Source organism: Dermochelys coriacea, chromosome 1 (genome assembly GCF_009764565.3).
Source record: "Dermochelys coriacea isolate rDerCor1 chromosome 1, rDerCor1.pri.v4, whole genome shotgun sequence".
Lineage (NCBI taxonomy): Eukaryota > Metazoa > Chordata > Testudines > Dermochelyidae > Dermochelys > Dermochelys coriacea.
The window spans coordinates 283,756,476-283,828,564 of NC_050068.2; the positions used below are offsets into that span (position 1 = coordinate 283,756,476).

Genomic DNA, 72,089 nt, shown 5'->3' on the forward strand with positions numbered 1-72,089 from the left:
GGCTGCTTCCAGAAGTGGCATGGGGCTGGGGTAGGCAGGGAGTCTGCCGTAGCGGCAGCCACGCTGCGCCGCTGGAGATCGCAATTGACTGGTTGGTTACCACTGCTAAAAGGGCATGAACACTACAAAAATGAATTCATCTTCTTGCTTGAGTGAATATTCGTGAACATTTTTGTTTAGATATTATACTAGCTCTAATCTTTCCTATGAGAAGATGGCTAGAATTATATACACCGGCAGATGTGGACTGACTAATACTTTTTACAGAAAACATCACCCCATCTTGTAAATTAGGCCCTAATCCTGCATACACTTAGGCCAGGTCTACACCATAAATTTACATCAGTATAACTACGTTTCTCAGGTATATTAAAAATCCACCTTCCTGATCCATGCAGTTAACCTAACCCCTCCCCCGCCATAGACAGCACTGTCAATGGGAGCGCTTCTCCTGTTCGCATAGCTATCGCCTCTTACAGAGGTGGATTAACTGCACCAATGGGAGAAGCTCCTTGCTGGCATAGTAGTGTCTTCACTGAAGAGCTACAGTGGTACAGCTGTACAGATGCAGCTGTGCCACTGCAGGGTTTTAAGTGTAGACCGATTCTGAGGGCCAGATTTTTAGGCACCAACGACGCAGATGGATGCTTTGTGGGAATTTCAAAAGCACCTATAACAATTTAGGTGCCTAACTCCCATTGGTTTCAATAGGACTTCGGCTTCTAATCTGCTCAGGTGCTTTTGAAAAATCCATCTAGTTGTTTAGCTGCACCTTTAAGTTCCTAAATAACTGTGCAGATCTAACCCATAAGCACAAAAGCAACTTTACTCACATATGTAGTCTCTTTGAGCTCAATGGGACTATTTATGTGCATAAGCCTTTGCAGGATTATGGCCTTTGATTCTGTCCCTCTGCTTATGTATCCTGATATCTTGGCTAACAAAGTATAAATAATAGCCATTATATGATCACTTATAGTAATCTCAGGCCTCGACTGCCCTTCCTTATTACTTGGAAATTGAAGGTATTTACATAATCTTTCTTGTTTTGGTTCACCTAAGTTACAATCTTTCCTTTTACAAAAATACACGTTGTTTAGTATGTTTTTTCCTCAACTCTCTTCGTGTATTTTATTGCAATAGCTTTTCCTGCTTAACTGGCTTACTAGAGATTGGATGGGGATGCAATTATTCAAATAAAAGAACAATTGGAGAGAAGCTAATTTTATTAGTTAATTAGCCATTTTTATAACTGTTTTTAATAGAGAGACCTATACCACATATCCTAGTCAACCAGTCCCAGCACAGCTTGTTGTTATCATATGATATGCATAATGATCTCACATGTGCCGCTGTATTTATTTCTGAACAGTCACCAAGCTATTGTTCAAGAATGATGACATGCCAGAACTGATTCAACTCCTAATCTTTCTGCAGCATAGCCTGGTTAGGAGGCTGTTAGCATTCATTAATTACATGTGATAGGGCTTCACAAGAGCATGTATAATATTAATTATTAAAGGAACTCATTAGACAGAAAAACCTGCAGTGTGACAAATTCCATTAATGCAATAATAACTTCTGAATTATTCCCTCTCAGCTGATGAAGATAAGCTTTAATAGATTGGAGCTTCAGGCAAAGTCAGGGGGCTGTACATGTTCCCAAACCAGTCAATGTTAAGTCAAATGAATACTTGGTGGTGGGTGTTTAGTTCAGTCTAAGTCCGGGTCTACGTGCAGATTTTGTACTGGGATAGCTATGTTGGTTAGGAGTAGGAATTTTTTTTCAGAAATAGTTATACCAGTCCATAGTGTGAATGCAGTTGGAGTGTCATAAAGATGCATCATGCCAGTTTACTTACTCTCTTTCCCTTACAGGAATAAGTCATAGTGGTGTAAGCACTTTTATACTGGTGTAACTGTGTCCATACTGCTTTATCTATACCAGTAGAGGTAAAGTGGTTCAACTCTTCTGGGTAGACAAGCCCCGAAGTTCTGTGGCTCTGCTATATTTAGTACTCGTAATTTGCGTGCCGCTGAATGACACAACAAAAATGTGTTAGAACGTCAGTTCAAATCAGACTGGCTTCAGTGCGCTCTGTTTCTGGAGTATGTCAAAGCGCACTATGGAACTTTGAAAGAGTAGTAGCAGGGTCCACGTGGCTAGTTAGTGCGTGGGAGGCCAGTGTGCTATACTTTTCACTTGTTGCCATGCTCTAACTACCCATGTATACAAGCCCTGTGTCATTCCAAGCCATCCAAGCCGTGGAAGACTAAGAACACTAGCCTCATGAAAATGACTATGGAAATGACTTCACTTTCCCCTGGACCACCATCTCTTCACTGTTGCACAGGGAGCCCCATGTGTCACACCAAGCACAGGATGTATTTATAGGGTCAGATCCAAAACCCACTGAACTCAATAGGAGCTTTTTGATTGATTTTAATTGGATTCAGATCACGCTTCCATGATATGGCCATCCCACATTCAGCCCTGCTTCTGCTCTTTCACATTAGAAAGTCCTGGGAACCTTCTTAGCTGAGATATGGGGGCTGGGTATGTCCCCAAATGAACAAAGTGAATCAATTTTAAACAAAGAGCAAAATACCTTTAATGTTTTTAAGGTATTCCTTTACTCATTGGTTAAATCACAACACTTAATAGTTCACAAAGGGTCTCCCAGACCCAGTCAGCAAGGTGAAGTAGCAATGTTCTGCTGTAGCAGATACATTACTTTAGTGTATACAAGGAAACTATTGTCATGAAATTAAAGGATCCAATGAATTTGAGATCTGAATGCAGCATGGTTTATGAAGATGCAGTGGGGAAGGTGAGACAGTTGGTCCCTGGGGATCTCTGGACATCTTCCATATGATCAGAGCTCAGCATGCTATTTTGTGCACATATGTTTTTGATGCTGTCTCTCTCAGAGAAAAAAAGCTTTGTCGGGACAAGCTGATGGATCTTTCTTAAATAAAGGATTTTTGCATTACTATTATTTTCATTAAAATAACTTAATATTTCCAACAAATAGAGCTAGAAAAAGATGGGATTTTTGATTTATGCACAAACAAATACACTCCTTTGACTCCTTAGAGACTAACAAATTTATTAGAGCATAAGCTTTCATGAGCTACAGCTCACTTTATCGGATGCATCCGATGAAGTGAGCTGTAGCTCACGAAAGCTTATGCCCTAATAAATTTGTTAGTCTCTAAGGTGCCACAAGTACTGCTTTTCTTTTTGCAAATACAGACTAACACGGCTGCTACTCTGAAACTCCTTTGACTGAATTCTGCACTGCCATGGTGTAATTACATTCCTGCCAAACATTAGGGACAAGCTCTCTGGGTTTTGTGTAGGTGTGAGACAGGAAGCAATTACCAGCCACAGTCATAAAAGATATAAAAGAAATCACACTTTCCTTTTCAAACCATATAATTAATGCCATATTCCCTATCTAATATCATCCCCTCTAATGCTGTTTTGGATAACTCCACTGTCATGTAGTTAAGAGGAAAGTAATTATATATAGTTTCAAGAATAGTGGCTGTTGTATTGACATGAATTTTTCTTTGCAACATTTTGAACTTAGTTTTATTTAAAACAATCTGCAACAGAATCATAGAAATGTAGGATTGGAAGGGACCTGAACAGGTCATCAAGTTCAGTCCCCTGAATTGAGACAGGACAAAGTATTATCAAGACCGTCCCTGAGAGGTGTTTGTCTAACCTGTTCTTAAAAAATCCAGTGACAGAGATTCCACAACCTCCCTAGGCAATTTATTCCAGTGCTTAACTGGAATGGGTGATCATTTTGATTTCAAGTCTTTCCCACCTCCCCATTCAGACTTCTTATTATGGCTAAAAGAAAAGGAGTACTTGTGGCACCTTAGAGACTAACCAATTTATTTGAGCATAAGCTTTCATGAGCTACAACTCACTTCATTGGATGCTGTAGCTCACGAAAGCTTATGCTCAAATAAATTGGTTAGTCTCTAAGGTGCCACAAGTACTCCTTTTCTTTTTGCGAATACAGACTAACAGGGCTGCTACTCTGAAACCTTATTATGGCTGTCCACTTCCAACTTGTATAGACCTTGAATCTGATTTACCTCAAGACTGATTTTTTTATTTGAGTCATTAACCTTTGTACTGCCAGTTTCACTCCCTCTCTGCTCTCTTCTGCCAACCTGGTTCTTTTAAAAATCAACCTTTTGAGTGTGGAGAAACTTGTCTGTAAATGTTCCAGACTTTTGTGTGTGAGTAACCTGCTAATACCATGCACCTGCCCTCACTGCAGGGAGTCAGGTGAGGACGTAGGGCTAGGAATATGCCGCGATGTTGTATTTTTGTTTGGGGAGGAAAAGGAGCACAAAGATTTTTAAATTATAATCCTAAATTTAGACCCCTAAATCCATATTTAGACTCCAAAATAAGTGACCTACTTTTTCAAAAGTGAGCAACCCAGTAGCTATCATTGACCTTAGTGGAAGCTGTTGGGTGCTCAGCACTTTTAAAAATCAAATCACTTATTTAGATGCTTATAAGGGGTGTTTATAGGGCTCACTTGAAACTCTGATTTTCTTATATTTTAGCACTGGGGATTCTGTTTGCCAGAAGCTGGGAAAGGGCGACGGGATGGATCTCTTGATGATTACCTGTTCTGTTCATTCCCTCTGGGGCACCTGGCATTGGCCAGTGTCAGAAGACAGGATACTGGGCTAGATGGACCTTTTGTCTGACCCAATATGGGCATTCTTATGTTTTCTTATTAAGCACCCTCTAGATTTCTGTATGGGTCTGATCTAACTTCCACTGAAGTCAATGGGGGTCGAATCAGGCCCTAAGTACACTGGCTATGTAAATGATCACATTCTGAGTAAAGGCATACATGCATTAGGAGATCAGAGTCAGTCCTAGGAAGGTTCAACCAGTGGTGAATGACAATCAGGAACATCTCATTGTTGAACCACATTGGTGGGGTCCTGTGGGGAAGCTTACACTGCCATTGCCCAGGATGTATTTTCAATTGCAGTATTGTTGAAGCCATGTTGGTCCATGGATATTAGAGACAAGGCGGGTGAGGTAATATCTTTTATTGGACCAACTTCTGTTGGTGAGAGAGACAAGTTTCTGAGCTTGACTGAGGTCTTCTTTAGGTCAGAAGTTGGTCCAGAAAAAGATATTATCTCACCCACCTTGTCTCTCTCAGCACATATTTGTTCTACTGATAAATACAAGATGTCAGTCTCCAGGACAGCCAGGAAGGCATCTTTCGTATGCTCACTTTAAAAAATCACTGCACACCTATGCTTCTTTCATTTGATAAACATTGTCACAGAAAATGGCTGTAAATTGATTCCACCAGATGCTGACAGAAGTGCCACATCATTATAGACTCCAAAAATGCCTATTTGCAATAAAGGTGTCAGAAATCGCTTGAAAAAGGGGGAGACTGCAGGTTCAGAGAGGCAGTCCCCCTCCCTTCAGCTGGCTATGCTGAGTGCATTTTTATTTTCAGTTTCAGCATATTCCCACTCTGATGGTGGGAATACATGCTCATTAGGATTTCAAATAGCTGGATTCTGGGTTTGAATACAGGCTCACCAAGTTCAATCCAGAGGTATTTGTAGTTTATATAAACAGAATGGATGAATAAATGAATAAATAAATAAAATATTCTTTGAAGCAGGCCCTAAAGTTTTCGAGCCTTTCTCTCATAAAGTACTCTTTTGTTGTTATATGATTTCCCGATGGCACTATATTAACTAATGAAATGCCACGCAGGCTTGAATATGGCAGTGTTTGAGTTCTGGTAAGGAACCAATAGCTGCACTTTTCTCTGCAGGACTCTGTATGCAGCTTTGGAAACAGCCTGAGGCATTAGACTTGAAACAGTGTCAGTTCAGAGTGTTTGTGAGCAGGAAAGAGAAACAGATGCACCCACAGAGTGATATCACCCACACAGCATCCAAATGAATAATCACTGTTAAAAAGTTAAGGGGAAAATCATATTTAAGCTGTTTCCCCCACCCCATGTGCTTGCCTTTCGTCATTCATTACAATCTTTAGCTTCCTGTATTTGAGTACATAATGTTATCATCTCTTTCCAGAAACGGATTGGACAAATTCTTCTTGGAAATCCTTCCCACGCACGTATATTTTGGTGTCCTTTATTTCCCAGGCAGTCAGTCAGACCTTACTGACGGCAACAGAATGCCATAGTTAGGGATGGCTCAGCATCCCTCCACCCATCCGCTCCACACTGCCATGAGATGAGATTACTTAATGCGGTGTGTTGCAATTTTGAAAGATCAGAAAATGGTTTCAAAATCACAGATAGGGGAAATGTGCATTTTAAAACCAAAATTAAAATCCAAAAGATTTCTCAAGTCCCAGCAGTCCTTTGTTGTCAAGCTGTAGCAGAAGCATTCCTAAAGCCACTCCGCTTGTGGGTTGTTTTAAAAAATTCTATAAACTATAGCTCACAATTGAAGGCCCCGATTCTGCAATCAGATCCATGTGGATGGCCGCTTCCACTAATGCGAAGACCCACAGACGTCAGTGGGACTCATTCCACATGATCTGACTACAAGAAGAGGGAATGAATGATGGGTCTGACACAGAAGTAGTTTTCATTACTCTTCTAGTGGGGCATGCCTCCGATTCAACTGATCCATGTTTCATGTTAAAATGCTTGATAAATATCTCCCTCAATTAAGGGGCTATTACTTTTAAAAATGCTTTATTGTTGTTGTTTTTTCCATCTCTATTTCATTCTTTATAGTTTTGGTGAATGGGACCTGATTCTCCACTGCCTTGTGCCTTGTGTAGTTGTTTACTCCTGCATGGGGAGGGCAAATGGGTGTAAAATACCACCACATTGGAACAGTGAGGGACAGATGTTTCTGTAGAGGACAGGCTGTGAATAGGGGACTCTAGACTGGGACACCTCCCATGAGGTGCTGCTCGTGCATTGTCCACTGGTCTAGCTCAGGACCTGCTGCTTCCACTGAAGATTCCTTTGCATGGTAAGTCTAACATCACCAGGTAAGAATGGAGAGCAGCACTCCCCCAAGCCATGGAGATGGGTGAAGGGGGAGCCCTTCTACGCTTACCAGAGAATGGGGAGCTGTGCTGCCCAGCACTCCTACTTTAGCCATTTGCACTATGTCCACCTGTAAGTAGATCATTCACACCACTCCCCCCCGCGAATTCCCCTTCACATATTGACCACAGTAATGAATAGAATCTGTTTTTGATATTCCAATAGCATCAATTCTTCCCTGAGCAGTGCTAAATGAGTTACCAGGAGAAGAGACAGCGAGTTGCTCTGTGCTTGAGCCAGAAGCACTGAGCGCTTGGACGCTCCAGAACACAGGGATTTATTGTCTCAGATAAAATGCAAGTTTTACCTGCTCCATTGTTCTGCTTGTTTGAGGCTGGCTTGTAGAAGTCTGAGGCATGAAGAAGTTTAGCTAGTAGTTCAGTTGTTGTGAGGTTTAATCCAAAAGCCTAGATATATATATAAAATCTTTCTTTTTTCAAGTCTTGGCTAGGTGCCCCCTTTCTTCCCTCCCCACTGAGTATAGATTTGCTGGAGAACTTTAGCTGGGTGGTGATGCATGAGCAAAACACCCTGACTAGCAGGAGTGGTGGGGACATTACATTGTCAAAGCGGCATGGCTTTAGCCATAAGCTTAATAATCACGTGTGGGACTGGCCTAGGATGTTCTGGCTTCAAGCATCAGCAGAAGCTCTCATTAAAAGGGAACTCTGTAGTGTAATCTTAATTATGGTTCATCCACAGTCATCTACCCAGAGTCCTCCTAACTAGGTCATTCATATAGCCTCTCCTACAGAGATTGCAGCTGAATGGTAAATTAACCATATTACAGAATGATTTTACACACCGTGTCTGAACTCATTGTAGGTACCACATGAATACCTAAAATAGATTGCATGACCAAAACACATAACCCAAATGGGTACAGGCAAATAGGCAGACTGCAGTGACTCATGCTTCTTAAGAAAAGCATTATTCTCCCAGGGAAAAAAATGTTTTTTTTAATTCACTGAATTAAAATAAACCAAAGGGGAACTGGAGACTCGTTGGCAGTTATGGGCTGGGAAGAGTCTTTGACCTTGTTCCGCGGTAGAATATTTCACCATAGAAAGGAACAGCTTCTTGGCTGAGCAGCTGCTGTACAGAGGTGTTTTTATTAGCCAACAAGTCAGAAAGGAATGAGGCATGCCTGAGAAAGTAGAACTTTGCCAGCTTCAATCCCTGCTTTTCTGTTAGATCTAACCCGGAACCAACTGAGTTTCAAATGTTCAATAAAAAGTCCCACTGGTTTAATTTGCTCAGCAGATTCTAGCTCCATCATTATAGTCTCCTTAGGTGTGTCAGTTTCAAATTCCAAGGTATACAAGAATAAACTGAAGCAAATGTTGCTTGTTCTTATTATTTCTGATTCCTGCATTCTCCAGTTTCCCTGGATGGCAGCAGTTGGGAAAATAACACAGTCTCGGATGTTCTTATTTTCAGCTCTACAGTTAAGCCCCCAAGGAGGGCAAATAAACAGCTGACATTTTATGACATAAAGTTGATTAAAAATAGACACTGCGGGGCTAGAGAAATACAGTTGCTCAACACTGCTTCGAGAGATGAACCAGGAGACCCAGGTACACACTGACCTAAAGAACTTGAATGACAAGGTTTATTTTATGCTGCAATACACTTGATGATATATATGGTCAGACAATAAAATATATTGTCGGACTTCAAGATATCTGTGGGTTGTGTTGGATGTAGGATCTGATCCTGTGAGATGCTGAGCACCCTCAATTCCCACGGAAGTCAATGGGAGTTCAAGGTACTCAGTACCTCACAGAATTGGGTCCTTAGTGAAAATCAGCATCAATTTCTCTTTCTAGCCTAAGTTTTAAGCTATGTAACTACTGTATGAGAGGGTATGTCTGTCTGGCTGTCCAGATAGAGCCAAAGCCTCCCTCTCCAAACCATCTTTCCTGTCAGGAGGACTGCAGCAATTTGGAAACAGCCAGGCAGGGGGTTAAGTGCAAGTGCAGCTGAGACTTGTTAACCTAGAAGCTCTAGCTTATAGACCTCAGAAGTGGAAAAGGAGAGGCTGTAGAAGAGATGCTGGTCTTAATTTAGGGAGTTCTGCTTGGATTTCAAAGCAGTGAGATTGGCTTCTGTTGGACTATCCTTGTGTCCCAGAAAGGGGAGGCTTTTTATTTGGATCTTGTTTATAATCTGAAAAAGGGGATGAGTTAGAGTCTTTTTTTCTCTTTTGGGAATGGGGTAATTGCCCCATCAGGGAGAAAGAGCCCAGCCTGTGATATTCAGCATAACTGAGGTTGCACTGATGGGCAAAAAACCCCTGATTCCATCTCTCTTATGTTCTCCAAAGGCATCAATACCATAGATCTCCTACAAGTCCCTTCCGAAAGCTGTGGTGGTGGCGAGTGACTTCTCATTTCTTAAAACAAAATCTAGAAGATGTGATGCTATGAACTTTTTGGAAAGAGTCTGTTGCTCTCTAACATGGAAGCACTGTACCTACTATACCTTGAGTCTGTTTGAAATTGCCAGTTTGTCCTGCTTTGGGTGAATCTGGTGGCAGGTGAAGGAGGCACTTAACATACTTTAAGGTGAGTTCCTAATTCCTCACTTTGTACCTTATCAGAATAAGCAATAACATTGCCTCCCAGTCTTTCATCAGAAGGAATGTCTCTCTTTTGAGAGCTTTGTCCTTTAACACATTTTTTTGAAAAGTACATTACGTTCCCTTAAAGAACACACTTGTTGTGGTGGCTCGAAGTAATAACATGCACAATTTGGGAGGCAGCTTGGCCCAGCTACTGTTATAAAAGGGAGCTTGCTCCCAATGGTTCCTCTTTATGTAATGATTTCTAAATTATTCAATTCTCTGTATTCTGATTGGTCAATGGGTTATAATTGCAGTTGTTTCTCAAGCAGACAGTGTGCAAATTGCTGCAATCTGTGTAAGAAACAGCCAATAAGGCATCGGTTTGCATGGTTATTTTACAGTAACCTTAATGTGTAAATTGTATTGTCCAACTGGGTACTGAGCATCCCTGTTTTCTGACTGGCTACTGCCCAGCAATATCTCAGCAATAAATATGACTGCTTCAATGTGTCATCCCTCCTATGTTGTTCCACCTAACTCCAGATTTTAAATAACGATTGTAATAAAGCAGGAGTGATGGTTCTTCTGCTTGAGTCAAGCAGCTGCGAAAAGTGGGTGAGTCTGGATGGTCTAGTGAGAAGACCAGGCTTGACAGTGACATTAAAAGGGAGATAGAAGATGAGTGAGCTGCACTGAGGCATACACAGGAGCAAGCCAAGATATTGCCACATTCAGGCTGTGTCCCTTCCTCCAAATCTACTGTGCTCTCTCATCAAGCATTTCCTAAAAGAAAATAACTCTAAGTTCCTATAGATAATCATACAATAGTATCTGTTACAGGGAAGCTATCTAGTGTAACTAGAGGCTGATCTAGCTATAGACAAGCTAGGCAGATCCCTAGGGTGGCAGTTTTCTGGGCAGCTGCCTAGGGCAACAGATTAGGCCTGGCTGCTCCTCTCTCATGATGGAAGGGCGGTTGGACCAAATGTGAGTGGTAATGCAACCCTGTGTGCCAGGTTGTAATGCTAATCACTCAGATTTGGCCTGGCTGCCCCCCATCGTGATGGGGTGGGGTGGGTATCTGGGCCAAATTTCAGTGGCATGGGTGGGGCTGTAGCATTGCCTTGGGCAGCAGATTGCCTCGAGCAGGCTCTGAATGTAACAATGTAGTCAGTAGTCATGCTTTTAGTGGATATTTAGATGGGAAAGCTTAAGGGCAATAGCAAACCATAGCAGTGGCATTATTAGCCAAGCAGAAGGCAAGAGTAAAGGAATGGAGAATACAGTTTGGTATCACAACCCAAGGGTGCTCTCGGTCAATATGGTAATAACTGTGCCGTGGCCACAAGCTCTAAGATTAAAGGAAAGGGGGTTTATTTAATCTTAGACGTGATAACAACCTCATAAACAGGAAAACCCCTCAAGTTATCGCCAAAGTGTATATTTTATTTTCTTGAGAGAGAGCCACAGTTCTGATACACTGGCTCGTGTTCAGTATTCAGGCCCATGGCTGGCATTTTAGTCTGCATTCCCTTTGAAATTTGGTCTGAACAAGGTGGTTTTCTGCAGTAATGGTCGCAGGATTGGGCCTCATACTTGGACTTTATTATATTCACTTCCATTGTTTATTCTATTTTTGAGTAATATGCCCTTCTTGCTAATGGCTTTTGCTATTTACTGACACTCATCAAACATAAACTTCTTGTACTGGTAATCCTACCAATGGTGGAAGTAATGTCACTTTAATATCATTATTTTTATTTTATTTTAGGCGGAGTTGGGGGAGGAACAGGATTTGTGGGGGGTGTGCTCAACAGAGGCAGTTTGTACACCACCATGCAGTAGCAATTTTTTGGCCTCCCTGGGGACTGACAGGGCAGGTGGAAGCTGTGCGAAGTGGCACCACCAGCTTTTCCATCATCTGAACACAATTGCAGGCAGATTCCTGAGTTGGTAGTAAGAGCCATGGAATAGTTTCTCTACAGATCTATGGTCTGGGAGGAATGATTCAAAGTGCACAGTCTGCCTGCTTGGATTGTGTGCTAAAGGCAAGATCTGGGTCAGGCTCACAGTCTTTCTACATCTTTCTTATGGTAATGTCTAGCACTGCTCAGGGGCTTTCAATCATTCTGTTGTTACTGGTCATATTTTTAAACCCTTACACTGAATTCCTGTGTCCACACTGTATGAACTTCAGATTCCAGGACTCTGACATTTAACTGTGCAACTAAACAGTGCAGTAACCAGTTCTTGGGTTTTGTTTTTGTTTATGTTTTCACACAGGTTAAACACAAGAGTTTTAATTGGTATTAAGCAAGAATTGGAGCCACTCAGTCATAACAACCATATTACTTATTTCAGCAGTCATTTTGAACCAAGTGGCATGCCATTCAATGTTCTATTTATTATAGGAACATAGATGTGTAAATATTTATTAAATTCACCAAAAAGAAAAGCAAGAGATAAAAACTTGGCGGTGATATAACTAGTGTAAATGTTTTGTTGAAGTGAGTGCAGTCTTATATCATGGAAGTCAATTGCTATTAGCAACAGGATCTGATGAATAAAACACTGACATCTTAGAATGGCGATCACACATCCTCCCATTTGGTATTTCCTGTTGCCAAACCAAGGGGTACCAAGCAATCTAGGAATAAAGCTGGTATTGCAATACACATGTAGAAGTACTTGTATGTATGTCTGACACCATTGCCACAGAATGGAGTACTGTGCTGAATATGTAAAATGAAGGATATAAATTTATTCTTTTCCAGGGACTCTTGGAAGTGACATCAGATTAATTTATGCTTATGTTATCAATAGATACACTAATAACCACTCCTTCGTCTCTTCCTTTGTCTGGTATATCTGCAGTAACTTTCATCTGAAGATCTTAAAGCACTTTATAAACACTAATTGCACTTCACAATGCTCATATGAGGCAAGTGTTATTTTTACCACTTTAGAATTGGATAAACTGAGGAACAGATACTGTCACTGGGCCAAAAATCACAGAGTCAGTGAAAGATCTGGGAGCAGAACTTGACTCTTGGATGCCAGTCATCTGCAGTAATCATTAGACCACATTACCTTCCTTTCATGACATGCTTCCTTTATCTTCTGTTTGATCACCTTTGCTTATTTATATGAAGCTGTCATCTTTTTCCTTAACATGCTGATTCATCTTTGACAATGATGAAATATTGAAACATACAGAAGGGCAATTTGCATAAAACTGAGGAAAGACTACAAGGTCAGTCTAGCAATCTAGCTTATTTTTAAAGTGAACCAGGCTAATATAAGGAAAATGAAGGTTATAATGGAAAGATGGCTGCCTCTGAACTATGAAATAACAATTGGGATTCAATAATTAAGCCTTTTTCACAACAGCCTGTTTTATAGATTTATCAAGTGAGAAACAGAGGTCACAGACTTGACCAAAGTAACACAATTAGTCAATGGTGAAGATGGGAACAACATAGAAATACTAACTCCGTTTTGTCTAACTTCTAGATGACAGACCTTCCTTTGTAGTGACTAGTGTTTGGGGTGGAGGGGGAATGCAAACCAGCTGTGTTTACATTTGCCAAGCTGTAGCCAAGTTTGAGAATTACCTGCTTCTAGATGCTTGCATCTCGATGTTACTTCGTCATCTTGTGCCAAGTGTGGGAGAGGGCTAGCCACTTCTCCATGACTAATTCAGAAGAGCCTTATGGTCTGGGCTTACTGCTTGGAGTGCATGGAGAAGAAAGGGATCAACTTCAAAACTACTGTGGGCCTGCCCACTCCCAATATTTATTGTTTATGTCTTAAGAGGATCAGAAGTGCTCACGTTTAGTGGAAAAAGCTTGAGCACGATATGCTAGTTGTGAAATACCCTACCCTGGCAATTAATAACTCTTCTTTCACTAGTTCTCCAGAGTTAGTTGTGCGTGTTTGTAAATATATAAATAGCAGCAGCATTTTGCTGCTGTTATTTATATAAGTTCTGAGTCTCCTGCCTGACAACCACATTTCTTCATATTATTTTGTCATTTCTGGAGGAAAAAATCAATGACAAGATCTGGACCCAAAAATGAATTTGAAATGACAGTATGACTCGAATGCAGCGTGGCTTTGTCCCCCTCTAGTGGCTAGATCACACTCTCCTGTTTAAGAGCTGGTTACTGGGCCTGGGCCTTTAGCTTGGGTAGTGGAAGCTCCTGTTTTTAGGTCCAGCAATCCTAGGTTTAGTCCCCTGGACAGTGACCCATCTGAGGCATCGTTACAACAGTAATTACAAAAAGTAATCTGTTCTGTTTAAAGATCAGGTACAGCACTATCAGTAGCAGGGTACCTCAGCCATGACCTGGATGTGACCTCTCCCGGAGGGAAGGATATTTCATTTCATTGCCCACCCATTCATTCTCTTCTCTGATAAGTGTTTGGAATGGTCACCACAAGAGTGTATTCACTTATATAGGAAAATGTTGTCTGAGCTAATATGGCTTATCTGACACAATCTATTCCTGTTGAGAGATCACTAACACCCTTTATGACTGCTTTCTGAGTCCAGTTTAAATAATTTAATCCAGGGCCAGTATCAATAAACTCTGAAACTGTGCTCCAGTTATGAATAGTCTCAATATTCTGTTCCCTAAGCTCATTAACTCTTAGTGGACTTTCCACTTTGTAAGTCAGATAAATGCATAAGCATCTTCAGTCAGAAAGTTAACACTCAGGGTGAAATCCTGGCCCTGCTGATGCAAAGGGGAGTTTTACCCTTGATTTTCCTGGGACCAGGATTTTGTTCATGGATTTTGTACCATCTTCTGGGCTGAATTCTGTTTGTACATGGGCCTTAGAGCAGTCCCTCCATCAATTTCAGTGACACCAACGTAAGTGAGAGGTTAGCTGGCTACCTGATCAGTGTATTGTTAAGGGAAACCTCACTGCTCATAGAGAAGTGACTTGTACTAGTTCTTAAGTTACCCTGATATCTTTCCTTTTCTTCATTACCATTCTGTCAAACTGATAAGACAGGTGAAGGGAAAAATGCAAGAGAAAAGCAGATGGACTGTTTCTTTGTGGGAATAGAGTTTCAGTTTAATCAGTGGCCTAAAGTGAACTTATTATTTCACTTCCTAGCTGATTGTAGCCCACATCACAAAATCCCAACAGAGAAACGTTAGGAGTTTTGTTTGTGAAAGACCACCACTGGCACACAGACTGACTCTAATTTCTCTGCTTGAGGGAGAAAATGATAGGCTGCCAATAGCAACACAGTTTAAAAAGCCAGAGAATCCAAAAGATAGGATGCTTCATAAAGGCAGAAAACAGTGCTGTTTGCTTGTGCCATTGCCCAGCTGCTGTTTTCTAGGATGATCTGCCTTAAGGAAATCTGTCTTTGTATAGTCCTATAGGTCTTTCAGACACTGCTCAAGTGCAAATATAGGCAGCAGCTAGTTTCAATTTAGTAACGGTCAGAAAATCTTGTCCTAGGATGTCACAAAGGAATCAAATTACATACATATGTGTGATTCCTATGCAAGTAACACTTATAGTGGCATTAAAGGAAAAAACATTCTTGACTACCGTGACCACTGGGTTTTGTCATACAGTCCGGTGTTGGTATCATACCATTGACTGTTATTTCTGACTATCACAGGCTCACTGGGTAACTTTGTACATGTAACTAAAAGCCTCATCCAAGGCCATTGAAGTCAGTGGGAGAATTGGACATCAATAGTACCAGGATTTGACCCAAATGAGTCTTTCAATTGACATCAGTGGGTTCTGGACTGGGCCCATAATCTCAGAGTTTATCCCCATTTCACAGATGAGGATAACATCTAATGTGCTGTACAGCTACATTAATGTTTCATAAAGAAGCTTAATTATAAGTGGAAAAAAGTGATTTTTAAAATTATTTTAAAGTAGCTAAAGGTGAGGCCCAGCCTCCCCATGTTTAATTATTTAAAAAGAAAACAGAGGTGATGGTGATAGCTACACACTTCTCCCTCCACCCCATTCCATGGATCATACCATTTCCATTCAAGAGGGGGTGGAGTAGAGATAAGCTGGCCATAATCTATTTAAAAACATTATATCTTTACATGTTTGCTTTTTGTAATTATAAACAGGTAAAATGAAATGCCCCCCCATTAATAGTGACTAGTCAGTTGGATTCTTCATCCCACCTCAGGACATACCCTGTCTTTTCCCTGTACTCTGAATATACAGAATCTTCATCACTTTGAAGATAAAGTACCATACAGTGCTCTGATGTAAGTAGCATTACTCCTGTGAAGCAATTTACACCTGAATCAGACCCAAAGCTGAAACTGAAACCAGGTGCACAAATCAAGCGTGAATGTCATTTTTATTCAAAGAGGAATGTGCTAAGTGTGCATACAGCTGCCTTGGTGACAGAAAACAGTCACAGCAATCAAATGAAGCCAATACCACCTGCAATTTACATACAGATCATTGTCTGAAGGACACTGATCCATTTATATAGTCATATTATTTATTTATTCTCCTGGGGAAAATATAATCCAGATAAATTTAAAATCTGTGAGTCAAATCTTATGATGTGCTGAGTGTCTCAAACTCCCATTGACTTGAAAAGGAGAAGTATGGCTCAGGATTTGGTCCTATATGTTTAGCGTTTTGACTGAATGAACTTTTTTCTTCTGTGCAGTAGCCAAACTAGCCCCATGTACCCTCTCCCCCCCCCCCCACATAAATAAGCATAATAAAATAATTACTTTCCCTATAAAGTGATTTTTGAATAAACTACATTATGGCTAGAGTTTCTAGAAATCTCTGTTTGCTATATGTTAAAGGCTAAGTGTCTGATCCTCAGCATAAATCTCTATAGTTCAGTTGATCTATTGAAGCTACACTGATTTATGCTAACTGGGAATCTGGCCCAATTGATTCCATTTATGAAGCCACTTAAGTGTCTCTCAATATTTTGTGTTACATGTTACTTATTTAGATATAAGTTGCGAATGGATCTGACACATACACTGGATGGTTAATGTAAGCAGTTAGTCGATGGTGTAGAAAATCAAATAAATTGTAGCACACTGAATTGCTACAATTGCTAAATTGACTAACAAATTTATTTTGAACATAAGCTTTCGTGAGCTACAGCTCACTTCATTGGATGCATTCAGTGGCCACTGAATGCATCCAATGAAGTGAGCTGTAGCTCACGGAAGCTTATGCTCAAATACATTTGTTAGTCTCTAAGGTGCCACAAGTCCTCCTTTTCTTTTTGTGAATTATTCATGTAATTTGTGTGCCGACACTGAGTGAGTTAATTACTATCTTTGTAAAAGCCATTGCTGAGTCAGTCTGGAGTGCAGTCTAATGAAAACAGACAGAAATCGATTTTTTTCTGAATATAAGTGAAAAGCTGTAAATATATGTTGATTTCTGATAGGATGTGTGAATGCTTTTCTTTTATGTAAAAGCTTAATCCTGCTCTGCATAGCAATTGCAGCTAACTAGTTGTGGTGTCAGTGTAGATGAAAGCTGTGCCTTGAAGCACAACCCACCGTCTGCTTCCATTGGAGTTGACATGATCAGCTGTCCATCCGACAGAATAGACACCAGCCTCAAAACTTTAAAGGCAAACATATGCTTTTTGAAACATTACAAAAGCATATAACATTGTCTTGGGAAAAGGACAATTGTGGTTGGCATGAATATTTAAACCAGAGTGTATGGCTTTAATAAAAAGAAAAGGAGTACTTGTGGCACCTTAGAGACTAACAAATTTATTAGAGCATAAGCTTTCGTGAGCTACAGCTCACTTTTCCACCAAATGCATCCGATGAAGTGAGCTGTAGCTCACGAAAGCTTATGCTCTAATAAATTTGTTAGTCTCTAAGGTGCCACAAGTACTCCTTTTCTTTTTGCGAATACAGACTAACACGGCTGCTACTCTGAAACCTATGGCTTTAATGTATGCATTAAAATGAGCCATTTGGTTAGTTTCCCAGATGCTAATTGTGTGTTAATGAAAACCACAACTTCAGTATTTTATTAAAAGCTACAGGATTCATTCAACTCCCTGCCTCTGTTTAGATACAGGTTTCAGAGTAGCAGCCGTGTTAGTCTGTATTTGCAAAAAAGAAAAGGAGTATTTGTGGCACCTTGGAGTCTAACAAATTTATTTGAGCATAAGCTTTCGTGAGCTAAGCTGTAGCTCACGAAAGCTTATGCTCAAATAAATTTGTTAGTCTCTAAGGTGCCACAGGTACTCCTTTTGTTTAGATACAGTTATAATATTGACCAGCAAGCACTGCAGATAAACACACAGAGATTCAAATACTTCCTTTATAAGATCATTTCATCTCAGGGGTGCTGGAACAATTTGAGTAGTGGGGATGCTGAGAGCCACTGAGCCACTCTGTATATGATGGAAACCACTTCAGGTCATGGGGGGCTGCTGCACCCACAGCACCCCTCGTTCCAGCACCTATGTTTCATCTGTACAGTACAACTCTATGCACATCTGTATATTTGTGCACATGGAGATAGGGTAATTAATTAAAAGAGATGATTGGGACAGACGGGAGGAGAATTGCAAATTTCCATGCGGAAATTTGATTCCTCAGCGAAAAAGGCCAAAGTTACTTAGAAAACAATTCCTAGAACTGAGCAGTTAGACTCGAGCGAACCAAGCTGCGACAGGCTGGAGTTGCCCTGAAATGCCCAAAGGGGAAATGAAGAAAGCACTAAAGACAAAAACAATTGGGATAGTGCAGCTGTACTATACAACATACTCAAAACCGACTGGAGTAGTAGAGAACATGAGGTACCCACTGGTGGCATGTCACCTGCACACACTGTTCCTGTCCACCTGTAATGTGCTATCACCGTGTCTAAAACCACACAGACTCAGACTGTGACTGGTGCCTCTGCATAGGTATGGGTGAGGGGGCAGACAGATGGAACCTCCTCCTGTACCGGGGCCATTCTTGCCTGAAGTTATTTCCCGAGTGCAGCAGCTGCTCTCTCTTAGCATTCCCTGGGTACAAATTACTCTAGAAATTGCTTGGAGAAGGCAGACCATGGCCTGGCTTCTCTGTGTCCTCCACCACAGCTGGCCAGTTGTGCAGGGGTAACTGTGCTGCCCCATACTAAAGGAATGGGATGGCAGGTGAAATTCCCCATGTTCCTGAGAAGCAGAATTGATGAGACACAATCTTTCCCAAAATTCCCCCCTGTAGTAATGTGGTTCTGCACTGCCTCCACCTGGGTCACAGGCTAAAAGATACACTTGAATCCACAGAAAGCAGTGACTAACACACATGGGCTGCCACTGATTTGCATATTACATTTGCAACCAGGCTTCTGCAGGTTTCAGTCTTCTGCAGTAATTCCTTTCAAACGATTCCAGACCCAATTGATGAGCATATCACCAGCATGTTTGTATTACTCTTAACAACTTCCTAGTGGCTCATTTTTGCATTTTATTGTCTTCATGAGGTTTCAGAGCTAACCTCCATTAAGATGAATGAAGCAGTTCATGCTTCTCAAAGCTATTCTTATAGTATATCTGCAGGATGAAGAAATCAGTGCTGCTGGTTCACATTTTCATCATGAAAAGGATCAGAAATGGGGCTTTTTTCATTTCTGAAAGTATCTTTAAAGTGTACAGAAAGCCCTGGAAACGACCACAATCCACAGAAAGTCCCTGTGCCTTCCTCCAAAGCCTCTTGACTTCAGATGGCATATCCTGTGCTCCTAAGAATATCAGCAAAATTGTTATTCATGCTTGATTGTCACATTTAAAACTGTATTATAGGATGGGCTGGTAGTACCCTCTATTAAGATTGCCTGACACTTTCTATTATAATCTCCTGCTATCAGTATGGCTTTGCCAAATTTTAACCAGTTGGACTGAAATTTTCCATGCTGGATGAATGCCTCAGGCTGAATTTCTGGAAAACTTCAGCAAAAACTGTTCAGCCATTTCTGAGAATGAAGTCAGAGAAAAATGCATTGTTTTGCCTGTGTTTAAAAGATTCTTTAAGAAGCTCTCGCTCCCGTATGATTTGAAGCAATGACTTGAAGTTTGGGAGCGGGGAATGGGAAAGGGGGTGTGCACGTGACCTTTGTTTCAAGGATGTGCTTTTAGCTATCCTGTTAAAATAAATAAATAAAATATCTGCCCAAATTTGGTCAAGCTTTAAGGCTTTTGAAAAATTCCAGTTCTCACGCACTCAATAGAGACTTGCTAGAGCTTCACAGATGAATTCCCTGAAGATTCCATATGTATGGGGTATGTTCCAGCCTCATGTTGTAGGGGGCTGAACAGGACTAACGCCTGCAACTGTAGATCCGGGCTTCTGTGTGCTGGGCTGGGGCTGGACATGGGACACTTGAGAGCTAGGAACCTGTCTCCCCTGTGCTCTCAATGCCTTCCAATGGACCCAGAAAGCATGGAGGAAGAAGTTGGTTGCTTCAAATACAGAGGCACGGGAAGCCAAGCCTGAGTGGAGAAAACTGATTGGAACAATAGCTGTTAGCCAGGATGGGCAGGGAAGCAGAACCATGCTCTGAAGTGTCCCCAGCCTCTGTTTGCAAGAAGCTGGGAATAGGTGACAGGAAATCATCAAATGATCCATCCCTGTTCTGTTCATTCCCTTTCTACCACCTGGCATTGGCCACTGTTGGAAGACAGGATACTGGGCTAGATGGGCCATTGGTCTGATCCAGTATAGCCATTCTTATGTTCTTAATAATGAGTATAGGGTAGGAGGAGGGAAATTGGGACTGGGAGCCAGTGGGCAGGGAAGAGGATACTGGGATTGGTTGGGCAAGGAGATGAGGAAGCAGTAGGGAAGGGTGAAGCAGGTGTATGTGTGGTGGTAAAGACAGATCTGACATGGATGTCAGGATTTGTGTGAAGAACTGGAACTGGCTGGGAAAAAAGATAAAGAAGCTGTGAGAGGCGGGAGAACAATAAGATTAGGGAGGGAAACTCAGACTGGGAACCAGTGGGGATGAAAAGCATGAAGGGGGGATTGGGGTGGAGTGCAGGAGATTGGAAGCCAAGCAGAGTGTCGGAGAGAAAGACAGATCAGACAAAGAGCTAGGAAAAGGGAAATGGGACTGAGAACAGTGCTGTGTGTGTCGTGGTAGGGTGGGTGGGGAAGAAGAGTAGGATGAGTCTAGAGGGGGAAAATAGGACTGTCTGAGCAAGGAGAGAATGGGAGTGGTATGTGGAACCAAGTGTGGGAAAGACCTTGGCAGGGATAGGGACAGATTGGAGAATTTGGGTCAGATGGAGTCAAGGTTGGGGAATGGGTAGAAGTGTCTGATGACCTATATTGGTGTCAATATGATGGAATTTCTATTTTTCTTCCAGTTTTTTTCAGTTTCAAAAACCTAGGAAATTACAAGGTTGCAAAGTCAAGCACTCAAAAGTTAGAAAATGGCAGAATTAAGGTTGCCTGAGTAAAATGGCTGAGGTCAGTCCCAGGTGGGTGGGTGTGGGGTATAGGCTTGACTTTGGTGAGTTTATTTTATGGCAAAACTGAAGCGCCTGGTGTTCACTTTGGATTTACCTCAGGACATCTTCTGTATGTTAGTTACCCTACTAAGAAAAGAAGACAAGCTGTAAATGAGAGGTACTAACCCATTACCCCACCTATATCTCACAGCAGATGTTTTATGATGGAAAGACTAATATGCTCCAGAAGTGAGATGATCACACAGCAGTAGTGGCCAGACAGTTTTTTTTCTTTTTTTTGACCTGGGCAAGGGGTTGTGACTGTCTTTCATCATGCCACTGTGATCTGTGCCTTTGTTTCCCTTGGATTAGACAGCTGCAGCACACTCTGGATGGGGATTCCCCTCAAATAAATTCAAATAGGAGCTGCTGCAGAATGCAGCAGTTCTCGGTGAAGGGGTGTCTCCCTTGTAAGCACAGCCCCAGTACTGGCTGTTCGACATAGGCTATTGCCTGTTTTCTGGGAGGAATTCAGAGTAGTGGCTTTGACCTAATGGCTTGGGAGCTGCCTATCCAACCCCCACGTCTTTCCCCATCCAACATTGCTGCAGGGGGGAGGAGTGGAGCTGCTCAGTCTGAAGCCCCCTTCTCTTCAAAAAGAGGGAGGTATTTAAAGGGCATTCTCACTGGGGGATGTGGCTCTCTTGAATCCACTTCTTTCCTTGGTCAGAAATACATCAGATCTGTTGACTTTCAGGGCATGCTTTAAAGTCTCTCTCTTTTCCTGGTTTCAGAGTAGCAGCCGTGTTAGTCTGTATTCGCAAAAAGAAAAGGAGTACTTGTGGCACCTTAGAGACTAACAAATTTATTAGAGCATAAGCTTTCGTGAGCTACAGCTCACTTCATCGGATGCATTTGGTGGAAAATACAGAGGGGAGATTGATATACACACACAGAGAACATGAAACATTGGGTTTATCATACACACTGTAAGGAGAGTGATCACTTAAGATAAGCCATCACCAGCAGCAGGGTCGGAAAGGAGGAAAGCTTTCATGGTGACAAGCAAGGTAGGCTATTTCCAGCAGTTAACAAGAATATCTGAAAAAAGAAAAGAAGTACTTGTGGCACCTTAGAGACTAACAAATTTATTAGAGCATAAGCTTTCGTGAGCTACAGCTCACTTCATCGGATGCATAGTGGCTATCCTTCAACAAAAAAGCTTCAAAAACAGACTCCAAGGAGAGACTGCTGAATTGGAATTAATTTGCAAACTGGATACAATTAATTTAGGCTTGAATAGAGACTGGGAATGGATGAGTCATTACACAAAGTAAAACTATTTCCCCATGTTATTGCTCCCCCCCAGCCCACCCCCCACTGTTCCTCAGATATTCTTGTTAACTGCTGGAAATAGCCTACCTTGCTTGTCACCATGAAAGGTTTTCTTTCAGAGTAGCAGCCGTGTTAGTCATGCCACAAATGCTCCTTTTCTTTTTACTCTCCTTACAGTGTGTATGATAAACCCATTGTTTCATGTTCTCTGTGTGTGTATATCAATCTCCCCTCTGTATTTTTCACCAAATGCATCCGATGAAGTGAGCTGTAGCTCACGAAAGCTTATGCTCTAATAAATTTGTTAGTCTCTAAGGTGCCACAAGTACTCTTTTTCTTTTTGTCTCTTTTCCTGGGCATCTGGGGAGGGAGAGGGGCATAGAGGGCTGGGAGTCGTGTGCAGCGTGGGTTGTTTCCTGTTCTGCTGAGGCTGCGGAGTTTGTGCTGTTTGTACCCCATAGAACTAACCTTTTAATACATGGCACGGGTACTTAGAGCACTTTTTAATAGGTTCTGTACATTGAAAGAATAGATGCAGATACACTATCAAGAGAAGTTCCCTTTACATAGGATGAAGCTAATGGGCTGCAAAATGCAAATGAACTAGATGAGATTAGAAAATGATTACTTCAGAGAATGGAAAACCTCAGCTAAAGCTCACAGTCTGATCATATACTGGCTTTCTGACGTGTTGCTTTCTCCCCAACTATAATAGAAAGGAAAAACATCTTAGCTGTAGCTTCACAGGATTGATGGTTACTACGGCTACCACTCCATATTCCATCTAGGCCTTCATCTGCCCAACTCACAGAAGTGGGAGAAGATACATTGCTGCTTTTGAAAGCTGATGGTAATCTGTACTAATTTACTAGGATGGGGTGATACACACTGAGGTAAAAAGTTCTTTCCACTTAGCATTTTCCCCATGCATTCAATCTAAATAGCCCTTTTAACCCCTTAAGTGCAGAGACAAGTTGCCAAAGGGAATGCTGTTACAATTTTCATTGATGTTGCCCTGTTATGACATAGTCCTATTGCTCTCCTGGTACCTACAGAATGGGTGCAGTTATAACAGAGAGAGTTTGTTTATTTTTATTTACTTGGAGCACACTCTTGAATTCCTAGTACCCTGAAATTTCCCTCTGAATATAATGGAGGTCAGTTGTTCATAAGATTGACTTGAGGGAGAACATATTTTGCTAATATTCCATCTCGCCTGTTTAATATAGATAAGCTCAGGGGAACAGAGAAGCTAAAAAATTGTGCTGTAAGGATAGTTGGGGGTTAATATGCATAACTAGATTTTTATTGCCTGAAGGGACTACTGCAATAATCTAAGTTGACCTCCTGTATAACACAGGACATAGAATTTCCCTGAATTAATTCCTATTGGAATGAGCATATCTTTTGAAGACACATCCTATCTTTTTGCAAGATTTGCTAGGATGACCAGGCATAGTTACCATGGGCCGGAGGCACTTTTTTGCCTGAATAGTCCCAGTGACTTCAATGGGACTTACCTGTGGGAAAAGGCACCACATAATGTGAATAAGAATATCAAAATCTGGTCCTGCAATAGATACTTCAGAAATGTTGAGAGAATAGCTTAAAAGAAAGTGTCTGAATCTTAGGGCTTGTCTACATTACCCGCTGGATTGACGGGCAGTGATCGATCCAGCGGAAGTCAATTTATTGCATCTAGTCTAGACGCGATAAATTGACCACCGAGCGCCCTCCCATCGACTCCAGTACTCCACCGGGGTGAGAAGCAGAAGCAGAGTCGACGGGGGAGCGTCAGCTGTTGACTTACCACAGTGAAGACACTGTAGTAAGTAGATCTAAGTATGTCGACTTCAGCTACGTTATTCACGTAGCTGAAGTTGCGTAACTTAGATCGTTTTCCTCCCCACCCCCCTCCCATGTAGACCAGGCCTCAGTGTTAATTTCGCCCTTTGGGTACAAAAATGATCAATGTAAAGCATTACTTGCATACTCTATTACACCCTTTTTATGACTACTGCAAGTCCTAAAGCAAGTTTCTCATTTTAACACTAGGTTTGGTATGATGAGTTTCAATGTCAGATGTAGGCTTTTTTTATTTTTTTTGTGCACTTGGGCAAATTCTGTAAGCTTTCACCTCTTAAATACCACTATGATAATTCATCTATGTACCTTGGGATAGATATGCCTCTCTGTAGCCTTTTAAATTTTGCAACAGTTGTACAAATGATGTACATTGATTAAACAACTATTGTACTGTCTAGTATAAGGTAAATCCAGATAACCTCTAGCATCAGTCTATTGCTGTTTCATTAGCAGAGCTCTATTTGAGTCCTGCTGCCCAGTCTCATGGCTCTTGAACTAAACTCCTGGGGATCTTGTGTCACAGCATTATGGTGCTGTCAGGTCCCCAGCTACAAGTCATCACTGGGGCCTGGATGGGCAGGGACTCAAGAATGTGGCCCGAGTCTTGACTCTGACCCAATCCTATGGCATGACATTAGCATGGACTGCTGATTCTGGCCTTGACCCTCGAGACTGAACTCGGACCACATTCTTGAGTCCCTGCCCATCCAGGCCCATCCAAGTGGGGTTAGTGGTATAGAGGCAGAATGAGAAGTCAGGAGCAGAGCAGGGGACCAGGAATCGAAGCAGTGTGGGGCACCAGGAGTGAAGCAGGGGACCAGGCATGAGGCCAGGTATCAGAGCTGGGGTCAGAAACCAGGAACAGTATCAGAAGTATGCAGCAGGGTCTGTCGGCGGCAGCAGCAAGCCAGGAATCTGCCTAGTTGCACAGACAGCCTGTAAGTATTTCCCTTTGGTCCAGGCCTTAAACTGCATGCCTATCAGGAAATGTGGTAGACTCTGCCAGTCAAGAACTTTGTGGGTAGAACATCCAGTTGTGCTTGAAACGGTAGAGCTCATAAGCTGATATTCACTCACTTCACCTGTTGGATGGTGGTGTGGACATGACAGCTGCCCTAGCACCAACAGACCTGGGTTATAGACCGGCACGTCCTCACAGGGGTTCCCCTATTTCAGTGATACTCCACAGCAGATTGCTGATGGAAGTGCCTAATGTGTACATAAACTACAGAAAATCAACATATTGAAACTTTTTTGATTTTTTTGTGCCCTAATGCAAAGTATCATCTTGTTTGCATGACCAAGAAATATTGATTTGAACCATCCTCATTTTCCACTCCCATTAATTATGTGTATTTTAGTGGTGAGGAAGTAGGTGGTTCCAGGAATTTGAATTTGGGCTCTCCCTTAATCCTAGTTGTAGCACGTGTTAAGGCGTCCCTTTACTACAGAACAGTATTTCTCAACTGGGAGCTGTGGGAGCGGTTTAGGAGGGTTGCAAGCAGGGCTGACATTAGGGGGTAGAAAACAAAGTAATTGCCTGGGGCCCCACAAAGCTAATTTACAGCCCTATGCTGGGCTGAAGACTGGACCCCATGGGGGGGAAGGTTGGTGCCTCGTGGGGGAGGGGCTGGCACCCAGCTCCCCAAGTTTAAACTAGGGGGGGATCACATGTTTTTCTAGGAAGATCACAATATTTTTTTAAGCCTAAAGGGGGTCACCAGCCCTAAAGGTTGAGAACACAGCTCTAGAAGGTAGTAATTATCCAGGTGATCCTATAGGCAGTCTTATCCCTTTTCCTGGGAGCTGTCATCTGATTATACCATTGTTCCTCAGACCAACTTTGTTCTTCTACAGTGTGGCTGAGGTGGGTTCACAGGCCCTGCCATGTTTTAAAAAATGGCTTAATCTAGGAAGGCTTTCCTTTGTTCCTAATGTGATTTATGATGAGCAATAATCTAGTTTCAAGTTTAAAAAAAACCAAACCAGGACTTCAGCCCAACTTGTGCCCTGGTTGCTAAAATCTGTGTTAAAATGGTCTCCTAGCATGGTCTTGGGTGTAGTGGAGACAGGGCTGCAGGGTGTACATGCACAATGGTTGACTTTAAAGACTGAGAGCTCAAGCCTGTCCTTTCTTGTAGGCACTTGGTTTGCTTGTTAGGTAGTGCTGATGGGTAATACATTCTGCATGCTGCTCTTACAGCGTGTTCATCATTTTCACACTTGTCGGATGGCTTTCTACACATAAATGAGTTATAGTACGTTAATGTTATTTTCAGAGGTTTGATTTATTTATTTTTTTGACTCAGGAATGTTGGTTTCAACTCTTTTGCCAGATGTCTGAGGATAAAGCAATTTGTTTGTGCTAAATGTTTGAGCTAGAGCCTAAAGAAGGAGGGTTCAATTAGCATAAAGAGTGCAGTCTTCCAGTATATGGGAATGTAAAACCATCAGAACAAAACAAGAAATCACTTGCATTTAAAAAAAAATGCAGCTATAAAACGTATTCCACAATCAGTCCACTGAGCATGTATCTCTGCTTGCTGACTTCAGAGCTGATTTAGTAACCTGCATAAAAAGGATGCAAGTATTATTAAGGCTCTAATTCAAGAGGACCTTGACTGTATTATTTATTTGGGGAAAAATGAGCACCTTCCTTGTAAAGCCTATTTCTTCTCCTATGGGAAATTGTCTCTCTCCTCTCTGCTGGAAGAAGTCATCAGCAAAAGGAGTCCTGAAAAGTCGAATGTATTCATGAATTACAAAGTAGACATTTTCCATTGCAAATGCAAAATTCTTGAGCTTATTATATTAAAAAACCTATCCCCTTTGTGAAATTTATTCCGTTCTCTTCATTCATTACCCCAAAAACAAATATGCAAGAACACACCTGATTTTCTCTTTTTGTAGAGCTGTGCAATAAATAAATAAATGTCTGTATGTGGAGTCCCATTTTTATCTTTTCAAATGCATAAAATCTACCATTTAATAATTATCTCTTTCATATGAGAACAAAATCTCATAGCTGTTGGTAGCAGATGAATTCTACCTTGCCCCAATCACTCTTCCAAAAATTGATAGTTGAACCCAGCACTACCCTTAAATGCTAATACATTTGCACATTCCAAGGCCAGAAGCTTTACCATGCAAATTTCAATGAAAGCCGAGGATCATGGAACAGTACATGTTAAAGAAACATAAAATACATTATTGTTGATCTGCAGCATGTTTCACAAGCTTTCATGTGTTTTGCAGAATTATGTAGATTAAAAGGTCAATCATGCTGACCATTACTGTCTCATTATTTCCTTCTACTCCCCCACTTTGGTCTATCTGTATCCATCCGCTGTTTCTTGCCTTATCTTTCACTAAGGCTATGTCTACACTGCACACCTCTTGCAGCAGTGTGTAGGGTGTGTAGCTACAAATCGCAGTGAAAAGTAGGTTGCATCCACATTGCAGAGTGTAGCTGCACATGTCCCTTAAAGGCTCTGGCGAGGGGAGGCAGCAGGGAAAGGCTTGACAGTGGGGAGCTGCAGGAGCCTTTCCACGCTGCAGAGAGATGCTCCAGTGGGGGGTGGGGGGAAAGAAGGAGGTGGGCAGCAGGACACTGAGCTGCTAAAACTAGCTGTGTAGACAGGGAAGGCACTGTTTGGGCAAGTACAGTACATATCTGGGTACATACTCACAGGTTTCAGAAGTGTCTTCACTCGCCTAAGCAATGCCTATTGCTCTACACTGCTATTTATACCCGTTTGCGGGGGTGGGAGAGGGCGTGTAGCATCGGTTCTCTACACATCGCTGAAAGGAGTGTGCAGTGTAGACATACCTTTAGATTGTAAATTTTTGGGGCAGGAAAAATCTTTTTGTTGTTTCAGCTGTTTTGCGGCGCAAGCGCTGGGAGGGAGGGGGGAGAAGCAGGACCCAGGGGTGCATCCAGGGGAGGAGGCAGAGCGGAGCGGAGGCGGAGGTGAGCTGGGGCAGGCAGGCAGGGTGGGTGAGGTGGGGAGCTGCCGGTGGGTGCAGACCACCCACCAATTTTTCCCTGTGGGTGCTCCAGCCCCAGAGCACCCATGGAGTCGGCGCCTATAGGCTGTTGGGTGGGGGGCCTGTGTGGCACGGCATGGGCCCGGTCTCGAGGGGAATGGGCATGCTGGCAGCACAGGGCCAGGCTGGGCACTGTGCGTCTGGATGCAGCCGGTTTGTAAATAGTGTCCTCGCACTGGGCTGGGCAGAGCGGAGCCACCCCTGCCATGCCACACGTCATTGCCCCTGCCTCATTCTGGGGACTGACATTCCTGCACCATGCTCCATTGCCTCCTTGGAGGCCCACAAATATGTTTGGCGCTGGGCCCACAAGAGGTTAATCCGGCCCTGCATAGCAGTATCTTCATTACAGTGCTACAGCGGCGCAGCTGCACCAGTGCAGTGCTGTATGTTAAGACAAGTTCTTAGAGGAAGGACAATTCAGCTGTTTGTGTGAATGCATGAACTGTTTGGATGTTGCTTTCATCTCTCTGATCCTTTGTTGGCAATCACATTTCACTGTCTCTTGTGTGCTGCCATACCGAGATGCATTTATTTTAAGAATCTGTATACAAATGGCCTGATTTTTCAGACATGCTGAGTATCCACAAATTGAAGTCAATAAGAGATCTGCTACATGTAAAAGCAGAACTTTAGATCCTCATGTTAGAAAACTTTGTCCATAGTTTAAATCAGGGTATTAGTGAGTTAACATGACTCAGTTTTATGGGCTGGAAAGGAAACTTTTATCCCTCTTGTTTGTGAGATTTCTTTCTTGTATTTTGTCTTTGAAGCACAAAACAGCATTAGGGGAAAATACAAAACAAAGTCTTTAGATACTCTTTAAATCAAATACGTTGCATTACTGCCAGGGATGCTATAAAATCATCAAAAATTTCAGTCTGTGGTCTAAATTCTGAGGAGTCCAAGTTGGTTTAATTTACCACACGTGATCATCTGGACCCTCTCTCTGTGTTAACAACTTAAACCCCTTCAGACCCACCTTCCAACATGTCACTGACATCACATCTGAATTTGACTTGGTGATTTAAAATTATATCTGCAATATTTATTTTCCTGTCAGGTCATCTAATCTCATCTTTTAAAAATATCATCACCCAAGCAATGCAAAGTATACTGAATAGTATAATTATTTCTGCTTTCTTTTTCTGTGATAGGAGAATCTGAATTACTCTAATGGATCTGAGGTAAAACTTTGTGTACTTAAGTGAGTTAAGTAGCAAAATCTAATTTAAAGTCTATGGGGATTTGATTTAGGCACCGAAATCCCTTCTCCAAGTGACTTTGGTACCTAAGTCCCATTTTCAAAAGTGATTAAGGCATCTAAGTCAAAGCCTTATTGACTTTAAATTAGACTTTGGCACCTTAGTCACTTAGGTGCTCTTGAAAATTTTACCTCAGTTCAATCTAATACTTGTCCATACCTCAGTCAATGACATACAATTGATGCCCCACCTCCAAAAAACCTACACTGTGTCTGGCTTTTCTGAAATTCTATAACATAAGAAAACTCTAACAGTCCCTCCATGCAAAAGAACATAATCTGATTATCCAAGAACATTGTTTGCTTGAATAGTTGCAAATGTTATGAATAGTCCTGAAAACATTCTGGAATTTCCTGAACGCTCATTCTTTAGTACTTGTTGACATCAGGGTTGTAACAACATGAAAAATATTGGGAGAGAGAGTACTGAGAATGCAGGAAGGCTGCAATCACATCAAGGAGAGACATCAACAAGATAATAAAACTGGTTTAAAAGAATCTGGTTCTTTTGTCCTCTTCCCACCCATGCTCCTCGTGCACGAACACCTCAGTGCTTGTGCTCATGCAGTGCTTGGGCTCATGCTCTCTTGCAGTATGCCCCTTTCTCCTTTGTGTTGGGTGACTGTGTTCCCTAAGCTTGTCTTTCTCCACAGTGTACAACTCTTCCAATGTAAGGACGGGCAACCCAGGCAAGATGAGGAGAAGCACTTTTGCTTAGTGGGGGAGGGTTTGTGCTGAGGTTTGAGTTCAGGAAGCTTGGGAATTTTTGAACTATTTGGGTTCCACAGAACTCAGATGGCACCTGCACTTCACCAGGTTTGCCCAGCCTTATGTTTCTCTGTTTAATGACCTCTTCTGGTGTTCCATTTTTCCTAGTATTTTGACATAAAGCTCTATTGAAGCCAATTCTCTCTGCATGTATAGTATCAAAATATTTCAGGAGCTGTGCAGAGATGTAGCTACACTGATACTGAGGCAGTTTAATTCCAGGGCAATTCTTTTAACCTTAATGGCTGCTGATGTCAACTAGATCCTGTGAGATGGACCTCATCCTGTGAGGAGCTGAGCACCCTCAACTTCCCTAGTTCTCAGAGGACCCTAGATTTGAAACTTTCACAGCATTGCAGGGGATTTAAATGTGTGTCATCTTGGTTAGCTGTTTGGCTAAATCCCCTGCACTGCTCTGAAAAAATCTCAGCCCTCGTGTCTACAAGTGTCAATGGACTTCCCTGGGAATTTAGGACATTAGGTACCTCACAGAACTGGGCCTACAGACAGAATCAGTGCATCTAACTTGTGTTGTAAGAACATAGTCAACCATTTCCCGCCCCTTACAACAGCTGCACATTTGGGCAATAACGATAGCTCAAATGACAAGGGGACTTCAAAACACATTTCTTTCCTAGATCAGTCTTTTATTTTTATATGGCTGTCTGCCAAGGCTTTGAAACCCAACAACTGTTATTTGACAGTTACTGGAAGTTTTGTGTTTAAACATCTGATAACGTATGTTGTGCTGTGTATTAGAGAACTGACAGTACTATAGAAGCCTCCTAAGTAATATTTTTTTAAAGTATCTCTGCTGGGAACTTGTTGGTTATTGACATAAATTTTGTAGTCGGAGATACTCATTTAATATGACCTTAGAATACCATTTTCTGGGTATGCAGGTCTGGCTTTCAAGCTTGAATAAGTCCAACCAGCTCTAGTAACTTATTCATAGTAGTTTGTAAGTGCATCTTTAAATACAGTAGGGAATTTTGTCACTGACACCAGTTTATTTCAATAGCTTCCCTGAGGGCTATTAGATTTTAAAAGAACAATGTTCAATGTTCTGATATAGGAAATTAGTCAGCATTTTTGATAGCTATACAACTCACATAATTCAGTAATTAGACTTTTAATGGTCCTGCTTAAGCATAATAGGAAATCTATGACTACTACATTATGAGAATCACCTTTATTATCCTGTATTATCTTCATTAGAAAGGCTTATCTTGTGTTTCATAACATTTCCAACTCCCCCCCCCGCCAAAAAGGCTGCCCATTCTTTTCAGTGTCTCCCTAAGAATTTACTAATAATGTATGTCAGTACTATGGTGGGTGTTTGGTGTTTTATTAAGGTGGTATCAGCATATAGTTCATACATGCCTGTAAATTCTTAAGTTGTTGGGAAATAGCTTGTTTTGTCACACAATAATGGAATGTATTTATGGGACACTAAAAAAGATAGGAATGGAAATACATTTAGAAATTTGAGTCAGTTTTCTGCCTGGTGTCACTCCAGTGACTTCAGTGGAGAATTAGCAGGGATGAGTTGAACCCTTCCCTTTATGTGGGCTATGTACAGCATAAAGTGAAAATAAATTGAACAAATCCATATCTGAAGCTAGCTTCATTGAATTAGTAGAAAGCAAAGGCAATTATTCTAAAGAATAAAAGAGAGCAATTTGTGTTTATGTCCCTAGTGTCATCATAACCACCCCCCAATTGAAAGTACATCTAATCATCAGTCATCACTGATGGCTGTGGAGAACTTCTGCCCCTTGTGTGGATACATTATAACAGGGTTTTTTATTACGTGATCAGAACCTGATGTTGTATGTGAAGAACTGCTTGGCAAAAGCTACCTTAATGATATCAGTGGTTATGGCATGTGACAACATCTGTGACTTTTTGTGGGTATTGCTTGATTAGTAGTCACAAGTGCTCTCACCCTTTTTGCAGACTGGTGCTCCTAGAGCCTGGTAATGACAAGGGACTAATGTCCCAATTTTTAATTTGTTATATCAACATTTGCCAGGACCCATTTGATCATTTTTGCTTACACTATTTGTACAAATGTGCAAAATAACACATACAGAAACATTCTTATTTCAGGTTTCAGAGTAGCAGCCGTGTTAGTCTGTATTCGCAAAAAGAAAAGGAGTACTTGTGGCACCTTAGAGACTAACAAATTTATTAGAGCGTAAGCTTTCGTGAGCTACAGCTCCGATGAAGTGAGCTGTAGCTCACGAAAGCTTATGCTCTAATAAATTTGTTAGTCTCTAAGGTGCCACAAGTACTCCTTTTATTCTTATTTCAGCCTCTGGTGATTTTATCTCTCAGTAGAACGTTCAAAGAACATGTCAGTTAATGTTTCTCAGTAATCTAGAAAGGTTTCTTAATTTTTTCAGTGATTTGCAGGTGAATTGAAGCAGAAAGGAATAAAGAATCTACTCAGAAATATATTACCAATCCTTCTGATTGTGGTTGAAAGTGACATAAGTGGTGAGCTCTAATCATGATCCAAACACTCCTTTAGTCAAAGGGCTTGTACCCACTTAAGTCATTAGTTAATTGGGACCCCAAACTGATGGCAGGGCAACACATTTTTGTTGCAGGAATCATCCATAATTGTTAGAAGATGGGATGCATACACTTCCTTACACATACTTCTGAATTTGTCCCATGTCTAAAATAAGCAAACTACACGTGAATTTAAGTTTAAAATAAGGCTAAATGAATTTGTATGAGTGTAACTTGCATGATGAGGAGGGAGTGACCTACTTAACTTACTTACTTAGCTTTGACTAGCTTTTATAAATGTAATTATAGAATTTCTAGCATTGCTACATAACACCAAGAAAGTTCAGCGTTATCTCTCATATGAACCACCACTGCAATTTGTATAATGAAGTTCAGCTAAAAAGAAAAGGAGTACTTGTGGCACCTTAGAGACTAACAAATTTATTAGAGCATAAGCTTTCGTGAGCTACAGCTCACTTCAGCTGTAGCTCACGAAAGCTTATGCTCTAATAAATTTGTTAGTCTCTAAGGTGCCACAAGTACTCCTTTTCTTTTTGCGAATACAGACTAACACGGCTGCTACTCTGAAACCTGAAGTTCAGCTAGAGTCAAATTCTGGCAGGCCCCTACATGGGAGCATAAGGTAGAGGGCCCAAGAAGACCCAAGAATGGTGGAGCTTATGCTGTGATATATTCACCCCAACAGAGATTCTAGCTGGCTCTGCCAAAATTCCTCCTGGTACTCCAGCCACTCTGATGGCCCTCTACGCTCCTTTCTACTGTGCTTCCAGCACACAAGGCAGAACCTTGCCCATATTTTGTTTGTGATCATCTAAAGAAAGGGGGCAGAGTTACAACTGTTGTGGGAAACTTAACTCTGAATGTAAATCCTGTGTGATTAAAATCTCAGCCTTAAAGCTGGATTAATGTTTACCTATCATGAGTATTTCTGTGAATGCTGAATACTGAGGGCAGGTCTACACTTAAAATGCTGCATTAGTGCAGCTGCATCAGTAGTGCTCCGCCACTGTAGCGCTTTAATGAAGACACTGTATACCGATGAGAGAGCTCTCCGGTTGGCATAGCTAATCTGCCTTTGTGAGATGTGTCTACACCAGCGTTTAAATTGGTATAACTACATCACTCAGGGGTATGGATTATTCATGCCCCGGAGCGATGTAGTTATACTGAAGTAATTCTGTAGTGTAGATCAGGGCTGGGTTGTAAAACATTGATAATGCTTCACATTGAATGTCTGTGAAACTAACTAAATGTAAATCAAACTTCCTCTCCCTCTTCTTCCCACCACCTGACACATACTTCTTTCCTAGGGAGAGATTAGGAGAGGCAGTTCTCAGCCCCTGGGAGAGGTCAAGGGGAGTACATTGATCAATGGCAATCTCTTTGACTGGTTGATCAGTAGAGTTAATGGGGTGTGAAGAGAGTGCCACATAAATCTTCTTGAGCAGAAGCATATCGGTCTAAGGCCAAGATTTTCTTCCTGGCTTACCCCTCCCTCTTCATGGTTTCTTTCTGTCATTTAAGGAGGGGAGGAAGGAAAGAAAGAAAGATAATCTTTTTCTTTTTTACACTGCGGGGAAGGGGGAAGAGAAAGATAGTATGTCCCTACTCTGACTCCAGGTGACAGTGGATTTTTTTTCTTTGACTAAAAGAATTCATCTCTGTTGTCTTCCATTATGCTGTTGCTTGTCACATCCACAGTTATGGAATTCACAGTCATGGGCTGATGGAAGTATTGAGAAATCTCCACAAAACTGAATTTTGGGCCAAAAGCTGTGAAATAGGTAGCATTAGCCAGAAAGATGGATGGAGGAGGGCAGGGGGAAGACTGTAGATGTTCTGACTTCACCTTTCTGATCCTAACATGAATAATCAGGATCTGTTCAAGTCCTCCATACATTTGTTGGTTTTTTTCTCCTCATAGTCTTTTAATGTTTGCGATCACTAAGGGTATGTCTACACTTAAAACACTGCAGCGGCACAGCTGAGCTGCTGTAGTACTCCAGTGTAGACACTCCCTACAGCTACGGGAGGGGTTCTTCTGTCGCTGTAGTTAATCCACCTCCTAGAGGAATTCTTCTTTTGACCTAGCACCGTCTACAGTAGGGGTTAGGTGGGCATAGATACATCTCTCGGGGGTGTCAATTTTTCATACTCCTGAGAGGTGTAGCTTTGTTGATGTAAGTTTTCAATATAGACCAGCACTAAGAGTCTGATCCAAAGTCATCTGATCCAAGTCCAATCTGACTGGAGTCATTGGAACTCTTTCTATTAATTTCAATGTGCTTTGGATCCAGCCCTAAGTGAAAACAATGTCATGCTATTACTACATTCTAAGTAAGTAATGGCTTAAAATATTGAAGTCCTAATGTTTTTCACACACATAATGTCTGGGCAAAAACATGTGATTCTCGTAGGATTCCTCTAAATAAGGCTACCCCATCCATAGAAATCAACAACTGCAGTTCTGTGCACGAAAGGTTTTGTAAACATGCAAAAAAGGCAACTTGCCCAATCTTAGCAGTTTGGATGGTTTTGAATCCTTGATTATGATTCTCAAAAATAAAGGTTCAAAAAGGGTATTTAAGTGTTTGGCTAATTAAGACCTAAATGCATCTCAACACCATAAATAGCCTGCAAAATAAAACTGTTAAATAGACGTGTGAACTATGCAAAAAGATTTTTATGTGCTAAAGCTACAAGTCTGAGAGATACATTAGACCCCATTAGTTTAATGGCACATGATGTTTATAAAATCTCAGAATGTCTAAACAATGATCAGTTGCTTCCATTTATTTAGACTGCTTGCTGTACTTCTGCAAATAAACTGTGGTTAATGCTCATTCTATTACCCTGTTCACTGTTTTAAAATGTTCATATAATTTACTATTTATTTTTGTTTAATCTCAGACTCTGAGAGCCACATTCTGATCTCAATTGTGTTTGGATAAATCCAGAGTAACTCTACTGAAGTCAGTGGAGTAACTGAGGTCAGAAACTTGCCCAGAGAGATTCCTTTGCATGTAAAACAATATAAATAAAGCTATATACAAGTAGGTAGAAAAAAGTTCTGTTTTAACTTTGACACACATTTGACCTTAACTTTTAAAGAAAATGAAAAACATTTTAAAATAGATGGACCATTTTGTCAAGTAACTCTGATTACAAAAATGAGACATTTGTACATCTTTAATAAATGTAAAGACAGAGGCCTTACTTCAGCTTAGGCATCATGTAACTTTAAGCATGTGGATAGTATCACTGGGCTTGATTTTTTTTCCATTGTACCTGAGCTCCGCTTAAAGTTAAGCATATGCTTAAAGTTCTGAACTGAAAGGGTGCCTATATGTGAGGAACTTCATCAACTTCAATGAGAGCTCTTTGCATACAGGACGTGTTGGCTTTAGCTCAGTATTAGTCAGTACAGTAGACAAACAACTAATATACACACTATCTTATGTTTGGTTTGATTGGAATGCATTTCAGTTGACTGCATTACTCACAAATGACTCTGTGAAAACTCTGTTGGGGGTTTTATATTTATGGAGTCCCCTGACTCCTTACATTTTACTTATACGTTACTTTTTAACTCTCAGTATTGTAATCTCAACCCGGGTTGAGTTTGGATTTTTTCCTCTTCTTGCTTATCCTCAGTAATAAAGGTTCTGTAGGCCAAATTCTGTGCACATTTACACATTGTAACTATATATCCCGTGAAGAAATTAAAATGTAGGCTTAATGGTCTATGGAATTGTAAAGTGCTTTAAAAGTATACCATTCTGAACAGTACTGGACACACACGCAAACTGGATTAGTATCTGAGACACTGGACCAAATTCAGTCTTGGTGTAAGCAGACACAGCTTCAAATAAAGAAGGTTGAATCTGGCCTTCATTTGAGGAGCAAACTTTCAGGAACAAACTTTCAGGAGCTATATTATAGCAGTGTAATATAAATGTTTATACAGAGTTTCATCATATTTTGAGGACTTTGAAAACACTGCAGATGTATAAATTCGTTAAGCAAATGTTTCAATAATTTAATCTAAGTGAATTCATCAGTTAGATGGAGTACTGAAGGTTCAAAGAGTAAGTGGAAAGTAATTATCAACCCATCAAGGTTGTTGTTGATATGAGTAATGAAGTTACTTGACCTTTTAGGTGAAAGATATAGTGAATATAGGCAGCTTGAATAGTAACTTTGAAACAAAAGGTTTTGGTAGTCAGGGAATAAATCAGTGAATAATAGTGCAAGTTATTCTTTTAATAATTGCAATGTTCTAAGTGCCAAAATGTGAATATTTTAAATAGTGTAGAAAATTGCCTTTCAGGTACTTATCATGGAAAAATAAGCCTGACTTGGCTCATTCTCTGTAAATAAGAAAGCATGTCCAGAGGTTATGATGACTATTTAAGGAACTGAGCGAATATAGTACACCAAATCAACCGTGGGCCCTGCCTATACTTGAATTTATACACCAGTTTAGAAGTAGTATCCTAACTGTCTGAGCTCAAACATAGTTTTTTGCAAATAAATTCTACCTTCAGTAGAGATCAGGGCTGCTGTTAATATAGCATGATGTATTAAGTGCTTAGAGGCTTTGTCCACACTAGGAAAATAGATCTTGTGCCTCCACATAGATTCTAGCCCCTCTATTCACCTCCATTGTCTGAAATTTTGTTGATTAGCACTCCCCTGCTGGACCCAGAGACCCCATGAGGACTGAGGGAATTTCTAGCACAGAGGGGTAAAATGGGGTATCTTAATTTGACTAGGTAAGCATTAATGTACCAAAACAATACTATAAGGTTGGTTGGTGGATGATGCTGCCTCCCTGGAATCTCACAGATCCCATCTCAGAGGGGCTCCTGCAAACTCTGGGGAAAGGGAAAAGGATGGTAGGAAGGCTGTGTGGAAGTGCAGGGTGCAATATGGCCCAAAGTTCTTTAATTTAAAAATGTCTGTTCAATATGTAAAGTGGCACATGGTTAAATAGCACTGTGAACTCTTCATGGTAGGTACTTGCTTATGTGAAGTGCCCAGAACACTTTTGGGTGCCATATTAGTAATAAATATTAATAGCTTCCCAAAACGAGTTGTTGCCATCTGTGTTTCTATGTATTCTCAACTCTTACGGCTAAATTGCTGACACCAAAGATTTGCAAAAAGGTCAATTAATTAACAAGAGACCCAAATAAGAACATTATTGTTTGGAAGAACTTTGTCCACACCCATTGCCCTTTGATAGGTGAGCACTTTTTAAAGTAGCACTTGGTATTGGTCACTGTTGATCTAGTGATAATGAAGAAGCTATTCTTAAACTATTCTCTTATTCAGAAGGAAAGTTGGGTTGCTTCAGTGTGCATGTGGATTGGGGGCTTCTGGTGGTTCTGAACTGGACTTAGTCCACTCATCCTAAATAGACTAGCATGCTATGTTTCAATTTACAGTAAAACAAACCGTAACTGCTTTGATTCCATCACATTGCACATTTCCAAAACCTTTAAATCAGAGTGCCTAAAATGTAAGGTCTATGCAATCATTGCTTAAAAGTTACACACTCCAGCTGCAGTTTAAATATAATGCTGAAACATGTTACATTAATTGCACTATTAAAAAGATTCCAAAGGGTATCATCCATTCCATAAAGCCTATATGAAGACTTCCTTTCAAATGCCCATGGAAATGCTGGAGTTCATTTTACACCAGTGTCATCAGGCAAATTCATCTAAAGAAATTATCAGTCTTAACAGTGCCTACCCTGTTCATTTATCATGTGTCGTTCCACCCCCCCCCCAAAGAAAACGTATTACAGGCTATTAAGAATCCATGGGAATAGTCTTCATTTGAATTTGCATCAGAGATGATTGAATGTTGTTTAGACAGAACTTTAAGTGCAATAAATAGGACATTTGGAGATTGCTGGGAAGATTGATAGAAAAGGATAATGGCTTGGCTGAGACTTTGAAAAAAAGGCAATCAATTAACTGGACTAATCTAAATAATCTGAGGTACTCTCTCTCTGTAGAAACTCTTGTATTTATATAAGATTGGGCTTGGAGGAAACAGCTGCTTTTTGAAAAAATGGCCTGTGTGAGGCTCTGTATTTTTGCTTTAAATCTGTAGCATGAAGCCAGAAGGATGGGGAGGAAAAAATTCTAGGCAAAGGCTCTGCAGTGAAGTGTATTGAGAGATAAGCTTCAATGACAATGCTGTACTTATAAATAATTTACCCAAGAATGATGTGATCATGTATTCATAAAGCTTTAATTCCAGAAATGAATATTGCAGAGTATTGTGACTTGGATATCAGTAAAGAAGAACACATCTAGTAATTGGGATTTCATACCCAGAACTTTCCGAAACATTACACTTGCAGTATTGCTAATCCCAAGTGTTGTAAAAATATGATTCAGGCCCCTGAAATCAGGAGATTTTACAAAAACAATAAAGTCTGGATTCTTTTTATTTTCCTTCTGGTGTTTGAGCCTTTTAGGATTCATGTTTTCAGGCTTCTCTGCAGCTCTGGGGTTAGAAACTTTAAAAAGACAACTGAGATTCTCAAGTAAACCTGGGAGTGCAAGAGCTGGGGATTTCAGAAAAATACCAGATATGAGCAGTGATGAGCTGCCAAAATCTTAACAACTAGTTCCCTATAAAAAGTTCTGATTTAAGGGAGTGCCCCAGTATGTATTTGTACCAACAGAGTTACCATATGTCCGTATTTTCCTGGACGGCGATTTAAGAACCAAAAAGCCTGACCTGTGCGGGAAAATATGGATTTATGTTAACCCTATCTAAAGTTCTTTTTTAAAAAGATGGGCCTGAACTAGAAATGAGCTCTGTTTCACATATGTGGGTCCCCACCACTCCCTGGGGGTGTGCTAGGGTGACCAGATGTCCTGATTTTATAGGGACAGTCCCGATTTTGGGGTCTTTTTCTTATATAGGCTCCTATTACCTCTCACCCCCTGTCCTGATTTTTCACACTTGCTGTCTGGTCACCCTAGGGTGTGCACATGTGTGGGTCCCAGCTGCTCCCTGCCCCCCTCATTGAAGCAAGGGGGTGTGGGGCTGGCTTCGGGCAGGGCAAGGGGTGCGGAGCTGGCTGGAGACAGGAGGGTACGGGGTTGGCTGGAGGCGGGGCAGGCTACGGGCAGGGCAGGGGGTGCATGCGGCAGGGGTTGGCTGGATACAGGGCAGAGGGTGCGGCAGGGGTTGGCTGCAGGCAGGGTAGGGGGTGCGGGGTGGCTGGAGACGGGCTGGCTGCGGGCTGGGCAGGGGGTGTATGCGGCAGGGGCTGGCTGCAGGCAGGGGGTGCAGCAGGGGCTGCTGCAGGCAGGGGGTGCGGAGGTGGCTGGAGACGGGCTGGCTGCGGGCAGGGCAGGGGCTGGATGGAGACGGGTTGGTGCGGGCGGGCAGGGGGTGGTTGGAGACGGGGGCTGGCTGCGGGCAGGGCAGGGCAGGGGGTACGTGGTGCAGGGGTGGTGGGAGACAGGCTGGCTGCGGGCAGGGTGTGTGGGGGTGGCTGGAGACAGGGGCTGGCTGCAGGCAGGGCAGGGGGTGCATGTGGCCGGGGCTGGTTGCGGGCAGGGGTTGCAGGGGTGGCTGGAGACAGGGGCTGGTACGAGCAGTGGGTGCTGGAGGTGCGGCAGGGGCTCACTGCAGGCAGGGCAGGGCGTGGCTGTAGACAGGGGCTGGCTGTGGGCTGGGGGTGCAGGGGGTGGCTGGAGACGGGGGCTGGCTGGAGGCAGGGCAGGGGGTCCGGGGGTGGCTGGAGGCAGGGCAGGGGATGCCGCAGGGGTTGGCTGCGGGCAGAGGGTATGGGGGTGGCTGGAGGCAGGGCAGGGGGTGCTGCAGGGGCTGGCTGCAGGCAGGGGGTGGTTGGAGACGGGGGCTGGCTGGAGGCAGGGCAGGGCAGGGGGTGCGAGGGTGGCTGGAGGCAGGGGCTGGCTGCGGCAGGGTGGTGGGTACTCACGGGGAGAGCAGCAGGACACTGCAGAGCAGCCGGGGACCCACCAGGCAGCAGCGGGAGCCCCAGGGCCAGGGGAGCAGCAGCAACAGGGCTTGTGCCCAGGGCCAGGTGGCAGCGCACGTGGCTCCCGCAGTGCAGCGCCCCTGGCAGCTGGAGGAGGAATTACATCACTTCCCGGCCGGAGCCCATCAAAGCCTCAGCGCCCCCTGCAGGGAAGCGGGTTAACAACCGGTTCTAAAACGAGTTCAAAATGTAACCACCAATTCGCGCGAACTGATGAGAACCGGCTCCAGCTCATCACGGGATATGAGACGTAGTTATTTATTTATTATTTGTTATATATTTATATATAATTATATATTTATTATTATTTGTATTATCATAATACCTAGAAGTCCCAGTCATGGAGCCACAGAACAAGACAGTGCCTGGCCCAAAAAGCTTAATCTTGTGAGTAAATCACAAGAGTTGGCAACATTGCATTCAGAGTCTTAGGGCTTGGCTGCACAGTGCTTTATTCCACGCCAGGGGGCTGTAAATTGTAGTCCATCTTAGTGTGTCTTGCACTATCTGGCCCATATGGACTCTGCTGGCGTGCACTAAAACTTTCTTAGTGCACGTTAACATAGTACTGTTTCAAACTGGATTACATGAACATGAAACTTTTAGTGCACACCATCAGGTTCAGCATGGGCCAGTTAATGCGAGACATGCTACTACAGACTAAAATTTACATCCCTCTGGTGTGAACTACAGCACCACGTAGGCAAGTCCATAGCTAACTCTAGAGCAGGCAATGCAAATGGCAAACCATTTGGAACAAGGAGAACTAGGATTCACCCAGCAAGAACTAATGGAAGCACAGTGTATCACAAACCTCACCACCTTCTGCCCTAAGCACACTTCTTTGACCTTGCCCAAGCCAGAATGTCTACACTGCAATTAAACAGCCCCTTAGCCCAAGTCAGCTGGCATGGATCAGCCGAAGGTGTCTAACTGCAGTGTAGACATACCCAGTGTAGTCATCACGTCTAGCATCCTGAGGTTGAACCAAGTAAACCTATACCATTCCTGACAGGTGTTTGTCTAACCTGTTTTTAAAAGCTTGTGATGATGCGGATTCCAAAACCTCTTTTGGAAGCCTATTCCTCAGCTTAACTACCCTTATAGTTAGAAAAGTTTTTCCTAATATCCAATTTAAATCTCCCTTGCTGCATATTAAGCCCATTGCTTCTTGTCCTATGTTCAATGGACGTGGAGAATAGTTGATCCCCATCTTGTTTATAACAGCCATTAACATATCTGAAGATATATTATCTGTCTTCTTTTCTCAAGACTAAATATAACCAGTTTTTTTCCCTCATAGATCAGGTTTTTTAAACCTTTTACCATTTTTTGTTGCCCTCCTCTGCACTCTCTCCAATTTATCCACATCTTTCCTAAAGTGTGGTGCCCAGATTTGGACGCCTGCCTCCAGCTGAGGCCTCATCAATGCCAAGTAAAGGATCTACCGAGAATGTTGAGAAAAACATACGCTCTTGAGATAACTGGTTGGAAACTATTTAGACTACAATGAATGCTGAAGCTGTTCATCCTCTCCTAGATCCAAACATTTTAGTGCAGGGGTATGAAGATGGCATAGCCCTCATTCATTTCAATTCTTTTCCAACCCCTAAGAGCATCAAAAGAATTCTGAAGCAGAGGGGTGGGTGAGTGTGGCTTTCTTGAGGCAACATACTGAGAACTCTGGTTATCGGTTAAAAACTTTTCTTTCTTTGAGAATTACCTTTGCAGACTTCCTTCTTCCTTTCTTCAGACATCAGCTAGTAGAAACCATCCCACAGAGGGCTGAGCAGCACTAAATGAAGACTCCAGATTGGTCTCCTGAACTGGGTATCCAATCTGCCTCCTAACTTGAGAGAATAGTACAGTAGTAGTTGTGTTTCACTGGCTTCCAATTGCCCTGTGTATCAAAATTAAATTTGTGTACCTGCTTCCAATGCTTATATCAGGCACTCACTCCTATCTCTCTTACATTGTCTCTTTTTGTGTACCCTTCTCCATTCTTCCACGAATTCCAGCCTAAAAACCCCTCTAGTTTCCTCCTATGCATGCTGTCTAAGGAAGATCACTTGGCTCACTCAACCTCCTTGCTGATACAATGAACACTGTACTTTAGGTGGTACAAGAGAATTCAGACACTGGATCAAATGGAACAGAGAGGACCTGTACCTGCTGATCGTGGGGGAGTGGCACAATTTAAAGGTTCAGCTGCCCCCACAACACCTTGAGTCACGCCTCCGCCAGGCAGGCCCTGACCTTATTCTCAGTAAAGCAGCCGTCCCTCCCTGAAGCTTCTAGCTATTGCTCTACCCGTGGGGCACAGCTCGCTGGCTCTGACAGCTGCTATGCAGCGAGGGGACCTGGCCACACCATGTGAATGAGCGGGGGCCAGCAAACCCTGGCATAAATCTTGGGGGAGAGGACATGACCCCACGATCCCCCCACCCTCTTCATGTTGCCTCTGAAATGCAAAATCTATATGCCTTTTAGTGCCATGTTGAATTCCATGAAGAAGGGTACTAAAGTGTAGAGTAAACATGAAGCAGGCTCTTGAAATTTTTTTGACAGACTATTGGATGAATAAACACAGAAAGTAGCCATCACATAAGAAAGGCCAAACTGGGTGAGACCAATGGTCCATCTACCCCAGGATCCTGTCATCTGACAATGGCCAGTACCAGATGCTTTGGGGGAATTGTAGTGAGATGGAATGGCCTCCCTACGGACTTGAGAGCTAGGCACCACTACACACCTGCAGTAGGCAGAGCCAAACTCACCCTGCCTCCCTTGCTGAAGTAATAGAGTGGGGCAGGAAGTATAAAAGAAGGGCCCTGCAGCTCAGTTGAGTGGGAGCCAGAGAAGGAGGCAGATGGCTCCAGCCTGCTGCAGAACTCTGGAGCTGAAACTGCGCTGTGCAGAGCACTGTCCCCAGAGGAGACCGACCTCTGGAGAGGAGTTACTAGGACTACCATCCACAGTGTACCCCAAGGAGACACAGGACTCTTAGACTATGGAACCCCCTGCCCAGACTGTGGTAGGAAGTAGCCCAGGGAAACCAAACTTTAGTCTGGTTTTGTTGCCAGAGCACAGGTCAGTGTGTTTCAGTAGGAACCCTGCTGATCCAGTGGTGGAACCATTTGTCACTGTTAAGGCCTGTGCTAAGACTTGGTGGAGTAGGGTGGACCTAGGTCCCTCGGTCCCTGCTGCCAACCCCACCCTTGGGATGGTGGCCTATTCACCCCTAAACCAGAAGGCCCAGACATTGTTTGTGGCTTGCTCCAGCCAGGAAACTGTGAGCCCCAAACTGTCTGTGGCTGGCTGCCTTAGTCAGGAGATTTAGGCAAAAATCTGCTCCCTGCTCTGCCCCCCTCAGAGGGCCAGAGTTTAAGAACATAAGAATATAAGAACAGCATAATGGGTCAGCCAAAGGTCCATCTAACCCAGTATCCTGTCTTCCAACAGTGGCTAATGCCAGGTGCCCCAGAGGGAATGAACAGGTAATCATCAAGTGATCCATCCCCAGTCTCCCATTTCCAGCTTCTGGCAAACAGAAGCTAGGGACACCATCCCTGCCCATCCTGGCTAATAGCCATTGATGGACCTATCCTCCATGAATTTATCTAGTTCTTTTTTGAACCCTGTTATAGTCTTGGCCTCCACAACATCCTCTGGCAAAGAGTTCCACAGGTTGACTGTGTGTTGTGTGAAAAAATACTTCCTTTTGTTTGCCTTAAACCTGCTGCCTGCTAATTTCATTTGGTGACACCTAGTTCTGTGTTATGAGAAGGAGTAAATAACACTTCCTTATTTACTTTCTCCACACCAGCCATGATTTTATAGACCTCTATCATATCCCCCCTTAGTCATCTCTTTTCCAAGCTGAAACGTCCCAGTCTTATTTCTCAGATGGCAGCCGTTCCAGACCCTAATAATTTTTGTTGCCCTTTTCTGAACCTTTTCCAATTCTAATATATCTTTTTTGAGATGCAGCAACCACATCTGCACACAGTATTCAAGATGTGGGCATACCATGGATTTATATAGAGGCAATACGATGTTTTCTGTCTGATTATCTATCCCTTTATTAATGATTCCCAACATTCTGTTCGCTTTTTTTGACTGCCACTGTACATTGAGTGGATGTTTTCAGAGAACTATCCGCAATGACTCCACGATCTCTTTCTTGAGGGGTAACTGCTAATGTAGATCCCATCATTTTATATGTATAGTTGGGATTATGTTTTCCAATGTGCATTACTTTGTATTCATCAACACTGAATTTCATCTGCCATTTTGTTGCCCAGTCACCTAGTTTTGAGAAATATTTTTGTAGCTCTTCCCAGTCTGTCTGGGACTTAACTGTCTTGAGTAGTTTTGTATCTGCAAATTTTGCCAACTCATTGTTTACCCCTCTTTCCAGATCATTTATGAATATGTTGAATGGAACTGGGCCCAGTACAGACCCCTGGGGGATGCTACTATTTACCTTTCTCCATTCTGAAAACTGACCATTTATTCCTACCCTTTTTTCCTATCTTTTAACCAGTTACCAATCCAGTTTCCCTTATAGACTGTGTGTGTTTGCAGTCTGCCTTATCCTGGAGACTTAGGCTATAGAGTGCTTGTGCGTTGCCCACCTAGAAGGCAAAGCCCTAGACTCTTGATTGGTGGCAGCCCTACCCGGGAGACTCTGGGCTAAAGATTGCTTACTGCTCTGTCCCTCCTGAGGGGGCTAGAGATCCAGACTGTTAACGGTTGTTTGCCTCTGCTAGGAGGCTATGAGCTATATGCCGCTTACTGCTCAGCCCCACCAGCCGGACCCGAGCCTGAGGGCTGCTGCCTGACTCAGTGAAGCAGAGTGGCCCTCCTCCCCACTTGAGAGCGAGGGATCACTACAGGAATGAACAGAACAGGGTATTTTACCAAGTGATCCATCCTCTGTCATCCCGGCCCAGCTTAGGGACACCGAGAGCATGGGGTTGTATCCCTGACCATCTTGGCTAATAGCCATTGATGGACCCATCCTCTATGAATGTATCTAATGTTTTTTTAAATCCAGTATACTTTTGCCCTTCAGAACATTCCTTGGCAATGAGTTCCAAAGGTTGACTGTGCATTGTGTGAAGATATTTTTCTATAGCCTTGTTTTTGGAAATGTCTGGACCATTTTCACTGAAAAAAAAAATCAGCCTAAGGCAGACACCCAGGATGGGAAATTTCAGCCCCGATGGTTTAAGTTTGGCAACGTTATTAGCAACTGAATACAGGGTCTTACAATGGGAAGTGTTGGGCATCCTTAAAAACAGGGAGAGTTATGAGTTCCACCTCTAATTATGAACTTATTTATATACTACCTTGTCAGGGTTCCTTCCCTACTCTGAACTCTAGGGTACAGATGTGGGGACCTGCATGAAAGACCCCCTAATTTTATTCTTACCAGCTGAGGTAAAAACTTCCCCAAGGTACAAACTTTGCCTTGTCCTTGAACAGCATGCTGCCACCACCAAGCGTTTTAAACAAAGAACAGGGAAAGAGACCACTTGGAGACGTCTTCCCCCAAAATATCCCCCCAAACCCTACACACCTCCTCTCCTGGGAAGGCTTGAGAATAATATCCTAACCAATTTGTTACAAAATCATTAAAGACCCAAACCCCTGGATCTTGGAACAATGGAAAAATCAGTCAGGTTCTTAAAAGAAGGATTTTATTAAAAAAAGAAAGGTAAAAATCATTGCTGTAAAATCAGCATGGAAAATGCAGGGTATTCAGATTCAAAACACAGAGGATCCCCCTCTGGGCAAAACCTTAAAGTTACCGAAAACAGGAATAAACCTCCCTCTTAACACAGGGAAAATTCACATAAAACAAAAGATAAACTAATCTGCCTTGCCTGGTTTACCTATACTGGTTGCAATATTGGAGACTTGGATTAGGACGGGTTGGAGAGGATGGATTTCTGTCTGGCCTCTCTCAGTCCCAAGAGAGAACAAACATGTAAACAAAGAGCATAAAACAAAAGCCTTCCTTCCCCCAAGATCTGAAAGTATCTTGTCCCCTTATTGGTCTTTTGGGTCAGGTGCCAGCCAGGTTAGCTGAGCTTCTTAACCCTTCACAGGTAACAGGATGTTGCCTCTGGCCAGGAGGGATTTTATAGCACTGTATACGGAAAGGTGGTTACCCTTCCCTTTATATTTATGACATGCCTAAACTGTGCTAATCACTTTACAGAACATAGATGTAGTTCCTGCCCTGAAAAATATACATTCTAAGCCAACTTGCATTTTATACTAGTTTCAGTGAAGCTCTTGAGATTTCCCAGCACTTATGCATTATCTCATAATGGACTTCATTAATAAGCAAGGGACATGAGAAACAATAAATAATGCAGGAGTAAAGCTATGCAAAAGCTATGTAAAGAAACCATTATAAATCTGAAGGCTGGGCCAGCTCACAGAACGGTTTGTGAACCTTTAAAAAAAACTAGGCTATTTCAAATGACTTTGAGCTGATTTATGGAGTTGGGTGGAAGCCATGTAGAACTTGAACCCATCAGTTGAGGTTGATTTTATGCTTTGCAGCTTGTTTAACTTGAAACTCAACATGGGTTTGCGCCCCCTGGCTAAAACTGCGTATTTAATAAAAATCACATGAACTCTTATTAACCAAACTGCAGAAGAATTAGTTTAATTTAGATTTACATAGAGTAAATATCACTGGGCCCAGTTCTGCATTGTTTTCTACCTTGAGCAGTCATCTATAGTTGTGCAAAGTGGCTGTAAAATGCTATCATTCAAATTTGGTTTAAAAAAACCCTCTCCTTCTTTGTATAGGTGAAATAACTATACAAGGTACATGGGTATGGAGAATCAGGTCCACTGTTTATTAATGGAATTTGGGTGCAAAGCTCAGGTATATATTATTTAAAAAGTAAGGCAGTGTAATCGTAATTAAAATAATACAGGAATAGAAATCTCCTATCACTCAGTTTCTGCCATGGGCATACTGTATAACTTTAGGAAACTCATTTAACTTCCATTTCCCCATCCATAAAATGGAGGTAATGCAGATTACCCATGATTTGTGAAGTGCTTTAAGCTGTTTGGATGAAAAAAACCACTATGGACAAGATCCAAAGTTCATGGGATTCAGTGATAAAACTCTGATCCATGACTTGGGCTCCTAGGTGCTACAATAATACAAATAATAAATACTAATATTGACTTAATGAGCTCTGAATCTGGCCTATTACTACTATGACTGTTAATGGACTCCCTTATCCTTTTTTTTGTGAGCAGATTGATACAAAGTTCTTGAGGGTATTTGTTGAGTCTAAACCCAGTGTTTTCTTTCTCTGGACTAAAAGTACTCTGATGACATAGCCTGTGACATGTAAAAAGAACAACGGAGCCCTGGGCTTGCGATGCAAATTTAGTCACCAGAGCAGAAAAGGTTTCAGACAAAAACGTGTTGTTTGGAATAAAGACATTTTGGTATGTGAAAGATGCTAGAGAAAGAGGAAGATATGTCTTAATATGTTTAGCTAAGCGGTTCTCAAACTATGAGTCAGGACCCCAAAGGGGTCACAACCCTGTTTTAATGGGGTCACCAGTGCTGGCATTAGGTTTGCTGGGGTATGGGGCATGGGGCCGAAGCCTAAGCCTCACCACCCAGGGATGAATCCCAAGCCCCACTGCCCAAGGCCAAAGCTGAAGCCTGAGCCCCACCGTCTGGAGCCCAAGGACTTCAGCCCTGGGATGGTGGGGCTCAGGTTTTAGGCCCCCTGCCTGGGGCTGAAGCCTTTGGGTTTCAGCTTTGGTCCCCTGCCCAGGGCTTTGGGGCTTGGGCTTTGGACCCTTCTCCTGGGATTGTATAGTAATTTTTGTTGTCAGAATGGGGTTGTGGTTAAATGAAGTTTGAGAACATCTGTCAGCGTTTGATAGATATCTCTCTTTTTACAGAAGATGAGCTGAGCTTTTGAGGTAATCTTCTAAACTGTCTGCATAGAAGATGTACTAAAACTAGTATTATGGATAGCCTAGGAAAGTGACTCATGGCATTACTATAGAATATTGCGATCCAGGTCCCCCATAAATATCTAAGGTTTAAATTAATTTTATTTATTGTATGACTAAATATGTTAGAGCCCCTTGCACCTTGGATAGGTGTGTCTTATTTTAAATCCAAATTTAAAAAATACACAGATACAGCTAATGGGGTTTCTAAATCTTTGAACTCTATCTTTTCAAGGAAGTGGTTATGTACAAATTCTCTTCATTTCACAGAGCTCTATTAGTATTTAATAAACAACATGAAGATGTTTCTTCATTAACTGGCTTTTGTCTCCATCAGTTGCTCAGAAATCTAAATTAAAACAGGCTAACCTTTCAGAGTCTGAAATAATTGTGTATGTGTATTGTGACAGGGTCGGGCCAGCTGGCTACAGGAGAGTGATAGAAGGCAGATATATTAGCCCCAGGTTAAGCAGGTCCTTTTCCCCTGGTTAAGGTAACAGGGGCAGTTCCAGAACAATCAGGAACTTGCTGGAACCAATTAAGGCAGACAGGCTAATTAGGACATTTGGAGCCAATTAAGAAGCTACTAGAATCAATTAAGGCAGGCTAATCAGGGCACCTCATTTAAAAAGGACCTCACTTCAATCAGTGCGGGGTGTGCAAGGAGCAGAGAGTGAGAGGGAGTGCTGCTGGAGGACTGAGGAGTACAAATGCTATCTGACATCAGGAGGAAGGTCCTCTGGTGAGGATACAGAAGGTGTTGGGAGGAGGCCATGGAGAAGTAGCCCAGGGAGTTGTAGCTGTCACACAGGTGTTACACAAAACACTGTAGATAGCTGTGATCCACAGGGCCCTGGACTGGAACCCGGAGTAGAGGGTGAGCCCAGGTTCTCCCCATTCCTCTAACTCCCTATTGGATATAGGAGGAGTTGACTTGGACTGTGGGTCCCACCAGAGGGGAAGGTCCCTGGCCTGACCCCCGACCCACTAGGTGGACCAGCAGGGACTGTGGGAGTTGCTCTCCTTCCTTTTCCCCATGCTGGCCAGTGATGAGGTTAGCTGAGTGAACAGCAGGTTTGAGCCCTAGCAAAAGTGGCCAAACTGAGGGCTGCCGTGAATATCTGAGGTGAGCAAATCTGCCAATAAGCACAGGACCCACCGAGGCAGAGGAGGAACTTTGTCATAGTATGTATTTTATTTCTTGACTATTTGATTTTTAAATCACATGGGATTTGAAAAGTGGAAGGAGCAAGACAGATTGTTTGAAATGGATATGGGCTTTTAGACCAAATTAAATTTAGAAGCTGAAAGTATCTGTATATTTCTAATACATCCTAACTATTAAGATATATGTTTTGTTGTTTTTTATTCGTGTTCTGTTAGTTCCCATTGAGTTAGGTGCTATACAAACAGTTCCTCCCCTGAACAGTTTACAATCTAATGTAGAAGACGACAAAAGAAGTCCCAAATAATAGGGGGGGAAGGTGGAAGGAAGGGCAAGGGTTACAATAATAGGATCACATGATTACATAGATTACATATATGGACAACTGGCAATTCCAGATCAAGTGAAGAATTCAGAATTCTGAAATCTCAAGTGCAAGCACAATGTAGATTGCTCTAGTACACTCGATAATTAATCAATTCATACATATAGAAAATTCAGAAAATGCCCAGTAAATAGTAATAGATCTTAAGAGAGCTGTAGGAAGTTAGCAATGGCTCCCTACCCTGTGATGGTGCTGGGAAAGACTCGGTGAGCTGGAGCACTTCCAAGTCAAACAGTAGCTTTCCATGGACTCTTCTTGGGTCCACACTAAAGTTGAAGGGAAAAGCAGGCAGGCACCCAAACGACCTTAAGCTTCTAGTTTATGAGACTCTCATTTGTTTATGAGACTCTCATTATGGGGATGACCCCATAATGTTAATTGTGCCTTTGACATGTGGCTGAAGCACGGTTGCCAACATATTCTTCCCTGTTGTTTGCAGTAATTCACTCATTCTGGTTTCAGATAATAGGCAAGAAATTGTCATTTCTACTTTTGTGATTAAGTAATTTAATGTGGCTGCTGCCAATCCACAATCATATTTTTGATTTCTAGGTGGACTATTCATATCATTTCATGGCACATGAAACATCAGTGCATACCTTTTATACCTTCAAATGGTCAAAGACTTCCTCACCAAACTCTTGTATGGATCACTCTTGCAGTGCATGGCCTTCTATAGGGAACACAAGAGCTAGTACCAGCCCCAATGAGCTTTCAGTCCATTTAGATTTGACATGAAATGATGGAGGGAGATGTGATATCAGGCAAGGAGGAAGAAAGGGTGCATCTTACACAAAAGGGTAAGTGTATGTCTTAGAATTTCTTATTTTCAAAAGTTGTACATCATGTTTCCCTCCCCTCACACCTAAATTTTACATTTTATTAGATTGATATGGAAGGATATGCCATAACTGGAGATAATGTAGGAAGAGGTCTCCCCCCAGTGTGGACAACCCTCTCAACTCCTTTATATTTTTCTACTTTAAGAATCACCTGGGGGCTTAAATGTGTCTCACTACTGAAAAAAAGGTCTATGTTCCATAGTAACTCCTGCATCACATTATGTGTTGTAAAGGTCATCTGTTCCCCCCTCAGGCTTTCAGGCAGTGAAGGAATTGTTTGGCCTGGTGAATGGTCGGGTACTGTTAAGGCTTAATTTTCACTTTGGGTTGGTTATTTGCTGGTGTTCAAGGTGAGGAGAGGCTGGTCTCTTACTCTTGTTGTGATTATTTTAATACGTATGCAAGTGCTGTAAGTTTTGATAGAAGCTCTTTCTTGAATCCTTATTATAAATATACATGAATAGAAACCAACAACAGTCACAGTGTCCACTTACATTTTTAAAGTCATATAAACTAACTCAAGTTTTTTTGTAACAACACTTTAAAGGGGAAATAAATAAGGTTACAAGACATTTATTTTTTCTCAACTTAAAAAAAATGACCCATCTTCTGTTCACTTCATTTCTTTACCCTTTAGCTGTTGAACACAATCTGTAGTCCGCACCCTGTGTTGTATGCTTCTTATTTAAACAAACAAACAAAAAACCCCATTTGAATGCTGTACATTTATCACTACTTCTGTGTCACTATACAGATTGTAGCTAAAGGGATATGGAATTGCAATTCCAGTTGCAGACAAAGATCCATCTTATTATCTTTCTCAAAGTGTTTCTTCCTATGGTCATATTTGATTTCCATGCCTGACTAAACCCACCCACATACCGGACTAAATCCCAGTATGTTTGACAGTTTTTCTTTTGAAGAGTTCCAGAATTCTGTAGCTGACTGGGGAAAATATACAGAAATATGACTCAGCCATTAAGGTCGTCTTTTTCTTAATAGGATTCACGTCATTAGAGAAGAAAATCAAAAGGGAATTCCAACAAACTAGTGCTATGTTTAAGATGCATTACACAGAATCAATAGACTTGGTGAACTCACATCTCTTTAGCTAACTGTAGTGGGTCAAAATCACATCAGTAGAATTTCACCAGAGATTAACTTGGCCCATTAGTTCTATGTGTGGTTGTGCTCTTAATGTTAATCACTGTTCACATTTTCATGCTGTAAATAGCAACTCAAACTTTGCTCAGGGGCTGTCTCTCAGTGAATTTGGGTCCCGCATGGAATGACAACAAGGACAAAGTTTGCTGAAATCCCTGTGAAATGAAAATGTCATTTTGCACAGCTCTAAGACCCCAAGGTAAGGTATGAGAAGTAAGGGTATGCGTGTATGGAGAATGACACTGCTGTGCCGTCAACTAACTGTCTGGGGCCGTGGGCCAGATATTCAAGAACTCAGAACCCACAACTGGTGTCTTCTATGGAGAGACAAATAGTTTTAGGCATGATAAATTACAACTGGCCACTTGGCTCTATAAGGATAGATGCAGGGGATAATGGAACACCTGTCAATCTCCACTGATATCATTGATCATAATAAAAATATACCTTTTTCAGTAGGAGAGTGGGGAACTATGTGAGGTGCTGGACACCATCTCTGCAGGCTAAAACTAAATAAAGGGCCATGCTTGTGCAGTTCCCTCTCCCCCCCACCCCCTCCCCCAATCCAAAAAAAGAAACTTCCCTGTGCTGGGCTTTTCTTCCCTAGTCTTTCTAAAGATAAGATGCCCTCTTTCCACCAGGTTCTGCCTCAAAGAATTTTTTTTTTCTAAAACAAAAGACCAATGTTTGTAATATGAGCAAACCAAACCATCATACATTACTTGATTCTTGTTCTAGGAGACTCACCCAGTTCAGGTCTCCTTCTTCTTCTATACTTTTTCCTCTGTATACCTCACTCTACTCAAGTACTACAAACTGGCCAGGGACCTGCATTTCCCAGCAATCCCTCACTGCTGAGGAGAAGGCAGTTCTAGTCCATTCAGAACTTTGAACTCTGGTCTTGGGCCCCAGGTCCTAAAGATATTTAGCTCTCTGGTTTACTCAAACCACAAAATGTCCTTGAAACCTTTTCTTCTCCCTCAGCAACAGTTCTCTACCCCCATTCCAAGGTTTTCTTCTGGGAACACACCTGTGGGACAATCTGTCCTTTTTAGACTGTCCCCCCACAAGCTGTAAAGGAAGCACTGTTACCTTTCATTAGACCACCATTTAAGGGGATAAACTAAAGTGAGTTGCTCTTTAAAATCAAGACATTTGCCTATGCCATGAGGTGCATTGCAAATGCAAGTTATTGCTCCTGCTCTGTTTTTCAGAGAGAAATCCCCTGAAGTTTTGGTTTTGGCCTCTTATCTGTAATCCAGTGGCTAAAACACAGCAAGTGCCTTATGTGCCCAGCTCAAATTAAAAATTGTGGGGAGCTGGGCATCTAACTCACTTTGAAAATCTTTTATGTCTTTGAAAATCTTAGTCTGTAAACTCTTTTCTGGCAGGGACAGTACCCTATTTTATGTCTGTAAAGCACCCAGCACAATGGGGCTCTGGTCTCAGTCAGGGCCCCTTGATGCTAATTATTATACAAATAAACAATCTTACATCATTTCCAGTGCTTGAATGGAAAAAACATCCGAGATGAAGAATGGTAGGGAGAGCAACAAGCAGAGAAGGGAGAGGTAAATACAAGAAGGAAAATATTACAGAAGAATGAAAGGGGGAATGGAACAACAAATGGAGAGAAAGCCAAGCCAAATAGGGTAACAGAGAGAACTAGACACATGCAAAGCCAGGAAGAAGAGAAAATGAAGCAAATATAGAACAAAGAAAACAACAAAAGTAAGATGAAAAAGGAAATTAATTCAAGTGAAATCTAGAAGGGAAAGGGACAATGGAACTACATTTTTAAAAGGCAGAGGAGAAAAGAGAATGAGGACAGAAACTGTGTATTGATAGCTGACCAGGAAAATACAAATTAGAATGCTTCTGTCTCTGCTGTAGATTTGAGAGTGAAAGTCAATTTTCTTTGATCTGCTCCAATGGTGCAGAGGAACTCTGAGGGAATGTACCAATTAAGAAAATATTGAAATTGCTAGTACAGCATTTTACATATCTTAGGTTATACCAGAAAGAGGATGCATTTGAAAAATAAATGAACCATGATATTAGCTCTACAACAATTCACTCAACTCTTTGTGGAAAAGGGGAGGAAAATGACTTCCCTTATTCTGTTGATCTTATATGTTTGTTACGTTATAAAACTACTATGATTTTGTTTCCAGGTCTTGACACCCAAAATATCAGTGGAGAGTAGTGCTTTATGAAACTAGGAACTTCTTTTCCCTCCCATGAAAACTCAGGCAAAACTCTTGCCAATTAATTTCCCATTACTTTATTTCCTGAAATGTCAGTTTTTATTCATAAAATGTCCGGAGACAAACTAAAAAAATCTTTTGTGCAAAAAAGTCAACCAGGAATAGTAGTGTAAAACTTCAAGCATTGTGAAAGCCTGCTTGGAGACAGTTAGACCGCAGGTATTTGAAGAAGTTGTTTCATAGGGCAGATCTACACTAAAAAAGCTGCTCCAGTGCAGCTGTGCCACTGTATCACTTTAGTGAAGATGCTACCTATGCTGACGGAAGAGCTTCTCCCTTTGGCATAGTTAATCCACCTCAGTGAGAGGTAGTAGCTATATTGACAGGAGAGGCATTCCCATCAACACAGTGCTGTCTACACCAGGGGTTAGCTTGGTATAACTGTGTGGCTCAGGGGTGTGGATTTTTCATACCCCTAAGCGATGTAATTATACTGATGTAATTTTGTAGTGTAGACCTGGCCTCAGTAGCCATATGGCCTAGGAATGAACATGGGACAGGGAACTGAGAACCAATGGAGTTCTATTTGCTACTTACTGATCCACAATTTCCCACTTAAACCCTAATCCTGCATTGAGCTCCAAGTGGGTAAACCTCATGCAGATCTCAGGGCAGGTTTGGGGCCTTATTTAGCATTTTACGAACATTTTTAGTTAGGCTTTACACAGGGGGGCTGGGACAATTTTTATAGTGGGGATGCTGATAGCAATTGTACCAAATTGTAAACCCTATATATAATGGAAACCACTTCAAACCAGCACCCCTACTTCCGGCACCTACACCTCTTTTAGCAGGTAGTTAAATATCATCCCTGTTGTACAGATGGGTAAAACAGAATCTCGGAGAACTGAGGCCAAGATTCTAATACATGGATGCCTAAATTTAGGCTCCTGCTTTCATATTTAAACAGCTAAATAAGTTCCAGTAGCTTCCATTAACTTAAATGTTAGTGGTTGATATGGCCTGAGGAGCCTAACTTTAAGACAAAATTTTCAAAATTGGGAGCCTAAATGCCTTGTTCAGGGTCACACAAGTCAAAATCAGAACTGGGATTGGAGTTCAGATCTCTGAACCCTCACTCCATGACTAATTGACTAACCTGCCTCCTATGCAAGTCATTTAACCTCCCTGTACTTCAGTTTCTCATCTTTAATCCCAGTGCAGTTGAATACTAGAAACCAATATACATGCAGGAGAGTCAAACAAGGTTAGCCACAGACATTCTCACTAACTGAGTAGAGCTTGCCAGGAAAAGTCTGATAAAAAATGTTCTGTCGGAATTTGCTTATTTGTTAAAATTGAAACATTTTGAGGAAACTGTTCAATTTCAATGAATTTCTGAGAGAACCCAGGGAGTATTCCAATGGAAACTTACCTAGCTTTCTGCCACCTCATCTGACCGGCCCCACCACAGCCTACCTGGCAAGAGGCTGGCGCCCTCAAGGATTCATGGCTCCTGAGCAGTCGGCTATTCCAATTGTCTCTGAATCAGGGGCCTCAGAGATTCCTGACTCCAAGGCCAGCTGTCTCCCCAGGCTCATTGACTCCTGGGGCCAAAGAGTCAGCTGCACTGGGAGTCTGCCAGCCTAGAGAGCCCTGGCTAGGCCAGGAGTCTCAGATGTTCAGAGCTAGTGGTCCCAGGACTTCCAGCCTTCCTGCTCCCCTTCACCCCACCAGGTGGGCTAGCAAGGACCCAAGGATCCCAAGCTCCCTGAGAATCCCTACTGCCCACCTGATGGGCTGCAGGAGCTGAAAACCCTGGAGGCTGCAGCACCAACAGGCTGAAATTGACATAATTTTTGTCAGGTTCAGGGCTGCCCACTGACTAGCAGCAGTAAAAGTCACCAGATTTGTGGGGATTCTGGGGAGCATATTTTGTTTTGGAAACACCATGTTATGGTGTTTCTGAGATTAAATATTGCAGGATTTTAGTTCATGAACACTTTTTAGTTCTTTGGCTTTTCATCCTGATTTGAGTTGAAAAAAACTTCTGAAAACTCAGGTTGTCACCAAACTAAACTTTGGTTTCATGGCCAGTTCTACTAATTAGGAATGAGGATCAGGCAACATTCTGTCTTTTATAATGGCTCTATGTATTATGCTTTGGATAACATTCCCTGTTTGTAGGCTGCCCTCTATGGAGCTGTTCCATCTGTTGAACAGCTGCATTCAGGGTTTGTGGCCATTTGATTATCCAACATTTCTATGGGCTGACACAAGAGTTTCAACATAGAGTAAGCAGCCATGACCATCACCTAACTGGCTGCTCATGCTGTGCTGCTAGAATTGTTAAAAGGAGCTCCCTAAAAAATTATCCATTGCAATAAGTCAAACACAATATTTCCTGGGTCAAATACTCTTCCTTCTTCCCTCCACCAAAAATTAATCGGCGTCACACTATTTCTCCAGCTCCACATTCTATATTCCTTTCCCCATCCCAAATGCTTGACTCCTTCTACCCTTCAAGCCAGTGTTTTCATCCCACCATCCTTTCCCCTAAACAGTATCTTCTAGCTGGTTCTTAGCTCTTCCTCATTGCAGCAGTGGTAGGTGAGCAGTCCTGCTGCCTCTGCTGGCAGCAAACAGTGGTGTGCAAGTTATCCTGCAGTCTCAAGGTGGGAGACTGTCCCTTCTGGTGGTGGGCTGGGTGATCACTTAGAAATGGGCCCTAAAACTACCACCTTCCTGTGAGGACCTGAACCACAGTTTTCTTTTTCTATGATCCCGGCAGCCTCTGTCCCCACTCAGACCCATCTTCCTCTTCTCCACTGGGGCCCAGCTGCAAAAAAGAGATGAAATTGTCCTCCTGGGACCTGGAGTCTGGTTCTGATAACAAAGAACTTGCATGAGCCACCTCCATCTTATGCTGGTTGCCAGTAAAGGAAAGAAGCTTCATTATTCAGTGAACAAACATTCCAGCTGGTACTTTCACATTAATCAACAAGGACTGTTTGGGGTTTTTGTTTTTGTACTTCTAGCTACCTCAGCTCAGCAATCTTGCCTTAACTAAGAGTAATTACTGCAGTCAAGGCCAAGTTCCAATACCTGTCTTCCAAAGGTCTGTCTATTTCTTTATATTTTTCTACTTCCCATCCTCCTCCTCCACAATGGGCATGACTGAAAGCCCACAAACATCAATAAAATGACTCCCAATTACTTCCCTGGGCTTTGGATTAGGCCCAATATACACAACATAGATTCTTTACCTAAGAAGCACAGCTACCAGTTTCACTTACCACAAGTGCTTGTGGAGAATGTTCTGTGTGATGTCGGGAATTTTTATGCAATATTCAGCCTTTCGTTCCATTCTCTTCCAGGTGGGGATGTAGCAGATAGCTTTTGAAGAGCGGTAGGGAACTCTTGTGAAATTTTATTTGAACATCCTGTATTAATAGGAAAGAATGACCTTTTTCATGTGTCGCCTACCTGTTCTCATTCTCCTGGTCAATGAATCACAGCAAGACCTTTGATCAACTGTGTGTGAAAATTATACCATAAGGTCGTCTGTCTCTTTGAAAAAGCAGCTGTTTCTTTTTTTTTTTTTTTGTCTAATTGAGTTTGTCTTGCAGCAAAGGACACGGAGCTTCTCTCATATTTCAAAGAGATTATTTTTTTGCTTGATTTCACTGCTGCTTTTTTTTTTTTAATGCATTTTCTGGTGTCGCTACTTCATCTCTTCTCAAACTCCCAGAGGGAACAGGCTGCCTGCATGTACTAGCAGAGTGTAAATCACATTAGATTGTCTCCATCCACCAACCCGGCAATCTAATGCCAGCATGGTGCACGGTCATGATGGTGCCCTGAATGCAGGCTATTGCCCCAAGGTTGGCATTGGCTGGGACTGCTGTGAAGGCAGCATTCAGATTCCCCTGGAAGAAGAAGAACCTTGTATCTCTTTCTGATAATGCCCCCTGACTCCATGTTTGGCTGATGGAATAGCAGCAGTGACTCATTATGATGAGAATGGGGGAGACAGAAAAGTGAATGGGGTAAAAATGAGGCATTGTCAGCATTGAGGTAAAAATGAGGCATTGATCCCCTCCCCCACATGTGCAATAAAACAACGTACTTATAATAGATACTAAGCAAAATTGAATCACAGTGATTTCCTTCTAATCTGTAAAAAGAAAAGGAGTACTTGTGGCACCTTAGAGACTAACAAATTTATTAGAGCATAAGCTTTCGTGAGCTACAGCTCACTTCATCGGATGCATCCACAAGTACTCCTTTTCTTTTTGCGAATACAGACTAACACTGCTGCTACTCTGAAACCTTCTAATCTGTGTACGCTTAAAAGTAATACACACGCATGTCATTAAACTTTTAAAGCAAGGCTAAGGATGTGACTCAAGCCTACTTCCGTTTATGGACAGTGATCTTCAAACTTCTTTAGAGTTACAACAGCAACAAATGATTCAAACTTAGGAAACTTCTCACCGTGTTCGTTTACTCTCATGTAACTAAAATATTGCCAATGTCAGGGCCTTCTGTTAATAAGCCAACTTAATTGTTTCTGAATGATAATGTATGAAAGTAAGGAGCTTACGGAGAAGATGCTGGCATGGATTTCAATACAGCATAATTTGTGTATGGATATAAGGTCAGTAGTGAAGTATTTATTCAGAGAAAACTCCCATTGGATCCTAGTTTTCCTACAGCATACACTTTCCACAATCAATAAGCATCAGGGAACTGTGACCCACATTACTGAAACAATGGTGGTGCCCACTAAGGAGCCAGTTCTTCACTGAGCTCTATTCAGGAGTACTCCCTGTGCCAGCACAGATCCTCACTGTAAAAATGAATTAGCTAATGGGCTCAATCTTGCAACCTTCCTTACCGAGGTAAAACTCCCACAGAAGTCAAGGGCAGTTATGTCTGAGTATGGATGGCAGGATTGGGCCCAGTACTTGTAAAGACTTTTGAAGATGGAACTTGCCAATCCCTGTTATCCCAATGTAATTATTATGGAACTGGTGTGTCTTGAGTTCAGATATAGTGTCACCCTGTTAATACTGAGGTAGAACACAAATGAATTGTTTCAGCGAATTGAAATGTACTCCTTGCATGTCAGAGGCCTTAACCTTGTTGGCCAGTATTAATTTCTGCAGTACACTATATGGGGACTCATCTAGAAGAAATTATTTTTATAATGGATAACTGGTTGACAAAAAATACAAATTGAAATAGGCCAGACAACTTGATCTCCATTCCAAAAACACTAGGTACTTGGATGGCTAATAAGCTCTTCCGCTCAGCATCATTTAACAGCTGAAACCAATCAGGGTTATAATGAAAGCTGAAGTAACTCACATCCTGTTACTTGGCTCCAGGATTACAAAACTAAAATGACTGAACACAATGCAGCAACATACATGGTTTATCAGCACTGCTGCCAACTGTTCTTGGCAGAAAAATAGGTTGAGTCATCTTGAAAATGGGGCTTCTGTTACTTAAAACACTGGGGCAGAATGCAAATGCTCATCTGGTTGACTATAACTGACATTACTGGTATTCTGTGATGAGCCCTGCTGAGCAAAAAATTCCAGGGGATTGCAAATCCGTGTATAGGGTCCATGCTGATGTGTTGAACTTTAAGGGAGAATAATTCCTGTGATCTAATAAACCTGAGCAGGAAAAGAAATTGGTGACATTTTATATCTGCAAATGTCTCAGGAGATCTATGTGAAGAATTGTATCTGAGTCTTGATCATTCTTTCTGGCAAGTAAATACACAGTGCAAGTCTGATTTCCTTGGGCTGTGCACTGCATTATCTTTGCCTTAAAAGTAACAGGTATGTGGGAGGAAGGCACATAAGGGAAAGGAAGGGCATTGGGAGGATTACTAATAAAAGGTGTCATAGTGAAAAGGCTCAGTCTGGTCAATGGATACACTGCTTTTCATTTCATAGTAATCGTAGTCAAGCTATGTGGTGTGAGAGAATAGATTTACATTTTCCCACTCGATTTTATGTGAAGGGGATATTAATTACTCCATTTTCCATTGTTTTCCTTTTATTACTTCATGCCACAGAAGCCTAGAAATGTAAGCTGATAACACAGAAGGTATGTAATCGTACCTGCGCTGATTGTTTGGGTTGAGTTGGACAGGACATGCACTAATCAATGGATGATGTGCAAAAGATGTGCTATAGGTATTCAGCATCTTTTTTACGCTTAGTAATGCTATAGTTAATATTACAGATAATTGGGATGTTTAGTATAACCCAAAGCAGAAAAAGATTCCTTTGTAAACAACTCCCAAAGGCAACCTTGTTCTTCTCTATGCTTTCTCCCAGTTCATTGCCTCAAACATTACAGCAGCTGCCTGAGAGCCAGGAGGTTCTTTCAGGAGCAACCCTCATGACAGCATGCAGTGCAGGAATATAAGCTCTCTGAAAATCCATTAATCAATTAATAAAAAGAGACTGGCTACTGCTTATATTACACCAGGTGCTCTTTTAAAGATTCACCGTGTAGTGATCCAACATTGAATCAGTTTAAGGCAAAATAGAAATGGGGGGTAGTCCTTTACCAGAGGCTTGAAACTAGGACGGCGGCATGAATCTGTCCTGGTTTTCAGCTCACCACCGCTACCAAGCAGCCCTAGTTACATGTGCCTAATGCAAGCAATTCTGCATGGAACAGGTCTGGGAAGGGGAGATATGAACTTGTTGAAAACAGCTGGTCACCCAAACTCCAGCTGAAGTCAGTGGGTGCTGCAGGTGATCAGCACCTCTGTAAATCAAACCAGAAGTAATTGCTTTCAAAGGGGCTAGTTCACTGGAGTTTTTAGGAGAAAGCTCATGCGACATTTTGCAGTATAGAGGAGGATATTCTGGGTGATGAAAGTGATTGAGAGGAAGTCTGAGTCTGAGTGAAAGGGGGAGAAAATAGCTGTCATCTGAACTCAGTGTAGTTCTTGGTTCTTGTGGTAGGACATGTTCCCATGCCAATCAGGAAGGGATTAAAGAGCTCCTCTGGGCACAGTCATCCCCAGCCTGGTGCACCTGTAAGGCTGATCAAAACTGGAAATGGGCAGGTCCTTAAAAGAGAGGATACAAGCCCAGTGCATAGTGGCACTCTGAGGTAAGCAGAGCTAGAGCTCACTAGCCCCACAGAGCAGGGACTGCTTACCAGGAGAACGGCTGAAGAGCCTCAGCCACAAAGATCTTCTGGAAAAGTAGAGGGACAATATTTACTTTTCTTCCCTTTTGTTTAGAAGCCTGGGTCCTTCAAACTCCAAGAGGATAGGGGCCCAGACCCTTTCACAGAGACTAGTCACCTCTTACCTGGCAGGGAACTGCTGGATGAACCCAGACTGTTTTGTGAGCTGCGGTGTTATTGGGTTTGATCTTATCAGTTTGGGATGACTTTCACACCTGAAGGAGGGGCTGCCACCTACTTAAGACTAATGGCTGCAGGACGGAAGTCTAAACTGGCTCTACAGTGACGCCTATGATAGGAAGGATGTTTATAATGAGGGAGGTGCCCACCCTCAGACCTAGAGGTAGAAATCCTTGTGGAGAATGCAGGCACTTGGTTGCCCAACCCTAATGAAAGGATAAAGTAAACTGAGACTGAAAGTTCCTGTACATGAGAAACAGAACCCAAGCAGCGTGGATCCAGAGTAGTGGTGCAAGGGGCTGACGGAGAGCCAGGAACAATAGGCAACCTAGCAACAGCTGGTCCAGCAACAGCTAGCCATTCAACAACAGCTGCAGACAACCCAACAGTCGCAGCTGCTATGCGAGATGGTGTCCTGGTAAAACAGTTACTGATGAGGCTCCAGCCTGCAGTGGCAACGAGGAGTCCCATAGCCAGGGTCATAAAGCTGGGGCTAGTGCTCCCACCAGTAAGGTTGTGAAGCTGACTAAGAGGGAGCCTGACAAGAAACCTGAAACTTTCTTGACCACTTTTGACCAGGTGTAAGTGACATCTCAATGGGCTTCAGGACACTGGATCCTTGCGCTGACCTGCTGTCTGAGTGGCCTGGCTCAGGCAGTCTACGGAAGGCTAGACCCTGTGGCTATGAGGGATTATGCACTGGTTAAGGCTACCATCCTTTCTTAAAACCAGTGAGCAGATGCACTACCGCTGCTTCCAGACAGCAACATATCCCTGGGAAGTCAGGCGACGACGGGTGGTGGCCCAAAAACTGAAGCACCATTTCTGGAGATGATTATGACTGGAGAAACTGAGAGGAACTCAAGTGGCTGAGTTAGTACTGTTCTAACAGTTCATATACTCCCTGCTGGGGGATGTGAGTGGGTACTGAGGCATCACCCAGGGCCTCTTGCAGAGGTGGTGCAGTTGATGGAGAACTTCATAGTTGCTGAGGAACCCCAGAGACAGGAGCTGGAGGGGGAAAGGGACAACCTGGGGCTAAGAAGCTGATGCTGCTTGACATGAAGCTCAGTCAGTGGATTACATCCGCTGCTGGTCAGGGGCAAGTACCTTTTGTCTTCAGCTTCACAGCAGTTGGCCCCAGCACCCAACTCTGGGTAAGTCACAGCAACAGGCTAGTTAGGGTGACCAGATAGCAAGTGTGAAAAATCGGGACAGAGGGTGGGGGGGGGTAATAGGCACCTATATAAGACAAAGCCCCAAATATTAGGACTATCTCAATAAAATCGGGACATTTGGTCACACTAAGGCTAGCAAGGGTCTGGATGGAAACTAATCAGGGTGGATGGCCCTTGATCCTATCAACAAGATACCAGACCCCTACCCTAGACAGAAGTATCACTGGAAAAGAGAATGGGCTCAGTCCATAATATGGTGACCTGTGGGCAACCAGGAAATGACCAAAAAGAAGGCCCTTCATGGAGTGCGGGTATGCCCCGATATAGACAGTGGAGAGTAGAGCATGGAAGAAAGGACTATTACCAAAATAATTGTTCCTATAGGGATCAATGGGATGAAAGTGCAAGGTCTGTTAGACTCCGAATGTAGTCAGATCTTGGTGCATACTCCTTTGACTTCATGAGATAATGTCTAGAGCATTCACAGACAGCTACAATTAACTGTGTGTTGGCATACAAATGGCGTCCTGATGGCTGTAGCCTCAACATGGGCCTGTCCTGTCATTATCAGGTGGCAGTACTTTCAGGAATTATCAGTGAGCTGGAAAAGCCAAAGGCCATGGCAGTTGACCCAGTCCTGGACTGGTGGGACCAGGCAAGTGAAGAAAATTCTTGAGGGGAGATCAAGATCCACAAGGCACCCATCCATGTCATAGACAGGAGCAGAAGCTGGAGAATTGCCTTAGCCATATTTAGAAGCCTTGACTTGTGACACAGATTTCATCTGACCAAGGAGGCGATCCAGTGCTGAGCAAGGCCTACAATCCAATTGCTACCATGAACAACAAGGTGGTGGAACCTCATCGCCTGAGGCAGGGGCCTGATTTTGTACTCTGGGAAGAATGTATGCAGTATTGTTGTAACTGTGAAGGTCCCAGGATATTAGAGACACAAGGTGGGTGAGGTAATTATCTGAAGAAGAGCTCTGTGTAAGCTTTAAAGCTTGTCTCTCTCACCAACAGACATTGGTCTAGTAAAAGAGATTACCTCACCTACCTTGTTTCTCTATACCTCCATTGAGTGTGATAAGCAAACTGAGGAGGTGAGTACCAATGGGCACTCCTGCAGCTAGCATGACACCCCTTGTGCTGGGCACTTAGGCCAAGAGAACCTTGTCCTGCATGTTGTCTTGTTTCTGTTGGTCTGGTGTCCACCAGGAGGTCAGAGAATACTATGCCTCTTGTCCTGAGTGCCAGATGATTACCCCAAAAGACATCCCAAAGGCCCCCTAATCCTGCTCCCACTGATCAAAACTACCTTCAAGCAAATTGGGATAGATATGTTTAATGGACAAGGTACTCAGGCCTCACCAGCAGTATGATGTTACATATTTTGATGGTATCATTATATATAGCGCCAACTGGGATGACCACCTGCAACAGGTATGAGCTGTTTGCCAGTCCTTGGCTGAAGTGGGGGTCTCAGTCAGTATCTGGCCAAATGTAAATTGGCAAATCAAGAAGTTACTTACCTGTGTTACAATGTGGAAGGAGACCAACTTAGGCTGCTAGTTAACAAAATGCAGGCATTGTTGGGATGCCTTGTTCCTTGCACAAAGAAACAGGTAAGACATTTCTTTGGGCTAGCTGGCTCTTACAGATTATTTGTCCTATGTTTTTCTACCAGGCCAGTCCATCTATCAGACCTAATCAAAGGTAGTATTTGAGGATCCACTGGAACAACAATTGTGAAAAAGCCTTTAACACCTTGAAAAAACAGTTGTGCCAGTTGCCAGTCCTCGTCAATTCAGATTATTTCAAAGGTGTTTTATTCACAGCTTGACTTTCAGATGTAGGCTTGTCACAAGAGGTGAAAGGTGAGGTCCAGTTCTGTACCTGTTCCTGAGAGACAAGGCCTACTCCATGGTTGATAAAGAAGCAATAGCAGTCAAATGGGCAATAGGATCTCTTAGATATTACCTGCTGTGTAGCCCCTTTTCTTTTGTTATGGACCATCCCCTCCATCAGTGCCTAAACACAGTGGAAGAGATAAACCTGTGCATTGTGTAATGGTATTTAACTCTCCAACCCTCGAGTTTTAGAGCATTATTCCAGAGCAAATTGCAGTAACATGGACTTTTTTGCAGGGAATGTGGGAGTCTGGATTGGACAATGGGATCCTGAGCTCTGTCCTGAGGGGTGGAATATGTGGTGGGACAGGTTCCTACCCCAGTCTGGAAGGGGTTAAACAGCTCCTCTGGGCACAGTCAGCCCCAGCCTGGTGCATCTGTGAGCCTATCAAAACTGGAATTGGGCAGGTCCTTAAAAGGGAAGATGCAAGCTTATTTCAAGGTGGCACTCAGAGGGAAGCAGAGTTAGAGCTCCCGAGCCCCACAGAGCAGGGACTGCTTCCTAGGAGAATGGCTGAAGAGCCTCTGCCACCTGGACTTCCTGGAAAAATAGAGTCTGCCCTTTGGTTTAGAACCCAAGGTGCTCATCCTGAGTCCTTCAGACACAAGAGGGCTAGGGACCCAGACCCCTTTCACAGAGACTGACCTGGTGGGGAACTGTTAGGTGAGCCCTGACTGTCTTGTGGGCTGCAGTGTTATTTGATTTTCCCTTTCCATTTTTGGATAACTTTACAACTAGAAGGGTGCTGCTGTCTCCCTCAGGCTTACAACTGGAGGACCACTCTCTGAACAGCACCTACAGCCAGTGAAGGAGAGTTTGACCCCATGGGGGCACCCTAGGGCTACAACCTATGACAGTTCTATTTCTGGACTTATACTCTCCTGCTGCTGTAGCTGGTTATTTGTGCTTTTGCAATGTTCATAGAAAGCTTTACAGCCTCCTGAATTCTATCCAGTGAGAGTGAAATACTTCTCTATTTAAACTGTGTGTCAAATTCTGTTCTTACACCCATGCCATTCCCTTGATTAGAAAGCGATCAGGTATAATTTTCTGTAGCAATGACCCAAGACAGGTAAACATTTAAATAAAAATCTTAACATTAATATTTATACTGCATGCCACCTTGCCTACAGTAAGACAGTATTCACATAGTGATATACACTCCTAGAGGTCATTGTCTAATTCAATTCAAGAGACCATTCAGCTTCTTACCATGTGCACAAAATGGGAGCGTAAACCAATGCCATAAACAGATTCTGTGGGCTTAGTGCACATTGTGTCTCACTCCTGCTACCCAGCGTTCACCATGTGTCCTGCATGGAAGAACTTTGCTACCCCAGCTGACAGAGAACCTGCCAATGGTGGTTCTTGAGGGGCAGATGGTGTTCCACGGTTTTGACTGTTGAGCTAACGCCAGTCTCTAGGCAGAAGTATCCTAGGGTGAGACTGCACCCAGCCATATGCTTTCTAGATCTGTTAAGAAAATGTTACTGCAACACAGAGGAGGCCGCTCCTGTTCTCCCACCTAAGCAAGGCTATCGCTTTCCACCATAGCAGCTCATAATGTGGTGTCATTTAACCAAGGGCCTGATGTATGAGTTCTGAAGAAGTCCCGTGTTATTCATTAGTCTTGAATGAGCCTGTTTTTAAAAATAGGACTTGTGCTACCAATTATAAAAATAATAAATGTTCAATCTAGTCCTTGACATTCTGAATGACAGGTTTCAGAGTAGCAGCCGTGTTAGTCTGTGTTCGCAAAAAGAAAAGGAGTACTTGTGGCACCTTAGAGACTAACAAATTTATTAGAGCATAAGCTTTCGTGAGCTACAGCTCACTTCATCGGATGCATTTGGTGGAAAAAACAGAGGAGAGATTTATATACACACACACAGAGAACATGAAACAATGGGTTTATCATACACACTGTAAGGAGAGTGATCACTTAAGATAAGCCATCACCCACAGCAGGGGGGGGAAAGGAGGAAAACCTTCCATGGTGACAAGCAGGTAGGCTAATTCCAGCAGTTAACAAGAATATCAGAGGAACAGTGGGGGGTGGGGTGGGGGGGAGAAATACCATGGGGAAATATGTTTCATGTTCTCTGTGTGTGTGTATATAAATCTCTCCTCTGTTTTTTCCACCAAATGCATCCGATGAAGTGAGCTGTAGCTCACGAAAGCTTATGCTCTAATAAATTTGTTAGTCTCTAAGGTGCCACAAGTACTCCTTTTCTTTTTGATAATTCTTGACGTCTGATTTGTGTCCATTCATTCTTTTACGTAGAGACTGTCCAGTTTGGCCAATGTACATGGCAGAGGGGCATTGCTGGCACATGATGGCATATATCACATTGGTAGATGCGCAGGTGAACGAGCCTCTGATAGTGTGGCTGATGTGATTAGGCCCTATGATGGTATCCCCTGAATAGATATGTGGACAGAGTTGGCAACGGGCTTTGTTGCAAGGATAGGTTCCTGGGTTAGTGGTTCTGTTGTGTGGTGTGTGGTTGCTGGTGAGTATTTGCTTCAGATTGGGGGGCTGTCTGTAAGCAAGGACTGGTCTATCTCCCAAGATCTGAGAGAGCGATGGCTCGTCCTTCAGGATAGGTTGTAGATCCTTGATGATGCGTTGGAGAGGTTTTAGTTGGGGGCTGAAGGTGATGGCTAGTGGCGTTCTGTTGTTTTCTTTGTTGGGCCTGTCCTGTAGTAGGTGACTTCTGGGTACTCTTCTGGCTCTGTCAATCTGTTTCTTCACTTCAGCAGGTGGGTATTGTAGTTGTAGGAATGCATGATAGAGATCTTGTAGGTGTTTGTCTCTGTCTGAGGGGTTGGAGCAAATGCGGTTATATCGTAGCGCTTGGCTGTAGACAATGGATCGAGTGGTATGATCTGGATGAAAGCTAGAGGCATGTAGGTAGGAATAGCGGTCAGTAGGTTTCCGATATAGGGTGGTGTTTATGTGACCATCGCTTATTAGCACCGTAGTGTCCAGGAAGTGGATCTCTTGTGTGGACTGGTCCAGGCTGAGGTTGATGGTGGGATGGAAATTGTTGAAATCATGGTGGAATTCCTCAAGAGCTTCTTTTCCATGGGTCCAGATGATGAAGATGTCATCAATGTAGCGCAAGTAGAGTAGGGGCATTAGGGGACGAGAGCTGAGGAAGCGTTGTTCTAAGTCAGCCATAAAAATGTTGGCATACTGTGGGGCCATGCGGGTACCCATCGCAGTGCCGCTGATTTGAAGGTATACATTGTCACCAAATGTGAAATAGTTATGGGTCAGGACAAAGTCACAAAGTTCTGCCACCAGGTTAGCCGTGACAGTATCGGGGATACTGTTCCTGACGGCTTGTAGTCCATCTTTGTGTGGAATGTTGGTGTAGAGGGCTTCTACATCCATAGTGGCTAGGATGGTGTTTTTAGGAAGATCACCAATGGACTGTAGTTTCCTCAGGAAATCGGTGGTGTCTCGAAGATAGCTGGGAGTGCTGGTAACGAAGGGCCTGAGGAGGGAGTCTACATAGCCAGACAATCCTGCTGTCAGGGTGCCAATGCCTGAGATGATGGGGCGTCCAGGATTTCCAGGTTTATGGATCTTGGGTAGCAGATAGAATACCCCAGGTCGGGGCTCCAGGAACAGTATCCCCGATACTGTCACGGCTAACCTGGTGGCAGAACTTTGTGACTTTGTCCTGACCCATAACTATTTCACATTTGGTGACAATGTATACCTTCAAATCAGCGGCACTGCGATGGGTACCCGCATGGCCCCACAGTATGCCAACATTTTTATGGCTGACTTAGAACAACGCTTCCTCAGCTCTCGTCCCCTAATGCCCCTACTCTACTTGCGCTACATTGATGACATCTTCATCATCTGGACCCATGGAAAAGAAGCTCTTGAGGAATTCCACCATGATTTCAACAATTTCCATCCCACCATCAACCTCAGCCTGGACCAGTCCACACAAGAGATCCACTTCCTGGACACTACGGTGCTAATAAGCGATGGTCACATAAACACCACCCTATATCGGAAACCTACTGACCGCTATTCCTACCTACATGCCTCTAGCTTTCATCCAGATCATACCACTCGATCCATTGTCTACAGCCAAGCGCTACGATATAACCGCATTTGCTCCAACCCCTCAGACAGAGACAAACACCTACAAGATCTCTATCATGCATTCCTACAACTACAATACCCACCTGCTGAAGTGAAGAAACAGATTGACAGAGCCAGAAGAGTACCCAGAAGTCACCTACTACAGGACAGGCCCAACAAAGAAAACAACAGAACGCCACTAGCCATCACCTTCAGCCCCCAACTAAAACCTCTCCAACGCATCATCAAGGATCTACAACCTATCCTGAAGGACGAGCCATCGCTCTCTCAGATCTTGGGAGATAGACCAGTCCTTGCTTACAGACAGCCCCCCAATCTGAAGCAAATACTCACCAGCAACCACACACCACACAACAGAACCACTAACCCAGGAACCTATCCTTGCAACAAAGCCCGTTGCCAACTCTGTCCACATATCTATTCAGGGGATACCATCATAGGGCCTAATCACATCAGCCACACTATCAGAGGCTCGTTCACCTGCGCATCTACCAATGTGATATATGCCATCATGTGCCAGCAATGCCCCTCTGCCATGTACATTGGCCAAACTGGACAGTCTCTACGTAAAAGAATGAATGGACACAAATCAGACGTCAAGAATTATAACATTCAAAAACCAGTTGGAGAACACTTCAATCTCTCTGGTCACTCGATCACAGACCTAAGAGTGGCTATACTTCAACAAAAAAGCTTCAAAAACAGACTCCAACGAGAGACTGCTGAATTGGAATTAATTTGCAAACTGGATACAATTAACTTAGGCTTGAATAGAGACTGGGAATGGATGAGTCATTACACAAAGTAAAACTATTTCCCCATGGTATTTCTCCCTCCCACCCCACCCCCCACTGTTCCTCTGATATTCTTGTTAACTGCTGGAATTAGCCTACCTGCTTGTCACCATGAAAGGTTTTCCTCCTTCCCCCCCCTGCTGTTGGTGATGGCTTATCTTAAGTGATCACTCTCCTTACAGTGTGTATGATAAACCCATTGTTTCATGTTCTCTGTGTGTGTGTATATAAATCTCTCCTCTGTTTTTTCCACCAAATGCATCCGATGAAGTGAGCTGTAGCTCACGAAAGCTTATGCTCTAATAAATGTGTTAGTCTCTAAGGTGCCACAAGTACTCCTTTTCTTTCTGATATTCTTGTTAACTGCTGGAATTAGCCTACCTGCTTGTCACCATGGAAGGTTTTCCTCCTTTCCCCCCCCTGCTGTGGGTGATGGCTTATCTTAAGTGATCACTCTCCTTACAGTGTGTATGATAAACCCATTGTTTCATGTTCTCTGTGTGTGTGTATATAAATCTCTCCTCTGTTTTTTCCACCAAATGCATCCGATGAAGTGAGCTGTAGCTCACGAAAGCTTATGCTCTAATAAATTTGTTAGTCTCTAAGGTGCCACAAGTACTCCTTTTCTTATTCTGAATGAGGGTTTTTGTCTTTGAGGAGCCTTTGAGAGAGGAGGCATGCTTGGCTGGTCTGTTCTGTCATTGTATATTTCAAGTAAGTTCACTGAAATCAATGGAGTGATTCTGGTGCAAGTGAGAAGATTCAAACCCACTGTATCTTTTCTTTATTATTATTTATATTTTAGTAGTTCCTAGAGGCCTCAATCAAGGTCAGAGCCCGGTGGTGCTATGCATTGTACAAACACATAATAATAAAAGACCATCCCTACCCCAAAGGACTTACAGTTAGCCAGAGGCTAGGAGAAAGGAAGTTTAATTATCTCCATTCTATAGATGCGGAAACTGAGGTACAGAGTAAATAAATAACTTGCCCAAATTCTCTCAGAAAGTCTGTGGCAGAGCTGGGAATTTAACACATTTCTAGTCCTAGCCCAGTGCTTTAGTCACAAGACAAAATCCATAATAAAGCGGAACTTTCCATGCAGAACACTTATATGGAGAGAGAAAACAGGAGCAGCTTTTCAAATATCCCTCTTGGCCTTTTTAACTATAACGAGACTTACGGTCTGAGATGTCATCTTGATGAATAAGCAGAAGCAAAAGCAGCAGCCATGACTGGTTTAGGAGATTGTTTCTACTTATGAAGAAGAATACATTCAGATAGTGTATGAAGACTCTTCAGTCTCTTTGTGTAACAGTATTGTTGACAGAAATCATTTGGAATGCACTTGATGCACATACTGGAAACACGTTTTTCTCTGCAACCATGAATCATGCTAGCATTCAGTTCCTCTTTAGTGGCCTTTGTTTAGCATTCTGGTAGCTACAGAGAGTGATTCATATCACATGCATCAATAGCACCAGAGATTATAATAAGCGCCCTGAAACAGTGATTCAGGATAAACAGAGCACCCAAGCTTTCAGCACAGTCCAAAAAGGAAAATCCTTATGAGTAACTTGATATTGATTTCTGGATTATTCCAGTCAAAATTTGCCCAGTGCTAGGTAGGCATTTTGCAACAAGAAACATTAAGGGACACTGGGAAAACACAATGCTGCATTTCAAATGACTTTGTGTTCTGCATCAGGAGGTAAGTTGACTGCTTTATGGCAGGCCTACATTCATTGTCCCTTTATGTTTAGAAATAGTGTAACAGCTGTTGCTTCTATCTTTAAATCTGAATGATTGATTATAAAGTGTTTTAACACTAGATGGGTGGAGAGCAACAACCAAATGGCGCACAGTTCTACAGGGCAGGTAGACAAATGGGGAATATTGGCCA

The 72,089-nt window shown here is 42.6% G+C and overlaps 1 long non-coding RNA gene across 1 annotated transcript; it reads left to right on the plus strand.

The window, feature by feature from the left end:
• The first annotated feature begins 6,801 nt into the window (after positions 1–6,801).
• On the plus strand, positions 6,802–51,360 carry LOC122457810. Its single transcript, XR_006277483.1, has 4 exons — positions 6,802–7,035; positions 8,553–8,689; positions 9,439–9,679; positions 51,108–51,360. It is a non-coding gene; the product is annotated as an uncharacterized LOC122457810 (long non-coding RNA).
• Positions 51,361–72,089: the final 20,729 nt, after the last annotated feature.